The sequence below is a fragment of the Pocillopora verrucosa genome, chromosome 11 (assembly GCF_036669915.1).
Source record: "Pocillopora verrucosa isolate sample1 chromosome 11, ASM3666991v2, whole genome shotgun sequence".
Classification (NCBI taxonomy): domain Eukaryota; kingdom Metazoa; phylum Cnidaria; class Anthozoa; order Scleractinia; family Pocilloporidae; genus Pocillopora; species Pocillopora verrucosa.
The window spans coordinates 10,787,536-10,859,624 of record NC_089322.1 but is presented as its reverse complement, the minus strand read 5'-3'; the positions used below and the strand labels follow the sequence as shown (position 1 = coordinate 10,859,624).

Genomic DNA, 72,089 nt, shown 5'->3' with positions numbered 1-72,089 from the left:
GCTCCCACTCGACGTCGAACCGACGACTTTCTGATGAGTACTTTCGAACCTTTCAACCAACTACGCACTTCTAGATGTGATGGTTATGCGTATTAATTTGCGATAGTATGCCATCCACAGGTCTACTGCCAACTTCCGCCTGAAAATCACTCAAATTTTTCGCGACAGAAAATTGCAGCTGCTTTTGGCTCCAAAGCGATCACCAGTTGATCAGGATTCTCTGGTGATCCCACACCGGCCTTTGAAAAAAGAAAGACTTTTTAATTAAGTTGGCAAACCTAAAAACAAACCTGAACGATGTCGTAAAATCGATAAAAATAAGCATGCACTATTAAATGTTACGACCCTGTTTGCCATAAGGTCGGCATACCTAAACAGACTTCAGCTAAAGTTGTGAGCACGCTCAGATTTCAAGATTTGGAGGCATTCGTTTCGATCTGGATAAGACACAATATTTTAACATTACCTGATAGGCTGTTTCTCTCATAAACTGCTTTGCGCCTGGAGTCCATGTTGCGGGAATAGTTAGAACCCATTGGACATCGTTTGGACTGAAATTGATCATCTCCTGTCCGCTGACAAATTACTTTGATGGCTTCGTCTTTGAGAAACGTAATGGACCTTGTAAACAATGTCTGGGCCTTAACAGGTTGTCCATTGGCTGCTTCTATAAGAGTCGTGCTGTCAAGACTCTAGGAGAGAATCAACCCAGCGTTTAAAGGAAAACATGTCGTCATATCTTTTTGCAATCGCCTCAACAAAGAAGAGATTCTAAGAAACTTTAGATGAACCAAAATAGTTAAGGATGACGAAGCTTAACGCGTATGATACGATTAAAGATGAAGAAATTGAAATTTTTACACTAATGCTTTCGCCATGACAAAGTCCTTCAAGATGAGCAAGTGTACGGTCGAACCTGACGGCTATGGTGAACTAATAGTCTATCATGGCTAAGGTCGAGCCAGCGCTTCTTACACTGGCATTAATAAGCCTTTTGGAAACGTCTTTGTAGGAATCAATGAGATAACATGATATTTTCAATATTTAATTAAAAAAAAAAGAAAAAAAAAAAAGAAAAACATTATTCTTTCAAGCAACAACTTTCGGGCCGGACGGTTGGGGTAAGTCTGGATGTTAAGACAAAGCTCTTTTTGTCGGCTCGCTCTTCTGTTCTAGAACGTGAAAAGTATCACTGAGATTCTAAAGGCACCCTGGTTATTCAAAAACCGTTTATTGCACCGGCTAACCCACAGAAAATTAAAGTATATCATATTTATAAAAGCAGTGGAAATAGACTGGCATCCAGCTTGTGATTTTCAAACTTTTCTCATGTTTTCCCAACATCCTCCGGATGTAATTACGCCTGAAATCAATTGAAGGTGTGGTCTATGTCTTTAATAATTTATCTTTGAAACTGATCAGTGGAGCTCATTCTTACCTCCTCATTGTGAAGAGCCATTTTATAATGCTTGAAAAAAAGAAAATCTTTCTCTTCTCTTTAATCTTGCAGATTGCTGTACTTTTCCATCGCTTCATAACCAAATGAATCAAATGACAGATCTGTTTTGAGTAGCAGGCATGTTAGGGTTTTGCTTGTTTGAGCACCTTGTTCATTCGCTCAGTCTCTGTTCATGAAAATGGCGTCCTTACCTCCATCTTTGATGAATGAAAAAGCAAATCCACTGTAGGTTGTTCCGAAATCAATGGCAACAACTGCTAGATATGAACGCCTTGAAGTATAAGGGAGTGAGCCTTCCAGTGCTGTAAGAGATTAAAACGACAATTTTACCTCTTACTAACCGATTTCGAGGACCGTGCTGTACGTTACAGACCGAGTTTTATGGCCCGTGCGCGTAGCGGCAAAACGAGTGCGCATGTTTGAAACGCGTGCGAAAATTTACGCGCGAAAAGGAATGGGAATGACAATATTTCCATAGTAACACTATAGCGGCGATATGGCGGCATTTTTAAAATTCATATTGTTTGTTTTTATTTCGCGGGGATAAGCCCTAGCCTGAACTGGTAAGGTTCCCACTTTCAAGAAAGCTTCTTTCGAACCTGCTCTGCAACATATCTTTTCCAACAAAAAAATTATTCAGGGCACAGGTGTGAATTTTAGTGTCGAAGTGGAACAGTCGTAACATGGCAATGAACTTCGTAGCCCGTGTTATTGTTATAGCACTTGTTTTTATCGCCTTCTCAGTATATAAAACCAGCCGGCGAAAAGGTTTGTTGTTTGAGAGAAAAAAAACGCCATAGCTCTTCTTGTAGAGGAAGCATAGTTGCCTTTAACCCTGAAATAACTCAAGTGGCGGAGGTGGAACCAGGAAATGTTGTGTGAATATATTAATGGCATGTCATTATCAAGAATTTGAAAAAGGAGCAACATCTGAACGTGCCTACTACATTCACATTCTTCCACTCTGAGTGATACATCTATTCCCACAAGAGTGTACAAACTATTTGACAAGGCTGGAGAAAGTGAGGCTTGTTATCAACCAGGGACGCTGTGGTGCACAAGTTGTTGAAGAAATGCCGACAAAACATTTGCCTCGAGGACCACTTTACTTCAGATAGTTATATTCAAAGGCTTTCATTTCCTGCTGGATATTCTGGGTTTACATACTTCATCCATTTACATAATACACAATAAATTAAATGATCACCTTGTTTCCATGAGAAGATCAATAACTTAAACAAAAAACATTCATGCAAAATGGAGATGGAGTGCCATGCAAAATTCAGTAGGAGTGCCAAGCAGACTCAACAGATGGTCAATGTGGTTAACAAGCTATGGCTGTTAAATGTATGATGCAAAACATACTGCTCTACCACAATTCAAAAGCTTAACAAAAAGAGTCAGGAAATTGGTGCACAGGCTGGTAAATCCAATTTCCCAACATTAATCACCAGGCATAAGTAAGTACCTTACTTATGCGTTAACATAATCTAAGAAAGGTAACCAATCCACCATATTGCTAATAATCAGAGTTATGCTACGATTGTACCTGCAGGATTAAACATCTCCACGACAACATCAATCAGGTAATAATATAAAACCGATAAAGGTTCTGCACTGTGCTCATATTTTACAAGTAAACCCATGTTAATTGCTGAAAATATTTCTATATAACTCACAGAGTAGTCAAATACATTATTATTACATTTTCTATATAATCTTGCAAAGCTGGTGGAAAAATTTCAGTCAGCCTTCTACAGGCGCTATGAGAGTGGGGGTCTATCTCTATACAGATCCAATGATATCCAGGCACTCTGTGAGACTCATTTACATCCTCATCAGTACAATAGTGAGTGCAAATAGACATGCCACCAGTGAGAGGCATCCACATTTACAGCAGCAAAGAATAGTTGTATTACTTCACATGTTGACTTACTTTAGGTATTTCCTTAAAATTACAATGTACCTGCCTAAAGTTTTGCCATTAGAAGAATAAAAAATTTTTATATTTTATATAATTTACAAATTTCCATTGCATCTTTATTCTGAAAGTGTCAGCAGTCACTGGTACAAAACAACCTTTGTTCTTGAGTATGATAACAGGAATAATTTGCAATTTCCCTCAGATCCCAGAAAACTTCACATCTCTAAAAGTAGGCTGAAATGTTCCTTGATATTCATGGGTTAAACAGGTCTGCACAGACTGCAGAGAGAGTCTTGGGCTTTAGCAGTGGAATATGTATAAATGACATGTTTAAACAGCAGCAGGCAAAACAACCACAAGGAAGTTGTGGACAAAACTGTGCTGACAGCCTGCCGGATAAGGCAGAACAAATACAGCGAACAATAAACATAACCACTTTTGTAAAAACATAAGCAATCAAGGAAATGGATATTAGTTTTTTTTAAGACCAAAAAACTTGTTATCCATCTAAATGATGATTTTCATGTTATGAATATGCTAACTAAACCTACTGATAAAGCTAATGTGGCAATTCATATGGCATCAAGTCTCCCAGCCATAGCAGTTGCCCATCCAGTTGATGGAGCAATGATCCTTTTCTAACAAGAGTAAATGAGTTAGGTGATTCCTTCAATAAAGGTATTATGGAGCATGATACAAGTAGCAACATTGCAGACAGCCACAATAGTCATGAACAGCCCGAAAGCCAGCTAGCAATACATGCTTCTAGGTATTCAGACTTTTACAAGTCCCATGATGGGGGGAAATATGAGAAATCTGGAACAGCTTATTATACCATAACCAAGTATTCCACACAGGACAACTTAAGAAAGAGGACATAGCACAGAAAGGCCTGCTTCAGTTGCAAATTCACACCAAAACCACTTTCAACTGTGGGTAACATTGCCACCAAAGATCTCGAGGTTCTTACCTTACCTGCCCATACCTTTTACAATCATACAACCAATCTCAACAAAAAACACCACCAGTAGCTCAACAACAGTTTTCTAACTTAAGTGTACCACAAAAATCCACTTCAATACATGTTCCATCTTCAACTACACAATCAGTCACATTCTGGGAACTTCCAGCCTTCCTATATCAGTCAACAATTGGCAGTCATCAAGGCAACAATGCTTGTACAGTTATTTCTATGTTGTTAGCAAAGACATACTTAACAAACAAGTCCTTCCTTCAACTGAAAAACCACCAACCACTGACCCCAAGCTGGATTCTAGAATTCATCCCGTCTATGATGGGGGGAAATCAGGCATATGACAGTTTCATGCAGTCACCATCATATCTTGGTGTTATTGAAGCCATACCTTTTGTCAGAAGCAGCCTGGGTAGTTTGAGCTATGAAGGGGAGTTAACTGTTTGTTTTTTCAAGGAGCCTAATTCAAGTGAGGAATCTGCTCTGAGTTTTCACCTAAGTAGAAGAATTACCAACACAAATGCTGCTTTTACAATAATTAATGGTTTAATTATTTCATTTGTAAGTGATGCAAATGACAACATCATCTTAATGTATAGCCATCTCCACTTATCAAAAGGCGCCTTTCTTGCACAGTCTCAACGCAGTGACATTGAAGAACTATTAAACTGGCTGATTTTAAAGCTATCCGTGACTGCGAATGTGTACGGTTACTTTCATTCATATTACTTTCATCGATCAATACCAGTAGTAGTAGTAGATCTTTATTTAAACTCGGTTAAGAATCCTCAGTTATACTAATAGTATTTTAATTACAATCATTTGTAAAAATTAAAATAACTATAAAAACTGATTTACATAATTGCCGAGTGGGAATCGAATGTTTCAAGTGCGCGGTTGATTTCCTTCTTAAACTGCCCAAGTGATCTAATCGCCCTTATATTCTCAGGAAGAGAATTCCACAGTAAGGCACCGCTAGCGATCGACACCAGCGATCGACTAGCGATCGACACTAGCGATCGACCACCAGAGATCGACACTCGACCGACATATCGATTGTGATGATTTCTCCATAGCCTTGGCAAGGGAAAACTTTCTCTGTTCCATTATCTTCAGAACTCCTTCATAACGGGCGTGAATTCCTCCCAGATACAGGCCTGTCACTATAATGTGTAACAGAAACTATCAATGAAATTGTGAATCTAATTAAGTTCTTTCCAGTCCAATAACTTCCGTTTATGTTATATACTTCGAGTATCGCAATTCGAATGCAATACAGTGCAGCTTATTGTGACCATCACTTAATCCTATGAGTTACACAATTGGCTACTTTACGTCAAGTGGTTGGACGGTTATCACGCGATAACCCCCGTCTGCGTCGATATGGCTCGAAAATGTAGAGAAGGGGCCTGGCAGGCTCTAATCTTACACCCAATCCCAAGGCTTAGTGGACCAGGGGTCGTTATTCAAATTGAAGAGTCAAAATTTAACCACAAGTTAAAGTTGAGTAAAAAAGGTTTGAATACTTTGGTAAATAGCCAATACTGCCAGTGTAGAGTGCTTATTTGATAGGTTGAACGCACATCTATATATCCCAAACTGTTGCTAAACTTTGGTTCTAAAAAGTGAATAAAAAGGAATAAAAACGCGGTTCCATTACCATTAATAAAAGTGAAAGATGATTGTCCGATCGACAAATTTACCCCGGCTAAATCAAGAGAAGACAATAAGGAAAGATTAAAATTATTAATCAACTTTAAACATTCTCCTAACTTTCAAATCCTAAAATAAGAAAATCACGTTGCAAGGGTGGGGAACTCCGGCAAATTTTCAATCCCAATAACAAAACTTCGCTCTGTTCAGAAGGTCTTGTTTACTGTAGTAGTATTATTATTTCACTTAACTATAGCAACCAGATCATTTTCACGTTAGTTAACTACAACAGAACAGTTATGTATCGATGATTATGATAACTAATTTGTTTTTAAGGACCAAAATAAATTGTTTCACAAAAGGAGCGGGCAGCCAGGTAGATGGCCTATTAACCAGCAAAATCTACAGTTGTTGACTGTTAGGGAGAACACTGCATGTGGTTTTTTCTTTTGGAAACAGAGAACGGTTCACTCTATTCACTTGTCTGGTATCGTTAAGTGGTGCATCACCAAAAATTTTGTCGATCATATGGAATTGTACTTCTTTCGCAGTTTCATAGAAGGCGCCGCCCTAGAAGAGAGAAATGGGTACTTGGTTTGTTCGATACACAGTAAGTGCCAGCCCGCCCATACTTACAGGTCGTAAGCGACGTAATGCGGCCACTCTTTTGGGCATTATACAACGCCAAGTACAACCCAGTTCAATTTTGCAAACCGACCAGTGGGTATCATATCGCAAGATACAGAGACAACCGGGTTTGAATCACAGAACAGTCAATAATTCCTTGCATTTCGTCGATCCGGCCACTGGGGACAAAGCAATTGGTCGACAGCAAAAGAAAAGTTAAAAAAAATGAAGGGTAATACAAACCCTAACTTTCTGATAGAGTACCTTCATGAATTTATGTGGAGGAGATGGTATGGTGATACTCACCCAAATGGATATTTTCAGCGTCTTTTGCAAGATATTGCTGAGCAGAATCCGCTTTGAAATTAGTGTAGTCTGCAATGCGGTGCAAGATACACCAAGAAGCACAGAAAACAAAATGTTTAGAAATTTGAAAGGAGAGGGGAGGAAGATTCTGAAGCTTCAAATAGACCTTTCATGTTAAATGGGCCACTGATTTTTACGGTACTGAAAAGAAAATTTAATAAGAAGCTAATTGTCGCAGACACTTGAGTAGGTTTACAGTAAAAACCCACAAGTAAGAACCTACTTTTTAAGAACCTGTTAAGCTAAAGTTTGCTAATTGGACCCCCTCTGTACAAGAACCCCTTTAGCTTAACATTTGAAACATGTTCTTATTTTATATAAAGCTAAACTGTGCACACTTCGGCAAATAAGATAGGTCAACATTTTGGACCTCTTTGGAGACACAGGTGCAATCAACTTTTCTTGTTATGGTCAATTTCCCGTGAATAGTGGGAAGGGAAGGGGGGGACAGGGGGGCGGGAGCCCGGGAGAATAGGGGGCGGGAAGGGTACGGGAGGCGGGAGAGGAAAGGGTGGGAAGCGGGAATTCTAAAAGGGCGGGTGAGGAAAGAGAAATGCAAAACGCTAATTATTGTCATTTATTAATACGTTAAAATACTGTCGAAAACAAGAACCCAAAATGTTATTTGACGTGCATTTAGCGTCTTCTGAGCAATCGAGGAAACGAAAACTCGGGCTGAAAAACAGGCTTACTTCCGGTGAAAATGTAAACCCTTTTACGGTGGTTACGTCAAGCAGCATGAGTGCACATGTGTCACGTATTATAAGCAAGTCTGAGTGCGCGACTTGGTTAGGAAAGTATCTCAACTCTATGTCGTCAAAGACCATTTTATTAGGTCTTAGTACACGTTGGTGGTTTTCGGTGCGGCAGTAAAAGGTCTGTACATGGAGGACTGATAGCCGGTTGCAACTTATAGAGGAAACATTCTGCAAGATTCTTTCAGACTCCTGAGTTGAACGTGATACAGAATCTGGTGAAATAGTCCTTTTCATGGTTATTTTAACTTTTTATATTGACCATGTAAATCTCTCTACACTGCTGGAAAGAGCACCTTAAAATGAGTAGAAATGGCTAAGTTTTGGAGTTATGTCTTATAAAATCGCAAAGTTATAGCTTCGCAAAGTCGGAAAATTTTTTCGGGGTGAGGGGGAAGTTTGCACCCCCCAACACACACACGACACACGTCTGTAAAACTTTCTCTAAAAACTGGCCATCAATTATTTTTACCAACTTTTAGGCACTTTTTCTAGCAATGTCGATAGATTTTCGAAAAAAAAAAAAATCCTGGATAGGTCTTTTAGATAAAATCACGCAATTACTCGGAAGAGGAGACAGATTTGACAGGTCAACAAGAAGATCACTGCAGCCACCTCGGGAAATGGAAGACTTCGTTTAGATGTACTTAGATTTGCCAATCGATAAATAAGAATATCAGAAATATGCCTGGGACGTTTGGTCAAGTCCGTCATATCCTATTTCCGTATTTTAATGGCATGATCCCAACAAACACCGGACTGGTTGGTGGAAACGCGTATCTAGTCACTATCAAACTTTATCAGAACACGGGACGATTCAGAACTGCAAATTAGAACTTTTAAGACCGTCGTCACTGAAAACGGATGTCAGAAACAAATGTGACGTAAAAATGGACTGAAATGGTAAAACTCTCAATCAAAAAAGATAAACGAGTAAGTCAAAACTTCATTAAACTGAGGCCATATGACAGTGTTTATCTTGGGCAGATTGTTTAAAAACAATGGAAATGCTTAAGAACTGCGTTCTGAGTCTCAAAATTTACAGGGGAAGGGAGCAGGACTAAAAAAGGCGGGAGTCGGAAGATAAACGATAAAGGTACGGGAAGCAGGAGAGCAGGGTAAGGGAAGTGGAAGGTCTGACCCCCCTATCCCCCCTTCCCCCCACTAAATTACTAAAAAATCACTAAATACTTACTTGCTTTGCATATTTTATATTTAACAATTACATTATTAGCTCGAGATTTCTATCGCGTATAGCTGATGAGCGCGCGGCCCGAATCAGTTATCTCGCATAGAAACCAAGAGCGAATAATCTAACTGTTTTAGTATAAACTAGTCGTTCAAAACTAAACAAGTAAATTATCTAAATTCTTCCCGCAGACAATTTGAAAGCGCGAAGAAGCAGCCGCCATTTTGTCGACAAACGCTACTCGCTATCTATCACCGAATAGATAGCGAGTAGCATCCCCAATCAGAGACCGGCATTTGCGATAGAACACTAGTAGGTTATACTAAATAAGAGTAGTTAGTGTTAAATCGCGTAAACATACACAGTTATAGTGTATTACCGGCCGCGTCTGGAAATTCTATTACATTTTGTCCAAAATAAGGAACAATACGCACGCAGAACGTTTGTATTATATTAAAAAAATGCGCGCTCTTTTAGCTTCTTGTCACTAATTTGCACTTTTTTCCGTCATTGATATGATCGGTTCACCACACTCGACTACTAGATACCTCTTACTAACATAGTTCGAGGTTTGTACTGGATGGACTGAGTTTTTCAGTCCCCTCTTTGATTTATGGCTGAAATAAGAATCCGTAACTCACAAAATGGACCGGCAAGACGAGGTTTGCAAGAGTAAGAGATACAATAATTAACTATTAAGATAAAAAGTTATAAAGGTTGAAAACTGACAAAAGTCAGCCGAGCGTCGGTAGAGTATCTGCCGAGAGTCGACAGTCTATCGGCTGGCTAGCTGTCGCGATAAGGATGCTCCCGGCCGACACTTGAGTCGGTCGCCACGCGACCGACTATCGACCCTTGTCGAGCGAGTGTCGACCATGTGTCTATCGACATATGGACCGATTGTCTATCGACACTCGACCGACATGTCGATCGCGTGTCAACCACACTCGATCGATATGTCGGTCAAGTGTCGATCGCTGGTATCGATCGCCACTCGACCGCGGGTGCCTTTAGTACACATGATCCAGCAAAACGACCGACAGATTCAAGACTAATTTCGATTGTAAAACAGCTTTTACTACCACAAGAGTTTACATCGAAAAGCTTTTTAAGTTTAAAGCATGTACTGAAAAAATACCGATGATGAAATGCATTTTGTGAATAAAATTGGTGAATGGAACGGGAACACGCAAAAAGCTGTCTGGATAAATTTAAATCAGCTTTAGTTGAACATGTCTACAGTAATTCTACTCACCCATCAGACTTTTCCACAAGAATAAATTCCATTAAAAAATTTTCCGGTCGGATCATATCAATATCAGTCCCAAAAAGTGTAAAACGATGTTCTGTTCGTTGTTGGGCAGACGTCATCCACGCTGGAATCACAAATCGCTCCTCGAAAGCGCGAAATCCGCCGAGAATACGCACTCATTTTGCCGCTGTGTCCGGAAAACGAGGTTCCGTAACTTAGAGGACAAAACGAGAAAAACGAGAGAGAACATTTTATTGGCTTCCAATAAAAACTGACGTTGAGTCGTAAAAAGCACGAAATATTCGTTTAATACCCATAATTCTGGTGGGTGCAGGAAAAGTTCAAGTTGACATGAGCTCTCACGAATTCTTGGGAAAGCACTCAAGCTAAGAGAAAATAATATACTCCATTCTCCATTCTAATTCAATTCTTTTTTCATTCTAATTCTCCATTCATTCCATTCTCCATTCTAAACAGCCGAGTTCTCGATGCCTAAAATCAATTTCCTATGGTGGATGCAGAAAAGTTTAAGTTGACTTAAGTTCCCGCGAATTCTTGGAATAACGTCCGAGCTGAGAGAAAATCAGTTATATATTCCATTCTCCTGAATGAGTGTAATATTTCGTGCTGAGTATAGGATCATGAATGTTATTTAATTCATATCAGCCACAACAACTTGCATGTAAGTGTTGATAAGGAGGGACTTTCATCGATAATGGTAAGTCAATGACTTTTTCTTTCCGGTTTCGTTTTAGTTCCAGTTTTACTCCTTGTAAGCAGAAAGTTTTTACTTTTCAACTTGCGCCTCCTCTTAACCGTTATTGCTATTCTTTTCAAGCATAATTTTCCATTTTTAATGTGTCTTGTGGAATTTCAGAAGACATACTAGAATATCTGACCAGCAACATCAGTTATCTGCGCCATTCATATACCAGTTAAATAATCTACAGAGCCCGCCGGCCATTGCGTTACTTGGGATCGACGCTAATACTGTTCGTGTTTCGATCATGAGCGGTGCACCAGCGTAAAATCTGGCAGACTGGAAACTTTGGGCTAGCGGTTCGAAAATCATTATGGTGAGGGACTGATGTAAGGGCTCCAACGGCAAAGGTTAGCTGCAAAATGAACACGAAATACAAGTACACGTACAGAAGCAACTAATATTTTCGAGTAAAGAAGGAAGAAAGCGAGCCAGGAATGGAATCAATCTAAACTAAGTTTTAGTTCATGCGAGATTCTCTATTCCAGAGCCATAATCACTTTAGTGTCACAAGGATGTTAAACTAGCTGTATCTTATGAATATAACAGATAATGTGCGTTTTTACAAGTACAATAGGTCTTATTGTTTGGAGGGTTTGAGGCTTTCATTAAATGTTGACTTAACGTTCGTTATGTAGACAGCTTCATAGAAATTTACCTGTGTTGAATTACTCGAACTGAGTAGGAAGGATAACTCGCCCATCCTACTATCAGCAATGATCTTAATTTATCATTAATTTATACGAGATAGATATCTGTGGCCTCAATTTTGATATGCAAGTTAAGTAAGCTGCTTTTAAACATCAAGAAGAGTAGGGACAAAATTAAAGATCATTATTTACTAGAGAAATACTGACGTAAATACCTTAAAAACCTTCCGCCTAAAATCTAAAATGATTCAATACAAATGCAATCTTCCACAATCATTTTTCATGAAATAGTAATTTTGAGATAGTAGTGAGACTCGATATCCACTGAAATAATCATTTAAAAACTTTTTTTGCTGCTTACCATTGCAAGTAGTACTAATTTTCGTATCAACATATAAATGAATAACTATCGTATTTGTTACGTATCACAAAAATTCATTGGTTAATGGAAGAAAACATTTGTTTTAGTAAAATGACAAATTTACAGGTAGTTTGGAGGGACCAGTGTTACCACTGGTAAACCCATACTTGAATTTCTAAAGTCATTCTCTGACAGAAATTTCTGCAAATTTTTACCACTGTTGAACAATTGTTGTCGGTTGCTAGTACGATTAACACAGGTGACCTTTATCTCAGTTCCACCAAAGAGCAAATGTATTTCAATATCTATCGTTTTCCATGCCTCTGGTGTTTCAATCACTAATCCACGACCGGGGGCCTTGCGCACCTCAGGATCTGTAACAAACTCCACATCTGGACATTCTGATTGGTAGAAATCATTCATTCACTCATTCAGTTCGGAATTAATCACCTAAACAATATTAGAAGTATCTGTTTATTAACATTTCTGAAAAAAGTACAAAACTTGAAATTGACCTAAGCTTTGATATAATAGCTTAGCTTTACCCTGATCTCCTTCAAAGTTAATAAACAAATTGCCAACATTTATCAGAATAACACAGCTTCTTTCTTCCATACCAGAATCGACTAATGTTTATTAACATAAAATCCTTCAAAGATTTACCAATATTTCTCCTAAATAAGGAAGTTTCATATTTGAAAAAAAAAAAAAGAATGAATTTTCCTCTCACCTCATTGTTATGAAGAATTATTTTAAAGCAATCAAAGTAAAAATATTGTCGAGCTTCCTCTTCCTCTAAATCAGCAAATTTATCTTTGGCCTCATAGCCAAACGAATTGAAACTCTGGTCTGGATTGAGCAACAAACATGTAGGTGTTTTCATAGTGGAGTAGCCTTGGTCACTTCCCCATTCTTTATTCACGTGATACTTTTTTCTCCCTCTTTGTTATTGAACGCAAATGCAAACCCACTAAACGTTGTGCCAAAGTCAATTGCTACCACAGCGATGAATGTAACAGGAGCGGAAAGGAAAAGTTCTCCTCCCTCTTGATCGTCTGTTGAACAATAATTATAATTAACAACTACATAATTAAATAAACATGTTTCAGAAAGAAATGTCAAATATATGAGAGAGGCAGGTGATGACAGATATAAAACTTTGACTGAATGGAATGCAAAGTAATGAAACGCGGTTTCAGTACATGTATTGGCAATAAGTAGAAAAGCAGAATTTTATTTAGCAGTTGATTTGAAGTTATCCGAATTTTAGAAAGCTTCAAACGCTTGAAATATGTCATCATCGCCGAGCTGAAATTTGCAGAAGAAATCCGAGGAAAGCCGAAGAGTCGTTGACTTCTTGATATCATAGTTTTAGAGGATACCAAGTTTGAAGAAAATCACGAGTTGAACTTCATTATTGTGTTTAATCATTAATGAAACGAATCACTGAGGTCCTATTTTCGCCTTCAAAAAATACGATATGGTCCATTTAATACTAGGAATGTTTGTTTGTTTGGGCAACTTTCAATTCTGTTCTCGATTTCATGAGCTCATGTAGTGGTCGGTCGTAATAAGATTGGTTGGTCATCGTCAACTCACCTTCCGAGGTTCTCTGCATCTTGAAGACAGCTCTTGTTCATCGAACATGAAGATTTGTAGTCGAAACCACTCGGCGGTGAATTAATCGCCTTCTAGGAAACTAGGTCACGATGATGTCTTACAGGGGATTTTGTGTCTTTCTTGGAAAGGTTACGCCATAATTATAATGGCCTCAAAGATAACGATTTCTTTGGATTAGACATCAGACGCCGTTGAAATCAAAGGGGGACTGTAGTATATGAATTGTGGCTTTAGCGTATCTTCGATTAGTTTTTCGTCTGTTTTAAGCTTTCGACATGTTGTATGTTATGCTCTGCTCAAAACTCATTTCTCAAAATTGCAAAGTAAAAATAAATAGATAAATAAAAAGTAATGTGTACATGACACTTCCGGTTTTTCTCAGAAATGTTGTAACATCCAGCGGTTTGGGCCATTTTCAAGTTCTCACTGAGGCACGAGAACGAGGCAAAGTGCGAATTAAGAGTCATGGTATTTCAGCATCGGATCTCTCAACCGTGAGAATTCGCAAATGGCCTAGTGATTAAGGTTATCAAACCTCTGTGCAAGAACTCGATATTTTAAATCGTTGCTCTTTATTCACTGTATTGTGGCAATGACAGAAGCACAATCCGCCACTACCGAATTACACACAACGATCGACGACGCTCGAGCTTGTTCAAGGAGGTCGTTCATCGCTATGTTAAAAGTTAATCGCGATGTGTTCTCCAATTTGTTAGGAAGGATTGAGCAGTGGCTTGAGAAGGAAAGCAGGGCTACAAATCAGCCCGAAACGATCGAACACCGGTTCGTAAGACCACATTGACGAATGAACCGAACATTATAATATACCGCGCGCATATCTTGCCTCAAATGTTCACACATCTTAAGTTCAAAGGTCATATAGCTAAATACATAAGGTTTGTAAGCAAACTAAGTAGATGTGAAATATGTGACAAGATGATGATTAGGAACGTCACGTGATTGCCAACGTCAGCAATTAACGTGTGGTAGTTCGTAGAGTTGAATTCTGGTATATGTTTCAAAGTACAGGGCTTTTTTGTCCCGCGCTCTTCATTTTTACTTGGAAACGAGAATGTCACGAGACTGCTGTGGTCAACATTTTTCTTCTATTCTAGTAGAAATATCAAGTAGATAGCTAGCTTATTACTATTACCACAGTAAATTGATCCTATTTGCATCTGAAATTCCGATATTTTTTTAGCTTTTTTGAGCAGACTTGAACTGATAAAGCAAATGTTAAGAGAGGTGTATCTTTGGTAAAGTGTTAATCATCATCATCATCATCAGGTCGAACTTGCTCGGTATTCCATGACGCGCAAAATGTTAATAAGACACAAAAATAAAAAAATAGATTGAAAACGAAAGGAGTTACAATCTGCTTAAAAAACAAAAGACATTTTTTAATTTGCAAAGCATGTTGCGATACTACGGATGCCATCTTCATTTGCAAGAGGGTCTCATTGAGAGAGGGTAGTTTTGATAGTTGACGGTTATTTTTTCTTATTTTGATGAATGACAGCTAATTGGATTGTTACGTTAGTATCTCACGCACTTTTAGAACTCTCTTTCATTCGATTTTTACATAAGTATCTCATGAATTATTTAGGATTCTTTTTCATTGAATTGATACGTTAGTATCTTGCACGCTCTTAGGGTCCCCTTTCATTGGATCATCCACCAACTGCTTTGCTGATTGAAACCGACTTGATGGAGTCACAGGTGTTTTGGGAGATCCTGCAGAAGTCGGCAGCGGTTGAGAATCAGGACAGGAAAGTGGAGTCTGTGATGGGTAAGTATCTGTGTCTGGGGTTGGCGTTTGAGGAAGGTTAACATTAGGAGAAGCCGAAGTTGGAAGTAAAGTCGGCCGTAAAAAAGGAATTTTCTTAGTTCCTTGGTCTTCTTTTCCGCTCCAGGGTATCTGATGACTAGCATCACAAACGAGGCATAGCTGATATATTCCCTAATCAGCTTGTTCTTGTTGAGTACAAAAATATCATAGATTTATAAGATTATGGAAAACAATGAGGAAACTTATTTTTACATTACACAGGACTGAAAATTATGGAGATCAAAATAACTGGCCAAATAAATTTCAGCTTCATAATTCTCAAACAAATACATGTATGTATGCCGGAGATTATAGCTAAAATTTGGAAACAAATGAGTTTAACTTTAAAAACTGTTCAGCCCAACACTGTTTCAAAAATATCATTTTCCATATTTATAACTCAGTTTATTTAATGCATATTTACTTACCATTTTCAACAAAGCACTTAAACTTAAATAAATTTAAAGCCATGATTCTTGACCTGATTTTCAAGCCCCAGGTAGTTGATAACAGCTTGAATGTTGAATAAGATATTGTCACCAAGTTTGTAAACTTTTAAGGAGACTGGCCAGCCAAAGCCATTGCTGGTATCATATTGTTCCTCCTCCATTCTCCTAGATAAAAAGATAAAGGTCCATTAAGTACACCAAATCATAAACCATTAGTGTCTGGGATAAAAGTAACTTGGCATGCTAGAATTTTCTTTTAACTCAACATGTATGCACTGATTATCAAAAAGCAATCAATTTAATCAATTAAATTGTTATCAATAAAAATCAGTGGTGTTACGGGAAAATTTACTGATTTTCCCGTGTGTGTTATTCGAAACATATTTATTCGTAAACTTTCACATTTAACCATTTCAAGTCCTTTCATTTCAATAAATCAAAAAATGCATAAAAACCACAGTAGCTTTTGAATAGATTTTTGTTGTTACTCGCTTTCATCACATGCACCTGCTTGTCGGCACTTTTGTTATTTATTACATGGTTTTTTTTAGGTAAATATAAGTGTTAATGGTCTTTCTGGAAACATTGGTTTTCATGGTAGATAGCAGCTGACTTTATACTCGTAAATCTAATTTCTTTTCATGCAATGGTTTCCAAACCAATCTTGCGTAAATAAGCAGAAACTTTAATTGCTTTTCCGTTTTCTATTTCCTAAGCTGCGCTACTGCAATTAAGATAGGTATTGTTTTCTATATCAGAGCTGTAAATTCGCACCTAAGTTTCCTACTTTAATGGCATAGAGTTCATTGCATCCGTCTTTTTAATTTTGAGATTCTTTCCGTCGTAGAAACAGATGGGATATTTAAGTAGTTTTCGTTTAACTTCAAAGAGACTTTTTTTCCGCTCCTTTGTTTCCTTATTCAAATATTTCGATTTGTGTAACAATAGCTGTTCACACCAGTTACTTCTTAAGCAAGTACCTTGTACAGCTTTGATGATTACAAACTAGAGTATGCTAGAGGTCATGTCGCTTGTTGGCCTGACCTAGAATAAAAGTACTGTGGAACCCAAGATTGTCTTATCCTTGACGTCCGTATAAGCTCGCACGAAGCAGATCTCCGTGTACCAGGAAATCGTGACGAGTTTCCGTTCTCGCTGCCAAGTCGTCTCTACAGAGTTAGTTCCCCCAGTTGTTATTGTGCCGTCCGCGAAGAGCCAGTTCTCCAGTTTTGGGGCGAAAAATTATCGTCACAGTGGTCACAGCTCTTTCAATTTTTAACTTTCGTCGCAGATTGTGAAACATTTCCGTACCCAGGATTATTTTCGCCACAAGCACAGAAATTATAAGCTTAAATTAGAATACAGAACAGTATGAATAGTTTCAAAAAGTGTCCTATAACTTCCTTTTCCAAACTGGTGTAAAAGAAAAAGACCCTGTTGACAGCGTGTTTTTCGTGTTTCGTTTTTCGTGTTTTTACAGCCCGAGGGTAAGCCCCTCTCAGGGGTTTTAGGGAACAAGAGAACATGGCCATTTAACTTTTTGGTAACATAGGAACAAAGGGAAAATAAAACTGGGAACACGGGAACAAAAGCGTTATTTGGGGAACAGGGAAAACCAAAATCAACGAAATACTTTCAGGGAACACTGGAACACAAGGTAAATTTTGTTGAGAACAAGGAAACATGGAACCCCATGATTCTATAATAGTTCGTAATTGTAAATCTTCGGGGTGGGGAAATAGTGTGGTGGATCTCGATTTGCATATTTCGTTTACATCACGCTTTGCACCGCACAAAAGAAGAAAAAAAGTCTGATCTTACAAACTGCTTTTCTTGATTGCTTTTCTTGATTTTATTTCCATTCGTTTTCTCCGTTGAGGTCGCGAGAGATGACTTTTCCCACGAATTTCAATAGCTTCTTTCTCAAGGCACTCGAAAAGGGAGTTCAATGTTGTCTTTCCTTAGTTGACGTCATGACCGCTTCGACACGCGCTTAAATGAGATGCGAAAACTGGGAATTTCTTTGGAGGCCGAAAACTTGCTTTTACGCGAGTTACCTATACCTAAACGAATTAATAGGGTATGTATTTTTGTCGAATTTTGATGAAAATTAGCCAGGATATTTGCCAGATATTAATGCACAAAAATATTTGAGGCCGTAACGAATCAATATATTTTTTCCTGTGAATTCCCGGCGCGTGACTGCACAATTTTATATTGTTCAACTTTAAAATATATTTTCTCGGGAACCAATAGGAATATCGAAAAAGCCTCACACCGTTTTTAGCCTATTATCTGCAGAGTGATGCAATCCAGTTTGTTGGGATGTTCGTGGTAAGGCAAAGGCTTTTCCGGAGGGCACCCTTTTCTGTTGACGGTGACTTAATCTTTATTCAGATTTCTAACGAGTTGTGCTAATTGTTATGCTGCTACTTGATTTCATATGAGAACATCAGTCACAATCGTATCTAATGATTTTTTTTCTGATGATAATTTTTTCAAAGGCGTCATGGAGAAACTGAGTTGTGGTTCAGTTTTCTTGGATCAAAACGCATACAGGAAATAAATGAATAAAAACAAAACTCAGTAACTTAGAGTTAATCACTATACTGACTTCACAATAATTTGAATATTACTTAGAAACCTAGAATTGTTTTTCTTTTTCGAACATCTTCCTATTAAAAAACAGTACTTAGGTACGAGACGAGCTTACAGTCGCAATTTTATTTTCAAACCAAGCCAACACATCGTACTTTTCCAGCCCTTTCCACTCTCCATTATGTTTTGTGCGTCATTCTCCACGGAAAAAGGGAAAGAAGGATGACTTTCGATGTCAGGTCTGAAAAAAAAAAAATTGTTCGCAATTTCAGTATTGGTTACAACATGATATCGAGTGCAATTTTTTGTTGATAATTTGCATGAAAAAGCATCTTAGAAAGTTAAGCAGAGGAAATTTTGACAGCGCACGCTATTTGTAATTTTCACCCGTGTTACAACTTTGCACTCGTGTGAAATGAAAAATGCACTCGTTTTCAGCCAATCAAAAGCGCGTAATGTTTACATATACATCGCTTTTACTGTTGTCGACGTTGTCGACTTTGTCAATTTTTGATCATATGTATCGTTTCTTTCATGAGAGATTATTTTATAATTTGATTTTAAAGATTTATTACACCCATTTTGAAATCACTGGTGGTCCCTGTAACCTGATTGGCTCTAATTGGTGCGATTTATTCACGAATTGCACCAATTTTTGCTTTAAATCGCATCTCTTTTCCAGTTGAAGAGGAGGCTACAATTAAAACAAAACAACCAATCAGACTTCAAGGCTTGTTTAAAGTAACCGATCAAATTGCAGGAAGATGAAAGACATGAAGGATCATGTGGCAAATTTTGCAACTTTTGTTTCCGAAACTCTTATTTTTTCCTCCCAAAAAATGGGTGACTTTGGCTCAGTATTGTAGTAATAAAATATTTGAACTGACCAAGTCCTGTATTTGAGCGATTTCAAAATGGATGTAATAAAGTGGTAATTGAACCTCATGTTGTGCAATTTTGGTCTGAAATTATACTTGTGATTTCAAATTGAACTCGCGCTGCGATCGTTCAATTTTGAAATCACGCGTATGATTTCAGCCCAAATTGCACTCCACTCAGTTCAATTACCACTATAAATAGCGAACGTATATACTCCTAACTTTTTAAATAATCAGCACAGAAAATTTTAGGATATTATTCAAGTCGTTAAGGAGAAGTATAACAGGTGGCAAGAAAAGGAGAAATTGGTGAGAAACAGCCGACTTTCACACGCAGTGAGTCACCTTCATAAACCACTACTCCAGGAGTACATAAAAGCAAGTATCCGGCTGACTTGGAGAATGGTTACCCAGACACCACCACTGAAGTTACAGTATTAATCCTTGTACCTACAACAGTGCCATAAGAAGATAAATGATACGAGTCCTGAGGTACGTACGTTGGTGAAAGGAACCCCTGACCAACATCAGGAAGAGGAGACTGTATGTTATCTTTGGCCGGGACTGTTTGATGGGGATGGAAGATGTATTCACAAAGGAGAAGTCTTGTGTAAGATAAAAGGGAATACTGAGTAAGCTTCTCTTGAATTTTTACGTTCCTCGACTAAAGCAAACACCTATGTGCGTTTTGGAAACTGCTTTAATTTTCAAAATCCTGTTAAACATTTTTTAGTTTTACCACGCTCTAAATGTAAATGTGGAGCATGAATCAGGTCGATTTATTACCGATATGATTGGCTTTTCTGACATAAAACGACCTTTTCTATTTAGTGTTACCTGTGACGTTATTAGAGAAAGAAGGAAGTCTGAAAAATAATGATAACAGATGGAAGTAGTATTGATTTGAAACCTGATGGCAGTACTAGGGATAAATTTGCTACTATTAATACAAGTTTAGTTAATCAGCAATTCGCTTTAAGATAGAATGCAGGCGATTAACAATGGTTGTACTATTTGTTTATGTATTTGCACGCACTATTTTATTTCGTCTACAAGTCAAAACATTGAAATGTCTTTACATGGACGTTTTTCCCTGTTGATGTTAAATGAGGGCATTTGCTCAGAAACTGAATAACTTATATCTTAAGTAATCGAAGCTTGTTTTAGAGTGTGGATGGTCAAACTAAAGAAATAGTAAAGATTGTCTTTGCTTAACCATCCTTAATTCAACATCCATCTGAAAGGCAAAAGCTTTCCTTGCAGTTGTTCTTGAGTAAGTGATTGAATATTGAGTTATTGAGTTCAAATTTAAACTACGGTATATCTTCTACTTTTGTAAGTAATTTTAATTCTGGTATCGTGAGTAACGCTAAGTTTTGCTGACTGTAAGTAATTTTTTATAACAAAAAAAATTTCCTTCAAAATTTTAATGAAAAAATAACATTCTTTCACAATCAAAAATATTGGTCTAGTAGCTTCAGATTACCGTGTAACTGGTTTGGTTGGCAAATCATGCACGCTTAGCAAGTAATCAATTAAAATATGTGTAAAAAACTTTTATAAAACGTTGCACCTTTGCTGACTGGGCACTTGCCTTCTTTCCCTCTTGCTTCTTCCCGCTTTTTTCATCAAAAGTTTTTAAATGTTGTTTAATTCTGTCCGCAACAGGGTTAAACAATTTCTTTCTCATTCCTGAACTTAGGCAAAAATACTCTATATTTTTCAGTTTCACGTCCTAGTTCCATAGCTTTCCATCACCGAATTTTGAGTTTCATTTAACATGGATACAAAGCTCCTTGGTAAGCGGATGTTTGTCATCAAACTGTCGTCTAAAATGCGCTTCCCACATTTTTTCCCTTCAAACTCGTTCATTAACGAGTCAATCAGATGGATGTTGCTTTTTGAACTTTTGAATTCTTTGTATACCAAACAACTCTTCCAAAAGAGTTTCAAACTGCTGGTTGACATACATTCCACCATAAGGTCCGCCTGTGACCCTGTGGATCTCTTTAATGTTACCATCATCTCGTATTTCGTACACTGTCACATCTAGTGTCCCCTCCGAGATAAAAAAAAGAAAGTCAGTTAATATATACTAACTTTATATCCTACCCAGGCTAATCTTTTTCAATTTAGACTAATTAATCTACATCGCAAATGTATAATTGACTTCACGAGACAGCTAATAACTTTCTTGGTGATTCTTAGTAAGTTTACAGTAAGGATGTATACCCTTGAAACGAGAGTTGTATTAAAAGAGGAGGTTAGTTCCAACCACGATGATGATGATGATAACAATAATTATAATGACAGTGATGATTATAGCAATAACGATACCAAAAATATAGTAATAATGACACTGTAATAAAATATGTGCCTATTGTTCATCGTGGTGTGAGATAGGAGATGAACTTTGTTCGTTTGTCTCACGATAGTCTGTGTCACTATTTGTAGCACGTTGTTACGCTGGTATTGGTGCATTTCGATCCTCATTATTATTCCGGTCGTTAAATGGTATTCCCTCATAAGTCCTCATAAATCGGCTGTTGTGTTGTTTGGGGAGTCTGTTCCAAGTTAGTAAACCAGCCTTCTAGGGTCAGTCGTTGAAAGTAGTTGGTGCTGTAACTGACGTGGTGTGGTAATAGGTTTGTGAGCGACGCGGATATTGAAGATGGTATAGTTGCTGTGGTCGTAGGAGTTCCGTTGTCGTTAACTCAGTTCGGTAGTAGTAGTAGGTCGGTGAGTGTGACGTTGAATGAAGTCTTCGTTGTAGTTGTTCTTTGAAAGCCTTATAGCCTCATAGCTGTACCGTGTAACTGTTTGTCGTGTTTACCGTTGTACTGAAAGTAAGTTGATGCCAAGCAAAGTTTTAGTAAATCCATAACGTCCTCTGTCGGTAGCGGTAAAGGGTCGGTAGATTATAGGATAGCAGTCTCGGTAAATTGTAGTGCCAGTTGAAGTGGAATACTTGTAAAAAGCGATTTCACATCAAATGACTCTAGTTTGTAGTCAACAGGTATCTGTACAGTCTTAGTGGCTTTAATGAAGTCCTTGGTGGATTGTGGTTTTCGTCTGGATTTGTCGGTGAGCGGTTGTAGTATTGTCGTCAGGTACTTGGACAGTTGGTATGTCGGAGGACCACAGTATTGCAGTCGAAACGTCGCGATCTACATCATAAGTGACTCTGTTGTGAGACAAACGAACAAAGTTCATCTCCTATAATGACACTAATGCGATCGCTAACAACAATAATGATAATGGTTAACATAGCTAAAATCAATGATAAAAAAAAACATAACCTAAAAGAACAAAGCCCAAAAAAACATAGTATAATTACTTCGGTGATTAAAGAGATGCGCGCGCTCTGATTGGTCGAGTATTGCGTCATATCTCGCAAGAATCACTCGCGCGAGGTTAATATAGTAGAGGTACAAAAAATTTAAATGACTGCCTCGCGTTTTACCAGTGTTACGCAGAAAATGATAAACGCGGTGAAAGAAAATACAATTCTGAAGAGCACAAAAGATGCTAATAAGTTTGGCTTAACACTTTTCAAAACTAATGTAGGAAATTTTTGCTGATTGAATCAAATAAACCTGTTAAATTCTAGCGGAAACTAGCTTCTTATCTTGATACGAGTAACCAAAACAATTCTAACAGAATGATTTTAGCATCAAAACGAATTTACCATAAAATTCGAAAACACCTGAGCAATTATACTAAAGCCATTAAGCTCAGTGAATATTGTAGAATATTCCTCTCGAAGTCGTTTGGGGGATTATTTAACATAATATTCACACAAGCCTTTGAAAAAGAAAGACTTTTAAATCTAGTCAGCATACCTAAAAAAACAAACCTGAAAGATGTTGTAAAATCGATAAAAATAGGCATGCACTATTAAATGTTATGATCACGTTTTCCATAAGATTGGCACACCTAAATAGACTTCATGTTATGCTGTGGGCTATAAATAATATAAAACGGAGGAATTATTTCTCGATGAGAAGAACTTGTGACTGAAAACAGGAAAATTATGTAGCACGCCCAGATTTCAAGAGTTTAAGGCTTTAATTTCGAACTGGATAAGATATGGTCTTCTAACATTACCTGATAAGCTGCTTCTCTCATAAACTGCTTTGCGATTAGAGTCCATTATGTCGGAACAATTAGAACCCACGGGAAATCGTCTGGACTGAAATGATCTCCTCTTCGCTGACAAATTACTTTGATCGTTTTGTCTTTAAGAAACGTAATGCACCTTGCAACCAGTGTCTTGGCCTTGACAGGTTGTCCGTTGGCTGCTTTTATTAGAGTCGTACTGTCAAGACTCTAGGAGAGAATGAACCCAGCGTTCGAAGGAAAATATGTTGCCATATTTGTTTGCAATCACCTTAACAAAGAAGAGATTCTAAGAAACTTTAGATGAACCAAAATATTTAAGGATGACGAAGATTAACGCATATGATACGGTTAAAGATGACGGATGCTTCTTACGCTGGCATTCAATAAGCATTTTAAAAGTCTTTATGGGAATCAATGAGGTAGCACGATATGCTCGATATTTAATTTAAAAAACATGAAAAGATTAACAATACTCTTTCAGGCACGGGGTAATTCTGGATCGATGTTAATTAAGACAAGGCTCTTTCTGTGTGCTCCCTTTCTGTTCTAGAAGGTGAAAAGTATCACTGAGACACTACAGGCGCCCTGGTTTGTGAAAAACCGTTTATTGCAACGGCAAACCCATAGAAAGTTGAAGTCTATCATTTTCATAAAAGTAATAGAAATATACTGGCATTATGGTGAGGGAATGATGTTATTGCTCCAACGGCAAAGGTTAGCTGCAAAATGAACAGGAAATACAAGTACACGTACAGAAGCAACTGAAATTTTCGAGTAAAGAAGGAAGAAGGCGAGCCGGGAATGGAAATAAATGTAAATTAATTTTTAGTTCATGCGACATTCTCTATTCCAGAACCATAATCACTTTAGTGTCACAAGGATGTTAAACTAGCAGTATTTTTACCATGGGTTGTAAGCGAAGTACAAAATGAATATAATGGATAATGAGCGTTTCTACAGAATGAAGAAAATAGTAAAATAGGTCTTATTGTTAGAGGCTTTGAGGCTTTATTAAATGTCGACCTAAAGTTTGTTATGTGGAAAGCTTCAGCACCTTGAACAATTGCAAGGGATGCGCAGTGCGGTATTAAAATGCGATAGGCTTGGCCAAAATGCCCCTTGATTCTTTCCTGTAAAACAGCTGAGTCAGAAAAACCGCCTACGAGAAATGCAAACTTGACCCCAGACAACTCTGGTTTGGCGAGAAGGTTGGATAGGTGGGAAATGATGTCATCCAAGACTGGGTTGAAGAACTGCCTCATGACTTTTGGTTCAAGGCAGAGGTACTCGTTACGAAGGACTTTTATTTCATCCAGGCTGTAATGCTGCTGAATGGCTGTGTTAATATCGCAACCTCTCTGGCTGAGAAATTTACTTAAGAAACTACCAGGCAACCGGATTCGTGTCGTCCCCCCTTCACAGGTATATTTTCCGCGTTTCTTTACCTCAAATCGTTTATGAGACAGAGCCAATCCACCGGATCGTGATGGGCATAATTATCGAGGAAGGATTTGGTGAAAATTTGTTCAAGAAGGATCCTGAACTGTCTGTTGACATTATGTCCTCCAAATGGACCCCTTGTGGCTTTATAAAGCTCTCGGATTACACCGTTTTCCACAAGTTCACGAACAGTCACATCAAGAGTTCCGCCCACATGAAGAAAAGACTTTTTAAGATTTTAAAATAGCAATTTTCACATTTATTACAACAGGAAACATTTGATGAAAATGATGGAAAATTGATCACTTAAAAAATGAGGTGTCTAGCTTTACATGTGATGACTATTTCTGTCTTTAGATTTATACTTTCTGTTTACTCTGCTGATCATCATGGCAAATAGACAAACTTAAAAAACTAACGCAAATAAAATAAAGCTTTTAACCGGACAAGGTCGATGTCTTTGTTCAAGTCAAAAGTTTTGAGTAGAAACGTTTGCTAGTAGGAAAATTGAATTTACCTCCAATGTCAATTACCATGTACTGTGTTTTTGATCGGGCGATGGTGTCCTCGACTGAGGCATCGTTGCTACCACTCTCAGCAACAACTTCTCTCAACTTTTATCAGAATAACACAGCTTCTTTCTTCCATATCAGAATTGACTAATGTTTTTTAATATAAAATCCTAACCAATATTTATCCTAAATAAGGAAGTTTGAAAAAACAAAATGAATTTTTCCCTCACCTCATTGTTATGAAGAATCATTTTAAAGCTTTAAAAATAAAAATATTGTCGAGCTTCCTCTTCCTCAAAATCAGCAAATTTATCTTTTGCTACATAGCCAAACGAATTGAAACTCTGGTCTGGATTGAGCAACAAACACGTAGGTGTCTTCATAGTGTAGCCTTGGTCACTTCCCCATTCTTTCTTCATGTGGATACTTTTTTCTCCCTCTTTGTTATTGAACGCAAATGCAAACCCACTAAACGTTGTGCCAAGGTCAATTGCTACCACAGCGATGAATGTAACAGGAGAGGAGAGGAAAAGTTCACCTCCCTCTTGATCATCTGTTGAACGATAACTATAGTCAACAACTAAATAATTAAATAGACACATGCTCCAAAAAGAAATGTCAAATAGATGAGAGAGGCAGAAGATGACATATATAAAACTTTGACTGAAAGGAATGCAAAGTAATAAAACGTGGTTTCAGCACATGTATTTTCAATAAGTAGATAAGCAGAATTCTATTCAGCAGTTGATTTGATGTTATCCGAATCGTAGAAAGCTTCAACGCTTGAAATATGTCATCATCGCAAAGCTAAAATTTGCAGAAGAAATCCGCGAAGGTTCTTTGCATCTTGAAGAGAGCTCTTGTTCATCGTACATGAAGATTTTTAGTAGAAACCACACAGCGGTGAAATAATCGCCTTCTAGGAAACTAGGTCATTACTATGTTTTATAAGGGATTTTGTCCCTTTCTTGGATAGATTACGTCATAATTAGAATGGCCTCAAAGATAACGATTTCTTTCAATAAGAGAGATCAGACGCTGTTGAAATCAATGTGAAGGACCGTGTGGTATATGAATTATGGCGTATATTCGATTGGACTTTCGTCTGTTTTAACCTTTTGACAAGTTGTATGTTATGCTCAGCTTAAAAATCGTTTGTCAAAATTTTAAAATGAAAATAAATGAACAAATAAATAGTAATAAGTACATGGCACTTCCGGTTTTTCTCAGAAATCTTGTAAATTCTCCCAGCGGTTTGGGCCATTTTCAAGTTCTCACTGAGGCACGAGAACGAGGCAAAGTACGAATTAAGAGTCATGGTATTTCAGCATGAGATCTCTCAACCGTGGAAAATGGCCTGTTGATTTAGGTTATCAACCCTCTGCATGTGCAAGAACTCGATATTTTTAATCTTTGCTCTTTATTCGCTGTATTGTGACAATGACAGATACATAATCCCCCACTACCGAATCAGAAACGACGATCGACGACGCTGGAGCTCGTTCAAGGAGGTCGTTTATCGCTGTGTTAATAGCTAATCGCGATGTCTTCTCCAATTTGCCGGAAAGGATTGAGCAGTGGCTTGAGAAGGAAACAAGGGCTACAAATCAACCCGAAGCGACCGAACACGGGTACGTAAGACAACATTGATGAATGAATCGAACATTAGAATGTACCGTGCAGATATCTTGCCCTAAATTTTCGCACCTCTCTAAGTTTAATGTCACATAGTTAAATATAACACATAACTAAGTGTCTGGTGTTAACGAGACAACTTCATTAGCAGATTTTTCCTCGTTAAGCAGAAGAGATGAGTCAGACAGATTAGCACGATCAGACACGAAAAAGCAACTGGAATGTTTTCAAGCAGAAATAAACGCGAATACTCAAAGGTAAGTCGGGTTTTGATACACATGTCACTTGTACACTGTTACGTGTGAGCTTCCATATGACGGGGGTAAGGTCAGGCATATGTGTTTAGGGAGAAACTAAAGATAATCAAGAACCACTGACCATGAGTAAATATCTAGAATTTTCCTAAAGGACCCTTTTAATGAACCTTTTTCAAAATTATATCGAAAAGTTCAATTGCGCTTTGCATGCTGAAGAATCGAAAATAATGTACCTCACAACGCAATACATTCCCTAAAGATCATTTCAATAATTTACTAGATCTGACGTACCGACATAACGTAATCCGGACAAGAGGCGTTTGCGGTTAATTAAGCGATAATTCAATGAATCACACAAAACTTGACACGCATTCGTATTCATAGCAAACCTCACATGTACCTGTCGGTGGAATGTTGATATTTGTAGTCAGTGCTTTGTCAGTGCTCTTCAAACGTGATTCGGTCTGGCATCAACGATTTAATCGCTCTGCTGTCTTCTGAAAAAAAATACATTTTGGTGTTAACCATCTGTTAAGGACGATTTCACGGGCGAATTCGATACGATAAACGGTAGGCAAACGTTAACCTTTTATCTGATGTATTTACGACATCGTAACGATAATTCGAGATTAGAGATTCAGCCGTGTTGGTAATTAATTCGAAAAAGTCAATTTCGATCCTGTAAGGCAAAAATAACTTCACGAACATATCATGTGAAATTGTCACGATAAAGTTTCGAGCTGAACATTATTATGGACATAAGAAAGGTTTGTAATTGGTGACTTCCGTAAAGGCTAATTTGATTAATTCTTGGGAGAGTGTGGTTTTAGTCCTGAGGATCCTTTTAAATTGGAATTCACAAAGGGAAGCCGCGATGGACATAGCAGAAACAATTAAGGCCTAGAAAAGACAAAGTTTTGAAACTGTTAGTTACATGGTTTTTCCCGTCCACATTTTTTCCTCAATAAGATAAACTAACTGTTTTTTCACAGGTTGTGAACCGAGATCGCGTTACAATAAATGAATGGCATTATGAACATCATCCCTGACGTAATAAAAACCAAAATTACGTTATGTTGCGATCGTTTACTTGTAGTAAGTATTCTTCGGTCACCCTGCGATGAACTAAGGAGTAGCTACTGATAGATTCAGTCGACGGAAACAGCGATAAGTTCCGGTAGTGTGGGCCTCTTGGCTCGAGTTTTAACCTTACATATCGTCATTAATGTAGATGATAGTAATAATAATGGGCGAAGACTGTATTATTATTATCATCATTATCATTGCCATGATAATAACGTTCAATATGTTAATTTATCTTATTTTTTTAATCATCAAATATCAATTTTGAATAAGTGTTAGCGTTCTTTACAGTTTAGCGACCCTGGAACAAACTGTCAGAGAGATGACTGCAGCACTTGAGGCTATGAAAAGCGTGCACAGCTCAATGGTGTTTAGCAGAGACAGCTTTATCCGATTTCGCATTTCGTATATTTTTATGGTGATTCTTAAAAAACTGTTAGAACCGCAAATCACATTGCAGGTTTTCTAGCACGTATATACTTCCGTATACAAATATATATATATATATATATATACATAGTTTTACTTAATAGTCAGAAGCAGATACCGAAAGAAAGTAGTTACGTTCAACCACCGCCGCAGAAAAGTCTGACACTTGATTCTGGTAGAGAAAGATCTCCTGATCAACGTGTGGTAGTTCGTAGACTTGAATTGAACAGGAAACGAGGCTGAGATCTAAATTGACCGTTTTGCTCCCAATGGACGAGCAAATGCGACTAAAAAATGATGGAAATTTCACAGCAAAGTAAGTAGATGTGAAATATGTGACAAGATGACGATGAGAAACGTCACGTGATTGTCAACGTCGGCATTTGTGTCTTATTCTAGTAGAACTATCAAGAAGGTAGCTAACTTATTACCATTACCTCAGTAAATTGATCTTATTTGCATCTGGAATTTCAATGTCTTTTTAAGCTTGTTGGATCAGAATTGAAAACGAGGCGATACAATATAAAGAGAGATGTATCTTTGGCAAAATGTTAATAAGACACAAACATAAAAATAGATTGAAAACGAAAGGAATTGCAATCTACATTAAAAACGACATCGTTAAATATGAAAAGTATGTTTCGATACTATTGATACCATCCTCAATGGCAAAAGGGTCTCAATGAGACAGGATAGTTTTGTAAACGGTTAATCAGATTGTTACGTTAGTATCTCGTGTATTTTTAGGATTCTCTTTCATTCGATTGTTACGTTAGTACATGGCGCACTTTTAGGATTCTTTTTCATTAGATTGTTACGTTAGTATATCGCACACTTTTAGGATTCTTTTTCATTAAATTGTTACGTTAGTATCTCGTACACTTTTAGGATTCTCTCTCATTCGATTGTTACGTTAGTATCTCGCGCACATTTATGATTCTCTCTCATTAAATTGTTACTTTAGATTATCATATAAACTGCGGTGTTATACAAGGATTTCCAGCCCAGCGAAAAAGAATTACCATATTTTTTAAGTGTGATTGATGTCGCAAATCAGCTGCCGACACGTTACTCGTCTTAGGCGCCACCCGGTCAGGTTGATGAAAGAAGGGCAAAGCCTTCACCATTCCACTCAATCCTTGATTGTTTGTAATGCGAAAACCCTGGTGCTAAATGTTTCTATTATACCACTAGAAGCAAGTGTCAGACCTTTTCTTCAGCGATGGTTAAACGACTGAAACGTTTTTATTTCCGTACCTGCTCCCTCACGCTATGTTATTAGGTACGTGGAGAGAGAATTGAAGGAAAAGGAAGATACAATAGAGGCAAACAAAGAACAGTTAAAACTGGTGGAAGAGGAGTGAGAACACCTAAATTTATATCCTACTAAGTAAAATAGCCACTTTTAGGATCTATAAAATTGGCCTCTAAACTGCCATGGTTAGTGTTCCTCAAAACCAGCACTCCTAAGACTCATTTAACTGCCACTTACTTGTGGATCTCCATAAATAGGAGACTATGATCACCCATTTGGCCGACAAAATTTTTTCATGACGGCAACCGTAGTTCCCACTTCCGTACATCTAGTTTGTAAGTAGCCTTGGTTATCTGCTTATTACGCATGGAAGCCAAAGAAGTAAATAAAAAAGTTTGTTGTACTCTTCGTCTCCACTGAGATAAGAAGTTCTGTGCTTCAAAAGAAGAGCAAAGATATGCCAAAGGCTACTTGATCACAATTAAAGGTACATCAAAGTGGTTTAAAGAACGGGTAAAATCTTGAAAGAGTGAAATTTTAAAGATTTTCGATATGAGTGTTGATATGCCTATGATATGACTATGCTGTAGCTGAATAATTCGCGTTATTCAAATATCTTTCGACATTTTCAATGCATCGGTATATTGCCCAAGCGAATGTGCCACCCTTGCAACCTGAAAGAAATTCAGAATTCTTGACTTGAAATGAAAATCTCCAATCTGATTTAGAGACATTTTTCTTTAAAATATGATTTAACGTGAAATTTTATCAAAACAAATCCATAACAGGAAAATGGCAAAGGGCAACACAGCTGTTACAAACAAATTTCCTGGCTTTAAATTGAAATTTCAGTTATTAATACAGTTATTTTTTCCATAGATTATAAATGTATTTAAGCTACCCCCTAAATTGCATTTCACAAATAAATTTGACGCGGCAAAAATTGTTAAGTTGAGGTGCTTTTAGCTGATACTAGTGTCAGAATGCCGAATAATTTCTTTCCAGAAATAAATGTAGGCAAAAACAATTTTGATGCTTTAGGATTTACTTTACAAGACACAATGTAAGGAGTACTATTTGGTTGGTTTTAATCATAATTGTACGGTTTGTGAAGAAGCTCTTTCTTTTCTTAGAAATCTGAAACTCATAGAAGAATTGAAGAAAAAGGAAAAAGAGGCAAAAGACAAAATTAAAAAGCAAGAGGAAAGGTAAATCCTCAAATTATAAACTTTAAAATTTGTTTACATTTCACTGTATTTTCATAACATCTCACCAGTATAAGTTGAATTTGAGACGGCACGGGAGAAGCGAGTCTAATCTTAACGGCCAAAAGAGTATGATCGTGACTGTGTCGGTTTCCCACTGAAGACTAGAAGAGAAGCAGGAAGAAACGTCGCAAAACAACAATGGATCGAGTATTTGACAGAACCTTTCTTGTATTATACTCTCACATGCAGTTTTGCAGCGCATTAGATAGCAGCACCCAACTAATACCCTGGAGTTAGGGGTTCGAATCATGTCGTAACTTAAATTTCTTCAGGCCTCTTTTCTTCAATTTCAATAATTGTAGCTCATCTACGCGGAATTTTTGTTTTCTTGAGTATACGTCCAACATGATTGGGTGTTAAAAACCAACCAGTCAGTAGAGAGGCATTTCAGAAATTTTTTGTTTGATGCGAGTAACTGCTGGTATGTGCCTGTGTCGGTTTCCCGCTGAAGACTAGAAGAGAAGCAGGAAGATACGTCGGAAAACAACAACCTTTCTTGTCATGTTTCCTTCTGTAACTTAGATGGAAGCGTTAAAGTCTTAAAATTGTTGTGTGGTGTGCGGAATGAAGTGATTTCCGAGTCAGCTAACGACTTCGAGTCTTGTTTTATGATTGTTTGTACGATCCATGAAGATGATGTTTTTTTATGAAGGATGCAGGAGGCTTGTTGAAGAGCATGGACATATTGGATAATAAGTTGATCGTGTTATTGCTCTTTTAAGTTACCTTTTGATCGTTTGAAGTTCTCACTTTCCTGTAAGCGTTTTGTAGAGCTTCAACTGCTGGTGTAATGTACTTTCAATTTAAGCGAAAGACGAGAGACGAATGATGAAAGTTTTCAGAAAAGTTTTTTTTTTGACATGAATCACAACCGGCGGGGCCGATTACCTAAAATAAAGGTCAATATCGAGTAAAGAATAGTAAGATAACGTTCCTCTTCAAAAATTTTTAGACAAAGGTGACGATCGTCTTGTTGAAATACCGCGGAAGCGCGCTGAAAACGCCAGAATGGCGCCAAACGGGCAAGACTTGAATTAATCTCGCACATGCGCTGACGAAATGCCTCCCTGCTCAACCAGTCACAGTGGAGCGTTATCCTCCCTTAGGTGACACCAAACCAGTCAATCACTCGACCGAAACGACACGATTCACGTGGAAAAAGATAGTACTCCAATGATGTTGTTTTAATGAATGAAAATTACTCTTATTACAGTATTAGCAAAAAATAATACTCCAGTAATGTTGTTTTAATAAGTCACTAATGTTTATTATGATATTAGCGCAAGATTTTGGTTCGCAAATTGCAGATTGAGTTTAAGCTGATGATAGCTTTTTCATGAAATCCTTCTCGTTTAGTGCTTTTCTTTGACTTGACTTTTCAAGTTTGCTTATCTTCAGAATCGCGCGGTTAACCTCGAAGGTGAACAGGAGAAGAAGGAAAGACAGATTATAGAAATTGCTAGAGAAGAAAAGGGAAAGTGAGTGCTAATAGGAAGCTAAACCTTGTTTTTCAATCTTAACCTCGTGGAGATTCTATCGAGACCGATGTACGTACATTCTTGCATACAGTTTGTTAATGATAGTTCCGCTCAATGTTTTACCTAAAAAGGGCAAAATTTCGTGTTGATCTGTGCTTAAGATACCGTTTAATTTGTTTCGTAGTAACGACAAGTACAAAGTAGAGATAAGAGCCAAGGAGGATGAACTTAAAGAGTCTCAGGAGAGGTAAAAAGGATAATCAGGAACAGACAAAAACAAATATACATAATTATGTAGATCGATTACACACCACTGAAACCATTTTAACATGGCATTTTCCTTTTCATTAAAAGAAAATATAACGAGTTAGTGAAACTACTATGAAACACGTTCGTTTCTCACGCAACTCACATCCCCATTTGGGCCAGCTTTTGAGGTCATGGGCGACACAAACACCCCGGGACGCAAAAAATGAAACTTTAAAGAGTCTCTCTGGTACCGTTCTCTCGCAACTGCCTGTCTTCTTTATTCACATCAGGTTTAATCATTGCCATAGCACCAGGCTACGTCAACGTTCTGCCTATTCATCAACCAGAATAAGGGCCTTCCGTTTGATTCCATTTCTACTGAGAAAAATCCTTTTACTGTCCCGTGAAGATGGGTAAAAATGTAGTTTTTTCTACACACTGACTTTTTTTGGTTCACCATGTGCATGTATTGTTTTTTTTCCCACCGATTAATTTATGGAAAAATGTCCTTGTTCTAATTCTACAAAAAACTCATTTGAATCGGCAGTCTTGAGTGCTCTGTTGCTTTTAGATTTAACAGTTTAATGAAGGATAACTATACAACCATCAATGCCTCAATCATTAAGCTCATTCCATGTTCTACTATTATTACATTTATCACCAGGATATCTTGGCTTGAAAGCAAACTAAACTCAAATGAATGAGTGTCGACTATGACAAGGTAATAGGCATCAGTCTTTACCTGAACCGACTAAAGAAACGAAAATTACTCTGAGCCCAGACTTTCAGTCAATTATTTTGTGTAGCACATAGTTAAAGAACGGGTTACTTTGGACCAATTTTTAAACAAGTCAGAAGTAGGTCGGATAAATTCAACTATATTGTGCAAATAAAGGGTCAAGAATTGCTCAAATTGTTGTCAACAAATATTTTGATGTTGTTTTTCAAGATTTGGTACTTTTCATCAGTCCAAGTTTTTTCATTTTGTAACGCGACGTTCCGAGATTCACCTGAAATTTTGAGCTTCAAAGGGGGGACATTTTGGCGGAATTCAGTTATTATTGATTTTCTCGAAAATAAATCGATATTCAGCCAAACGAAGTATGCAGTGGTTTGTTTCTCTCCAAGGCTTACCCAACTTTGAAATACGGGCAAAATTGATTTTTCAGCTGTTGCCACCAAATGTACGACCGTTGGTAACATTCGCTCTTAAATAAAGTTTTTGTATAATTTTTATTTATAATATTATTATATTACAGCCCAATTGAATTTTTAACATTTTACTGGTACTTAATCCCTTCAGTTACATCTCACAATAATAGCGAGCAAGAAAGAATCTTGGAAATAAGTTTGCATCACGATGTTACTCGTAAATTGTAAAGTTTGAGCAGAGAAACCAGCCCAGAACTCCCCGATTCAATGTATACAATGTTTTCGTTTAGAAAACAAAATAATAATGTCTACTGTTAAGTAGCTTTTTACGCAGAAGTAGACACTAACCAACAAAGACAAATGCGTTGTATCTTTAACTTCTTTGTGTTTGATGTCGGTTCCACTGGTATTATAAATTGGCTGCTTATTACTCTCCACTTCACTCTATTCACTTTAAAGTTTTAAAGTAGCCAAGGAAGAACTGACCAGGGATTGAAAGTTGTTCATCAACCGAACGCCTTACCTGATTTAGGCTTGCGTAATGCCTTGCGCAGTAGGCCAAGGTTATAATGAACATACTGACTAAGTAGTGTTAAAATCTTTTTCAACCCAAGTTGTCACTATCGTTCTTAAGATGTATGGTCAAAATAAACCAACCTGAACAATTTAAAAATTATTTACTACAATCTTTTATTCAAGTTAAAAAGAAAATATTTAAGTTTAACATTAATACGTTTTACAGAAATTCAGGTTAAAGGTCACCACGCAGTAGTAATCTTCAACAAGTATAAACGGTCTATTTCTGGACCGACGGTAACACCCACTTTGTCGGATGCCAGCTAGTATCCCAGTTACACTAATAAAATAACACCTTAAAAGTTGTGAAACAATTACCAAAATTGAGTATTCTAGAACACAAGTTGAAAAAAGAGAAACATAAGAAATAAGTTACATAAGAAAGTAAACATAGAAGAGTGAAGGAGTAATTAAGAAATGAAGAATAAATAAAAAATCAGAAAAAAATCAAATAGAGGACAACAACGTGGCAGGGATATCTCGGATTAAGCCCCACTACGAGAACAATCTGAAAGCGAATAGAGAGGAGCTGAACAGTATTTATTGGTATCAGTACGTTACAGGCTGCAATTGAGCAACATCTCTCATTCTGAACCAAAATAGCATGGAACTGCAGTACTCAAGATGATAACGAATGGAATAATTGTATCTTGTATCGCCTAATTGTAATTTATTTTACTTGTATCGCCGCTTACTCAGTTTTGTTTCTTATATTTGTTTTCAGGGAGAAAGAGCTGAAAGAACAATGTAAAGCTCTTTTGGGAAGCAAAGATGAAGAATTGAGGGAGATGAAAATGAGGTATTTACGATTTGCCGATAGAAGCGATCTTCCAGGTCAAATGCATACCGCAATTTAACATTGCTTTTATTTTTTAAAATGGGAACGAAGAAGTAGCAAATTAATTAAATATCTGACATTCTAAATAAATAATCCGTAATTGTATCGCCATATTGGATTCATAGTTATCCACTTCCTCCTAGCGAATATCCGTATACAACAACTGTAGCTGTCTGTTGAAATTCCGCTTACAACACAGAATTCTCACACAGCCCTCTGAGTTTTCTAATAATAAATGTTACTAGCTCAAATGTAAGTTCTTCTACGTGGGGTTACTAAGTAAATACTCTACGCTAAATCTTAGCAAACATCTTAGCTAAAGGGAGCAGCAGAAATTAAGCCCGGGCGTTTCAGTTTTAAACCAAAACTTCCTTCTTTTCTTAATCCTTCGCTATTATCACGTTGTCTACCATCGCGCTTCCCAAAGATTGGGTTACGACAAAATTTCCGAGATTTCTGATGGATGCAAAAATATTTTGTCAAACTAGTGCGACTGAGTACTGGCTGTTTAACAATGCAGAGGCAATGGGAATTGATTTACTTTTCCTACCTTGCTTTTCTTTTTTTCCAATACTGGCTCATCTCAGTGAAAAACTGGTGAGAAAGGATCAGAGAAAGGTGGAAGACACGGCGGCAGCAAATAGGCCCTCGGAAGTGGAAAAAGACTTCGCTGCTTTTTTTGACAACGAGAGAATGGACGCCATAGAAAAAATGCAAACCGTTTATGGATCTGAGGAAGACAATGACATTGGTATCTCTTACCGGCCCTCGACTAGCCTGCATGATATTTGAGGTGAGAAAAATGAAAAAAAAATTCACTTTGTTCTCTTTTTTTTGACAGCTGGAAAGCTGCGATATTTTTAATATTACTGATTATGGCTGGTTACTGTCGTAACCCTTCCAATCAAACATCTAGTAACACTTGTGAAATATTTTTCCTGAAAGGCGGCTTACGGGAAGACGACCGAAGCAAAGGATTCAGCACTTCATATTTTCAGAGAAACAATCAATGAAATGATTAAGAAAGCTCCGGAACTGGGAGAAGATTACTTGCTTTCGGAAAAGGTATACAGTAAATTCTTACACTAAAGCTGGCAAAAAATAGCTTTATCTCGCTAATCTGAGATTATGGCTATAACTTGTGTTCCTTGTCAGGTTAAATCAGAACCTAATTTTTGGTAAATTAAAGGGAACCAAATCTAAAATGAATGGTTTTCGGTGCCTTTTCCGAGAATTATTGTCATGGTAAGACTGAAAGAGTGATCCAGTAGTTTGGAAAACTCGGTGTTGTTGTTAAAATTGTATTTTGGTCCCGAAATTTGAACCTCTCATTTCACTGCTCAAGAACTTACACGGAAGTTTTGGGAGACTATTTTGCCACGATCTGAAAATAAATAATTAAATCGTATGAACTGCACACGCGTTTCGTGATTTCTGGTAACTATTGATGTTTTGATCAGTGGTTTTCAAACTTTTTAATGTTTCTGCTGGTGTTACAATATTATTGCCAAAACACGAAGAAAAAACCTTGAGACAATAGACTTCTAAATGCACTCGTGTTCGTGCGATTTCCCTGCCGAAGGAAAAATCAATGTTAGTTTCATTTCTCAGACGATAAATGAGAATTTGATGACTTAGGACCTTAACTGAGTATTGCTTTCAAAATATTTATTAAAAAACTTATTGAAAGCATCCGCGGCTGAGATATTGTCCAAAAAATGAATATTTGGCCAATAAGTGAAGCTCCGAGGGCAGATGTGAAATTTTGAGGACAATCTGTCAGCTAAGGGAATTATCAGCTGACAAATCAGGAAGTCAGAATGGTGTTTATTTATTTCATAACCCTGACATTAGTTTTCGTATCGCGCGTTGACAGCAAAATTTTGTTGACTTTTTTGGTACTTTCCAGAGCAGCATTTGAGATCATCTTTTTCACATCACTGGACTCTACAAAACGAAGTCGGGTTTTCTTCTAAGTAAGTAAAGTAAGAAAGACGGAAAAGTGAAACTCTTGAGCTGGCTTTTTTCCAGTTACGATGTCTCTTTAAGAAAGAGATAATCGTGGGACAACTTATAACTCTCATAAATAACTCTCATCACGTGACGTAAAGTAACCAAAAGAATCGCACGGAAATTAAAGGGTGGGTTATAAAGAACCATAACCAACGTAAATAACTAAGTGTAACAAACTTTTTTGATTGTACTTCACAATGTTTAGTTTAATTCTCATCTTTTTTGCTCTGTCCTGAGATGATCAAGTCCAAGCTATCGTCACACAGAGTCATTTTGAAGATACCAACATGCAGCCAGGAATTGAAGTACCCGACTGAGGTTCCAGATGCTGTCATGCTTTCCTTGAAAGAAACTGCGCACCTTTGCAGCCTTGAGTCCATGAAAGAGGTATGTTACTAATAGCTATATAGGTAACTGCTTTGAGTTCCCATTCAATTTTTACAAAGCCTCCTATCATCTCTTACAAAAAGGGAAAATCCTTTAAGGCAAGCTTGTGAGAGCAAGAATTTACTTAGAAGGCGATTGTGCGTCGCGACTACAAACACCACATGGGAAGTCCGTGCCGGTCTGTCTTTACCTTTATTCTCATGGCAATATCAAGTGAATATCTAGCATGTCAGCTAGAGATCAAATTCGCCGCGATCGGCGAATAAAATCGAAAGTGCAAAGTCATCGTTTTAACTAACTTCGTATTCGTTGTCCGCACTGTAAATTAAGAATTCTCGTTTTTTCTGCTCTCATTAGATTTGAGTGGGAAATAACATGTTCCTAACTAACTGAACTGACCTCGAACCTGGTTAGTAAGAGGTGGTTTCTCTTTACATTTGTTTGGTCCATTTCGCTTGCAATAAGGGCTTAGACCTTCTAAAAGTCTCGAAAATGGACCCGAAAGTGGCTTTTTCAATTGGAAAGAGCTGGCCCCTCCAAATGAGAAATCAAATCACCGCTCGTTCGGCCGGTGATGAGATTGCATGCTATTTGTGGCCTGTACTCTTAGACGGAGGAGGACGAGTCATTCGACCTGGAGAAGTCCTTTGTAAAGTGGAAGCTGAGGCGATATAAAAGCTGAATTGAAATTGGTGTATCAAGGGTAAATATTTGACACTGATTGGCGGAAAAACGGGGCTTCTATTTCTTACCCTCCAAATATTTATTGGATGGAAAAAAGGCAGCGCTGTACTTTATTCAAAATTATTTTAAAATGTCAATGAGAGTGTTTTTTGCGTAAAGTTTTAAAGCTCCTCTGACACGACGAACGAATTAAATTTTTAGTGGAGAATGTAACCGTAATACGTGATCTTACCTTGCAGGAAGAATTTGCTTTAAAACGTTGGGTTTGATTATATTATTCTAGATCTTGCTCAGGAAGTGTAGGAGCTGTTTTCTTACAGGTTATTAGTAGAGTGAAGAGTTATAATAATTGAAGCAGGAAATCCGATATTTCTTTTGTTTTTGAAATAGCCTAGTCCTCCATGTGAACATGAATGGACTTTTATTTTAGCAGAAAAGTGCTCAGTTATTTACATCCAATTTATCAGCCTCACTTAAATGCTAATAGATTACCAGTTTACTCTTGCCCAATAGTTGTGACTGAGGCTTGGCGGGGAACTTACATGCAGAAAGAGGGCTGAGTTTACGGACAAAGTTAACTAAGTGCAATCTCGGGAGGAATTTTGGGAAGAAATTTGTAAAATTTTGTTCCAATTGCTGCTTTCTCTAATTTCCATTAAGAAAAGTATCATATCTTTGGCTTTTTCAAAGCAAACTGAATGAAGTTAATTTAAATTAAAACCTCTTTAATACTTGATAATAAAAACAAAATAATTATGATTCAAATGCATCTTCAGATCACAACAAGAATATCAGCTCACTTCTACATTCCCTGACACCACCATAGCCGTGCGTGACAACAGCAGAAAAAACATAACATATACGCTATCACGTGCTCACTGGAGGCCCCACGGCATGTTAATTGAATGAAACTAATATAGCAACTATAAATCGCGCATATAACAAAAGTGGTCTACGAAAAACAGAACTTAGGCCTGGGAGGACCAACGAGTAACCACAGGACAAAAACAACCCACCGCAATTGTCTTTGTCATAGCAATCCTCAGCGTTTTCGCTGGCCCAACGACCGTGTCACTTAGAAAGCCGAACTCCAGCATTAGCTGCAAAGCTGTCTCTTTTAGCTCTAAGGCTATGGATAATAATTTTAGAAGCGTTTGTGAGTTCTCTGAAAGCATTATTTATAATTCTTCTGGCTCTTGAGTAACTAATCCCCCTCTCCGTACTTCCTGTTAGGAGCGAGTAGTAGCAAGGGCTCTAAACAATGGTAAATCTTCATAGAGGTCAGTTTTGAAACTGATATGTAGTCCTCCAAAGCCTTGACAAGACAAGCCTTGCGATAATGATGCACGTCCCAACTCGGAATTAGTCCGTCCCGGAAGATTCTAAGAAAATAGAAACGTACGAGAGGAAAAATTCATATCGCAGGCCTTAATATGACTTAAGTCACTAAAACAGAGAAACCTACGTAACCAATTAGGCTGAGAGCGACTGATCTGAGATCAGAAAGGGCCGGAAACTTATCTATTATCTTTGATTCCTCGAGCGCTTGTAAGGCTCTCAGGGGTCACGGGATCTTTTTTGACCTTTGGCTTACACAAAATTATCTGGGATGCATTAACCATTAAAGAAACATGAGGGTGTGTAGACATTTTTGATAGAACACCCATCTGTAGCGCGCAATCAGTGCCGCAGATGTTTAGAATTAGAGTCGAATTTTAGGTTCATTGAAACTGCGACCTAAAAGGGATTGACAGGAAAATGGCAAACATAATTTGACCAAGCTCATCGTTTCCATCGTTTGAACCCAGCAAGGTAGGTGCGCACGGCCAAAAGTGCTCTTTACCACAGAGGCTGTGGGTTGCAGATGCTCGGAGACCGAGGAGAAGAATTGTATCCCCATTTCAGACAGGAATATATCTCAAAATAAATCATACCAACAGACAAAGGACAAACAAGAGAAACAAATATATAAAAAAAACTAAATATATATATACATACATACATACATACATACATACATACATACATACATACATACATACAAAAAAAAAAAACTAGTAATTGGTAAATAAATACAAAAATAAAGGAAGGCCTCCATGGTCTCTCTGTATCATGTTCCTAAGGGCCAAAAGCACGAAATTAGGATTCTAGTTCTGTATCGAGGAACTGAAGGTGAATGGAAATTATTCCTATGTCATAAAATTGTGCGAGTATCAAAGTATATCAAGACTGCAGATCTTTGATCCAAATATACATGTCGCATGTAGTGACAGTGATAATTTATTTAATGCTCGCGAGAAATAGGAGCACAAAGGGTGCCAAGAGGAAGTAAAAATTGCTTTCCTATTGGATTTTTTTGGAAAAAACGGCTTTCAAAAAGGATTTTCCGTTCTGACTGTTGAGGTATCTTGTAGTTGACAAGTAAAGTACTCGGCAAAAGAAATGCAACATACAATTATTTAATATTACACTTCGTTAAAAGAAAGCGTCAAAACTGGACTTTCCATGAATTCAAGAATTTGTTATTAGTGGATATCTTGACACTTTCCTGGTCCTAGGGCCGGTCCTAGGTCTTAGGTCGTAGGTCCGGTCCGGTCTGAGTCTAGTATTTCAGTTATATAACGAAGTTCAAAGATGTTTCATAACGTCAGGTTTAGCTTCGATATGCTGGAGTTGTTCATGATGGACTCCATACACACGGAGACTAAAATAGAGGTTTACAAAAACTTTAGGGATAAATCAGTTCTACGCGATACAATGATAACATACGAAAATATTGTCCCTAAAACGCAGACAGGTTTATCGCATACATTCACTCGTGGACTTCATATCTTCTCAGGTGATTTTCGGTGATTTTTAATCCTTATTGCACAGGAAGTCAAGATACACCGTGGCAGTGTTCCCACTGCTCTTGTCTATTGCAGTGGCTTTAATCTCAGTTCCGCCAAACTCTATCGCCAGGTCAATCATTCGGCTGGTTCCTTTTGTAACGTCAGGTGATTTGACGACAACCTCCCCTATGGACTTGCTAACTGAAGCGTCTGTTGAGTATTTGGCGTCAGGATTGGTGGAGGTGAAAAAACTGAACCTAACTGCTGTTTGACTTCCTTCCAATGGGCTGTAATCAGCGAAGACTTTCTTTTCACCTGTCCTCACAATGTCATTCTCTTTAACAAGAACCACAAAGCAATCTTTGCAGTAGGCTACACCGTCAACAAAGCGCTGCTTGTCAATTGGGTGAAGACTGGGGTTAAACCGGCGGTACGTATCGAAGCCGTAAGTCGTAGACATTATTCTAGAGTCGACAATGTCAGGTGTTTGGCCAAACATAACTGCACCTTGAACAACTGCAATGCTAGCATTGCTTGGAACTAAAATTCTGCATCTGTGATTAGAGAAAAAATATCAAAGATGACAGTCATTTTACATGTGATGTTTACATGGGAGGTCAATTGTTCTTTAGGCATGCTTCTTATCCCTTTTGATTGCAAAACTGCCCTTTTGATTTGATGAATCTTAGAATAACTTGCCACTGCATACTTTGACTACGACCCTTCGTGCCGAAAATCTTCGGACGTCGAAACACATCTCAGTGCGTTTGGTTCAGATAATGCGACCTAACTTAGGATTCTTCTGACCCAAACTTCAACCCATTCACACGTTTACGTTAAATTTACCTTACCTCCGCTGAAAGTTTTTCTTTATTGCATCCTGAAGTATCGCTGACTCGGCGAAACCTCCAACAAGAAAGAAAAATTGCAGCCCACGGAGCTCACGATGCTTAAGAAGATTGTTCAGGTGCTTCACTATTCCTTTCAGAACCGGTTCAAACAATTTTTTCATGGTCGCTGGTCCTATACAGAAGTATTCATTTCTGACGAATTGGACATCATCAGTTGTACAAGAACTTGCAAATCGTCTCGCCAGATCAGGCCCACCTTGCTCTGAAACCAGTGCAGTAAAGGTACGAGGAAGGCGAATTCTGGTTGTTTCACCCTCGTAAGCTCGGCGCCCTCGCTTCTTCATCTCAAATTCATTCATCATCTCCAGCCATTCTGCTGGGTGGTTTTCACGGAAGCTTTTCACCTGATAAGTTCCAAAAAACCTCTCAAGTAGGGACATGAACTCCTCGTCAACTTTGGTTCCACCATAAGGTCCTCCTGTCACCTGATAGATTTCTTTAATGTTTCCATTCATTAAGATTTCATGAGCTGTGACGTCAAGAGTCCCGCCTTTATCAAGGAGTAACAGATGTAACACCAATTAATTTACAGCTTCAGCCCCTGCATTCATATTGCACGAGTCAAACATAAAACGCATTACGAGTTCGATCGATCACATTTAGTATATTTGTGCTGATAAAGCTTGAAGCTAATGAAGCCCATTAAAGCTAAAACAACTGTCCATGGCTGCTTGCTTGTTTCTATTTTTGATAGTTAAAACCTTGTATAATTAACATTGTCGCTTACCTGCGAATTCAACAGCCTTCTAGATTATTGACTATAAAATGATCCGTTCCTAGCCGACGAATTTTTCAAATTTTTTGAAATTTCAGCGTCGTTTTTATTTGACTCCGTTTGAGAAAGGTTATCATCACAAGCTATTAGCCTATTTGCTTTGGTCAGTATCAAACGAGTTACGACGATGTCCCACCACTCCACTTAGTTCAATTACCATTACAAATTTGCCTCATATTAAAAAAAAACCTTGCGTCTTCACAAACACATGGAAGCTTTTAAATGATTTAGAGGAGACATTACTATTTCCAAATTAAAAAATAAGAAAAGGTTTTGATACTTTGTAGCGTGACATGGTCAAAACGGTCCATTTTTCTAAAAGTTCAGTCTTACCTCCGATATCAATAACAAGGTATTTTGACCCAGGTCGAGCAAAGACGTCAGACACAGTGGCATCTCCTTTCTCATTGGCGAATTCTCTCATCTTCATTTCTCTGCAGTGTATAGAGGCTGCTTCTGGTTCCAAGGCAATAAGCAGCTGTTCAGGGTTCTTATTTGATACCATCTCCGCCTTCCAAAGTAGAAGCAAAAAAAGTCAGTTATTGAAGACAAAAACGTTTCGTTTAAACAACATTGATTAATCTCAAACTTAAATTTCTCGCTTTTTGCGAGGAAAAAACAAAACTTTCACATTTGTGATAACACATTCATGTTTAGTAACTGACAACATCAGAGTGACCTGTATTCTAGCTCCTCCTGTATTTCCTTTCCTTATTTCATTTTCACCTCTTAACTCATCGTAAGGGCGTGGGGGGGGGGACAAACAAATTTAACTTCTCTACAATTACCTTACATGCAGCTTCTCTCATGAATTGCTTGGCAGCGGGTCTCCAAATGGCAGGCACTGTTATGACCCACCGAATGTCCTTTTCATTATACTTTTCGTCTCCAGTTCTCTCGCGAATGATTTCGATAGCTCGATCTTTGAGATACCTCAATGAGTGGGCAAAAACAACCAAAGCATCAATTTTTTTTCCATTTCGAGCTGTCAGCTTTGTATTTCTGTCTAATGTCTGTAATAGGAGAAGACAAATTTACAAAGATTATGTCTAATACTTTTGATGCGAATTAACTTCAGCGGAGAACTTATACAAAACCCAAAACGATGCGTACTATCTAGTTTAGTTTTGAGGACCCTGAGAGACCCTTTTAGTTTTTCATGCAATTATCATTTAATATGAATTAAAAAATCTCGTGATCTGTTTTTTCTTATCAAACTTAGATGTAGATGTTATGTAAAGATTACAGATCTGATGAAATCAAGAGCACTGTTAACTTGGTTTGTTATGACCATTTTGCAATGAAGTGCTATTGTTTTCAGTTATTGCTTTCAATTTTTTCTCTCGGCTCCTCTTCAGCAACCGCATACTCCCATGCTTGTTCTTTTTACGGTGTTTGTCGAGACAATCAGCAGTAATTTAACCTTTTACTTCCTCCTATGACTATTCGTTATGAATTAGTTTTATAGGTGTTTCGAGTTGATTTCAAGATTAGAGTTAGTGATAGACAGTCCGTCTATGGAAGTTTCGCTTCAGGCGTGGCAAAAAAAAAAAAAGGAAGAAAAAAAAAGACGAATGAATGAACTGTACCTCTGACTTGTGTAGTGCCATTTTGAAATGTTTGAAGTAAAGATAATCTCGATCTTCACCATTAAAGAAGTTGGCGTACTTTTCTTCCGCTTCGTATCCGAATGAATCAAAGCTACCATCAGGGTGAAGAAGCAGAGAGGTAGGTGTTTTAAGGGTAGCAGTTCCCTGGTCATGTCCCCAGGCTCTGTTCATATGAATGCCTCCTTCTCCCTTCTTGTGGTTGAAAGCAAAAGCAAAACCACTGTATGTGGTCCCAAAATCAATAGCAACCACGGCTATGTATGATGAACTTGTAGCGAACAACAAACCTTCAGACGCTGAAGAGCAAGGATGAGCTTAAGAAAAGCGAATATAATATACACTGGAAAACACGAACGGCATGCATGACCCTAATTGATAAGTGGCTTTATTTAGGTTGAAAGGTAGGCTGAGAGTAAAACAGCTGGATCTCGCCTCTATGCAGAGAAAATGACGGGTGTGGGTGCTTAGATAATTCGAAAAAATGATACAAGAACATCTACGAGAGAAATTAATGTCAATAATTATATCATGCCGAAGAATAGAGACATGCGTTTTCTTTCTTGAGGCCAAAAAACTGCGTATTATAGTATTCATTTTGAGAAAATCTGTTGATTAACAGAGAAGATTTCCAGGCTTCCCCCCTAATCTGGTAATAATGCTCTCCAAACTGAGCAAACTCCTTCCTCTTGTAATTCTTTGTTTAGTTCATTTACTCATACGTTTGGCGTCGGAGAGGAGGATCATGGTTTCGCGCTTGTTTGATGATAACAAAATCCCTCTTGACGAATTTTACTTGCTTCTTAGTCCGTGTATCAGTTCTTTTACATAGTATCCAATGGCATATTTTCTTCAAGTTCGAAGGTGAACAGGCCAGTTTGTATGATCTTTCATCAACAGTCGATGCGTTCGATTGCAGAAACCGAAAGTAATTAACTTCCGGGCTAATATGTTTATCCTATCCTCATTTCAAACTCCTGTATCTTTTACGTCTTTTTCGATGATTCTTGTAAGCAATAATTAATACATATTTGTAACGAAGTAGGAACAACTTACAATAATCGAATGCTTTGAAGAGTTGGACCCAGTTGTAATTCTAAGAAGTGTTCACTTGTTAACCTGTAGTAACGCTTTCTGTTGCATGATTTATAAAATTTGTTTCGCTCGAATAGTAAATGTCTGTACTTTTATAACTTAAATAAGGATTTTGATACGTACCACTCATGCCACTTTCAAGCTAATAGTTCCTTAAATGATGAAGAATCTTTATGTTGGATAGTACGCGTCGTTCACCCTAAAGAAAATGCTTATGTGCTTTACCATAAATTTTTCATTTCCCCTTTTTCCTAGAATTCCTTTTGTCGGAAATTTTAAACTGTTTCCGGTTCCGGTCGCACTGTTCCGGAAGTAATCATGTACAGAATTTTTCTGTCTGCTTGTTCATTATCTACTTGCACAAAAAGACAGTGCAAGAAAAGTCTCTTTAATCAATAAGTAGTGAGAGCCATTATGTTGTAATTCAAGATTTCGCAAAGAAGTGGCTCGTTACTGACACACAATCGTACGTTTTTGATTCTGAAGGCTTAGAATTTTTGTGTTCATGAAAAACATGAATTTTTTAAGTAAAGATAGCTCGGTTGCTTGATCATTGCGTGCCTTATCGTCAAACCAAATGGGAAAAATTTAAACCATTTACAAATGCAAGTCTTTAGTAATACATCTGCTCCAGATATAGGCCCTAATACAATAGGTGTGGTGTATTCGACCGCAAGGGTCAAGAAAGAAAGGAGTCTTCTGTAGTCGGATTTTATATGTATGTTGATTAAATATCGTTGCGATGATATCAGAAGTTTCAGTATTTATTTGAGCATAAACACCAAATCTGGTGACGAGGATCAAGCATAAAACCCAGAGAGCGTGTTCTAAAAGGATCTGAAGGGATTTTAGAAGCGATTTCCAAAGAGATTTCCGAAGTAATTTTTCCTGCGCAATCAAAACATTATGGCGATCTCTCTACAAAACTTCACACAGTTTGAAGTTCACCTCGATGGGATGCAGACCCGAGATGAGAGAAATGGCCAGGACGATTCGAGAGACTAACCATTGGAATAAAGATTGATGAAGGCAAGAAGAAAAGAGCCCTTTTGTTCTTGGGAAATAATCTGATATCAGGGCAACACTATACTTAAAGCTGTTTTCGCAAACTAATATATAAATTCATCGAAATAAACGAATAAACTGGAGAATATAGAATAATAAAGCACAACTAAAACCTAGCTCCCAAAACCCTTTATTTTTTGCGACAATCACCTCTTCCTTCTACCAAACTTACCTGGTATTACTCAGAAGCGCTTCGGCATAAAATTATGATATCACATGATGTCACATGACTTATTTCCGGTCTTTCCTAGAAATGCGAATTGAAACAAAATAAGCAGTGCAAATCGACAGCAGTTTTTCATTGTTTTTTTCTTGAGGCGAAATAAGCTGGTAAGATTAGTAGTGAAAACAGAAATGGCACACTATCAGCCTGCTTAGTTTGGAGATCAAGCAACAAAGGAGGACTCTCAGGCAAATTTGTAAGGCAGGTAATCGCTGTGCTTAGAGACAATCGAGAGGCCCAATGCCTGATCGAAATGCAGCATACTCTTGAGGCAAAGTACGTCAAAACAGAAACACCGGAGACAGCCAGGTAGAAAACGTGAATGTTCTTAACTTAAATTTTCATTTCATCAAAAGTTTGCTGATCAATGTCGAGGGTCTGACTGATGCATCGATAAAGTTCATGCTGCTAGATGTTAGTCAGATACAAACAGATGCTCCCATTGCTACCTTTGAATTTGACATGTTCCGTTTAATCTACGAATACTTTTACCCCTAAAACGCTCTTAATTTGTTTCACATGAAGTTATTAATCTTACAACCGTTTTGTGTAACGTTTTACAGACTCGTTAATTCTACTATTTTACATTTGCAAGTCAACGACTCGTGGTGGATGCAAATTATGGGGGAGGGGTGGGAAGGATTTAAGCTTCCTTCTACTACGAATTAAATGCTGGCGTCGCTTTAAGTTGTCAGGAGAACATATTCTTGAAACAAAGGCGGGAAAGTAGCCTTTTCCCCTACAGAATTAGTGCTATCAGAGGTAACAATGATCAGTTGCAAGTGTTTTTGATGGTACTTACAGCTTACATGTTACGTCAAATAAAGGCAGTTATTGCGGCCACTTACTGTATGTTTTCCCACTCTCTCATTTTATTTTACAGCTTACATGATAGAGTTTTATTTTTAATATACCCGAAAGTTGCTTTTGAGCGTTTGGGTTATGCCCTTATGACAAAATTAGCGGGTGCGTTTCGCAAATAAATCACACATCGCCGGTGTTATTCAGATCCATAATTCCTTACTGGAAACTGTAAAATATTTTTACCTCAGTTCATGTTAGATTTTTAGAGGTTTTATTCATTCATTTACAAATTTTTTGTACAGCTTTACAGGACTATTACATTTATAAAGATTGTATTCGGTTATCATTTGTATTATGTCGGTTTGCGGTAATACGCAAGACAGTTATTTCTTGTAACAAACATTTAACCTTCAAAATATTGTTTTAGAAACGAACGGAAGAACAAAAAATGGTAGGCCAGGTTGTTGGGGACCCTTTGGTTGGAATTTATCAAATTAAAAGGCCATTACTAAAGCAGACAAAGCATCAAAAGAATTCGCAGTAAAATGTAGAAATTTGGCACAAGGCAACTGGGATGAGACCGAGTTTTACCGAGGTAAATTACTTCAGGGTAATTTTGTTTAATGGGGCGTTGGGTGCGCCAGGAGAACCAAAGGTTTTCCCAGCTACCCTTAAGCAACAGAGTGGGAAACTTGAAATCTTATGCAAAAGAACCAATCAGCGCTTGTTGGTGGGTACGTAAATGACAGATGTTGGTTTACATGTCATGTTGTAAACCTCTTTTTAACTCATGTGATTTTAGGTAACGTGATCTTTTTCACGTCGCCGTATTATGGCGCGATTTAAAACTCTCATTTGATTAGAATTAGTTATTGCATCCTTAATCTTTGGGATACTCTACGATTTTCTTTCATTATCTGAAGTTTTTGTGATGTTTTCCCAATCCAAATACACAGTTTTGTCCTAGAAATAGGCTACATTCCGAACAAGGCACTACGATACCGCTACAAACTTGATATGCACCTTCACTGGCATAATTAGAATACAGACTTCAATCCCTTAAAATCTCTAAGTCTCGAACGACGACATAGCTCATTATGAAAAGCGATTCACTGCAAACAACTCGGAAAATGACTAAATCAAATTCCAAGAGGAGCGAAAAATCTTAAAAGTTTTTCTAAGCTTGATCTGCCCAAAAATTTCCAACAAATTCGAATAACTCTCCTTGTAATTAACTTTACATCGATCTCCGAAAACACATCACAAAATAGTGTTTATCCGGGTTACGAGACTTCAAGTTAATGTTTATGTAATGATAACAAATTGTCAACCATTTTCCTCTTATAGTTTTTATTACACACAATAGATACCTGGACTCATGGAGGTTTGTACTCCACGATAAACATCAATCTTGATGTGTCTGATGACATCATATTTTACCTTTGTTCTCTACCTTTGCAATAAACTTGGTACAATTTAGTCCGTTCGCCTAGTGACTCCAAGTCGACTTCGTGCAACCTAGAGTGACACGATGTGTCGTGTTGTGACAAAGTGCTGACTACTCGCGCAAGTGTCTCGTGACAATATATTTTTCTCGGTTCGCAAAATTTTTAGGATTTTGGAGAGATTCTTGGATTGTTAACTATTTCTGATTTTCATTATTTGTAGATCTGTGAATTGAATCAAGATTTAAAGTTGTTTTCTCGATTTCAAAAACTTTTTCAAAGCGTTTTGTCTAAAAGATATCGATTCTAAATATTTTTTCAGATTTGCAAAATAATTTTGGATTTTCCCTTTTCGGCTTCCGTATAATTCTCCACAATGTCGCACTCTTTTTTCTGATTAGTGTTTTACCATCTTAGATCACGCTTTCACAACTTTTCAACTTAAAATCAAAGAAGCTATCCACATTCAATGGGAGAAACCTACACTTAATCACCAACTTTACCATAGTAATTTAAAACTTTCCTTGTAAATGCATACATTATTCTACTATTATAGCAACACTTTAAATTCAACTTTGTACTTTGTATTACTCAGAACTGAGGATGACAGAAGAACTTTCGAGACATGTTTTTGAACATTACACTAATTACATTTAAAAATCCATGCGTGGTTCATTTTTCTTTTCCCTTTTTCATTCTGTCCAACTTTCTTGTGTTCCGTTTAACATGAATGGAGAAAATAGAAGTCCAAAATGAATTTTGTTTTTTTACCCATAGTTTTTCATGGAGGAAAGCATTTATTGTTCTCATCCCTTTTTACAGAATCAAAACATCGGAGATAACCATCGAAGATCAACAGGGGCAGATCAGGGCCTCGGGGAACACTGGAAGTTCCAAAACATCGAGCCTCATCGGGTAACCTCTCGTATTACAATACATACGTAGTGTCAAAACACTGAATACCTTTTTTTTAGTTTGTTTCCTTTAGCGATAGACCGCGGTTGATGTCTTCTAGATTAATTCTAACTCAAAGAAACTTTGGTCGTTAAGTAAGGACTGTTAGTGTGCAGATACAGCAAGGCAACAAAAAATATTTATGTTAACTCCTCTCTTTGTTCCCCTTAAACTCAGCTGGACAGTATTGTTTTTGAGGCGGAGATGTCTAAGGTTTTATTTATCACAGAGTACTCTGTTCATTTAAATGTTGCATCATGAAATAAATGATTTAAATGTGACATAACTACATCTAGTGATGTATACCATCTTCGAATTTTTACAATAACTCTAGCGCCAAACATTTTGTAACAGGCTAAAAGGCGTTATGCAATCTTCTTTAATCTGGTTTATTTATGCTCATTTTACCACATCGGCAATTTTTTCAATTCTCCAGACATAGGATGTTCAAAACCCTGTTCGTGGCTTTTCTTTATATTTTTTCACTGAATGTAATTTACTCTAATGATCATCAAAATAGAATAAAAATGTTCTTTTAATGATCAAAAAGGGTCGAATACAATGAAAAATAATAACTTTAAAGTTGCTCTAAAAGCGAAATTTCGTTTAAACTGATTCTTCTTAGAACACGTAACCTTAGAAGATATATTGTACAGCAGGTTAAGTGGCGGATATTAAACCGAAAAGCAATGCTCAGTGGGAAATGAATGCTGAAACTTAACCTGTTGAGGTCAATCCTCAGCAAGTCAGCATAAATCTATTAGTCCGTTCCAATTTTTTATTTTTCCTCTTTTGCTGTGTATAAACTCCCAGCAAGCACTTCGCGAAAAAACAAAAAGAAAAGAAAACAAAAAAAAAACATGAACCTTTCCTGCCTATTTCCTGTGCTACAATTTCTCATCAAATGGTGAGTTTTTCGTTCTTTTTTAAAGGTTGTGTACTCACAATCTACTCGTGCTCCTGTTTTAATATAAAAATGTTGGCAGCGTGGGATGTTTACTTCTCATTTTTCTCTGACACGACTTTATAAAAAAAAAATTCCCTTCTTATGTAACAATAGCTAAAAGCTCTTTGAATTAAGTTTCAAACGAACGCTCTCATCATAGCAGACGTACGTTCCCTTTTTTCAAGACACTCAACACGATTTCTATCTGTGAACTTCCTTACATCTATCTGCTACATGAAATTTACTATTTTATAACTCCAGGGCCTGATATGACTAAATGTGTTCTACAGCTTGATTATTATAGATTACTTCCTCGTCTATCGATATGACCGTGAGATTGATGAGTGCAAAAGAAGGGAAAGGTTTCTTGCCTCTTGATTGATTCTTCGGCCCGACAGAAAAAAGAGGGAAAATTTTCATCTCAGGTTCCTTTTCTTATTAAATTGCAATTTATTGTTGTATAGGTGGTTATATGATAGGTTTATCGCCTGGTGGCTTCCCATCCCCAGTGGAAACGAAGATCTCCTCGTAAAGATCGCGGAAAAGGAAATGAAACTTGAACAGCAAGCAAAGAGGTATTATTTGAAAACCAGTTCTTGTATCTTCTCTCTTAAAAGGATAACAAAGAAATTATGCAAATAGATTAATATTAGACCATTTTTCCCCGGTATGCTCAACAAACCTTTCGCATTGAGGGATAATTATAGGTTATTACACGGTTGGTGAGCACGTACGATTTTTATTCACAGCGAGTGAGTTAAAATCGTACAAGCGAACCAATCGTGAAATAACTTATTTATTATATACATACCAAGATTCATAAGCGAACAGAACTCAAAGATAAACATATCTTTATTTTATTTCAAAGGAAAACAACGCGCGGTCAAGCCGCCGCATAGTTCGAGAGTTGAACTGAAATGGCTTCCTTGTAAAATACTTTACATTTAAATTATCAAGCAAAAATGCCGTCAAAAGGCAGAAATAGTTAGAATAAAATAAGACATCCTAAAAATATGACGAAATAACCCTACGGAAGCTCAAAACTTGAAATACAGAAGTGAAAACCCGAGACCTCATTTTTTGTTGCTTATCAGAACCCGCATGCCTGAATCGCCTCACCATTGAAAACAAGAAATTCATGGAACAGAGCAACATCGTGTTTGGTCTTTTTCTTGGCGTTTTCATTTTCCTGTCCGTCTATGAACTCTTCTACTGATGAATCTAAGCTCTGAAAATGGTTAGTTTGATTTGAAGCCATCTTTCTGAAGAAAAATGCGCTTAAGCTTAGAAGAGTGCTTTTTGTCAGTCAAGAGGAGTTGCGAACGAGCGACACGGTTTTGTTCACTAGTGAAAATAATGATATAGCCAATCAGAGCGTCGAAAGGTTTGTATGACCAATCAGCTGGCTTCTCTAGCGCGAAGAGACTATTTTCATCTAAATGCTTTTTGGCGCGTAAATCTCGGTATGTATATAATAACGTCGATTTATCGGTAAGAACCAAATTTGCAATAAGAACAGCTTAGACTTATATAAAAAAAGATAATTGGAACCTTTAAAGTCATCTTTGCGAAAATAAAATTTTTTGGCGTCAAAAGTAATGTGTGCCTAATTATAAAACAAATATCCAGGTGAATTTTCCGAAACATACCCCTAGGCACGAGGTCTTCAGCAGACTTCCCTACAGCTACAGGGACATCGGTCAAAAGAGCACGTGACAAAAATAAGCTATGAGAAAATTGAAAACAAACCCTCATTAACGTAGGTGTTCAAACCCTAACCACTCCTAATATTTGGAAGCACCACCCAAAATTAGGCCAGTCCCCGGGCTGCACCTGGATGCTCGCCCAGGCTGGCTTCAAGGCGAGGGGTACCTTCCTTCAAGTGTCTGTGAAACTACCCGTGAGTTTTGTTGGATATACAGCTAAAAGGCCAGTCCCTTAACTGCACCCGAGGGCGCAGTTTACCAGAGGAAACAGAGCTATAGCAGTTCAACAATGAAGTAAATGGAATATATATTTTTTTCAAATTGGGTTGTTTCCGTTGTTTGTTCAGTTCCTAAAGGTTGTAAATCTGACTCGTTAATAAGATGGTAATTATTTCGTTTGCTGATCCACCAGAATAGTTGAACTTGAGATGAACTTACAAGTAATAGAGATAGAAAATGGGGAGAGGGGAGAAAAGTGAGCTCACCGAATACTTTTCATCTTGTTTGTACTTAGAGTGACTATTAAACTGCTCTATAACGCTGTTTTGAACACTACTGCAGAATAACAATGATATATTAGTTTAGTTTTTTTTTTTGCCCCAAAATGATATCGTATAGGGTGTCGGTGATACTTTGTTTACATCGATCAAAGAAAAGCCTTTTAAATCTTCATGTTCATGTATCGTTAAACAGTATGCTTTATCAATGTTTTCTTTTTTAAAATGTGTAGGCTTAATCAGCTCGAAGAATTTTACAATAGTAAGGACAGAGAGATTGAGCGACTGAAAATGAGGTGCGTCTTATTTCATGACTTAAATGAGTTGTCCATCCATACGGCTCACAACAGACAAGCTTACGAATTTTCTTCCTTATTGATCGTCCTTCACCTCGTAAACTAGCCTTTGGGTGAAGGAAACAGGTTCCAGCACAGAAGTATGTAAAGGCTCTTATATACCCCATGAGAATATACGATTACCGGCAACAAGCTTACCTCCATTAATGCAAAAGATACTAAGGATTGGATCCCTCTGGTTTACTCAACAATGCTTTCGGAATATGGGTCATCTATTTCCCCCCCCCCCTTTAAATAGATTTAATCATACTAGTAAAATTCCAATAGTGATGAGTGTTCTTGATTACGCAACATAGTGTACTCTGTGAACGATACATGAGATAAACTGAAAAGAAAAACATTTGTCAAACCACAAGCTGCGGATTGACGAAGGTCCGAGAGCAAAGTTCAACGTTTTCCTCTACCTGCACAGAAAAGAAAAAGTCTAAAGATCGCTGCCTTGCGTTAAAAAATCCTCGTCCTTGAAGTAGTAATGTACAAAGACACACACACATACGATTGTACATGATCAGAAAGTGTGAAATGACTATAAACTGCTTGCTGCTGTTTCCAGAGTTTAACTCGTGACGTTTCGATTTTCGGCCTTCATTGGGTTGCACATACAAGTTAAATGCGAAAATCCCAAGATATCTCAAGTCGAGGATATTTACATTAAATGAGGTGTACTTTATATAATTAAATCAGGTTAGATGTATAGAACCTTTGTATGATGTACATATGCGTTTTGTTATTTTATCGAAACGGTGTTGCATGAAGCATCTACAATTCGCCTAGGATTAAATATACAAACGTGACTTCAACCTCTGAAAGTGACTAACTGCATTTAAAAAAAAATCCTCAGAAGCTATTTTCAAAAAATTTCCCTAATCATTTTTTCTGTCAACTTTTGTTTGACGATGACGATGTGTCTATCATCTTAGCACTGAATGGTCTCTAATTACCTTGCAGAGTTGCCGCTCTCAGTGAGAGAAGAGTAAAGCAAAATCAGTCAAAAGTGGAGGATACGCTTAGTAAGAACAGACAGTCAAAGGCGGAAGAGGATTTCGCTACTTTCTTCGACGAAACGAGAATGGATACACTCGAAAAAATGGAGAAATCGTACTCGTTTGAAAAGCAGATAGAGATCGACATCTATTGCCCCAGACTTCTTTGTCTTATTTTTGAGGTATATCTTGATATTAAGAATAAGCAAACACCCATGATACCTCGTTCACGGTATCAATAATTAGTTCCAAAGTCGTTTCAAAATTGGGAGATAACCTTTTGAATGAGACGGTGGGCATCGGCTTCCTATAAAAAAACATACTTTAGTTGTGCTTTTTTCGAGTCGACAATCTGAGTGGATGGCCACCATCAGAGTCAAGTGAAGAGTTGCTGTCAGTCGACTGTTATAGTTCCAGTCCTTGCATAATGTTCAGTCAGTTTAGCCTCGATAAGTCGGTCGTAATTGTTAGGACTGCAAAGTCATTCTTTTCGGTTCCGTGGCGGAGCAAATGTCTTGAATAAGTCAATTTATTGGTGCTGGTAGTTGTTGACTTCTGTCGAGGGTAGTCTGCTCCAAATTAGTGAACTAGCTTTACACAGTCAGTCGTTGAGAATAGTTAGAGCTGTAGGTTAAGCATTTGGCAGAGTCACAGTCAATAGCGGGGTTCGTTACTCGATGAATTTAAGCGTTGTGATTTTTATCTTTACCATTTCTCGTCGCTTGTTCGTGCTCAGTCTGTCTTGTATTGAAGTTTGTTATAAACCAACCCTGTCTTTTGTAACTTACGTAGTGTAATAACGGTCGTTTTGTGGGCGAGCTGGATATTGAACGGTTACAGCATGCGCGAGATGGTTTCAGACATGCCCTCCATGTACGGTCTAGTCATTGTGGTCGTAGGAGTTGTCGTTGCTAAGTGTTTCGCCGGATCCAATTGTTGCTCTTTTTCGGAAAAACACAGTCAAAGTTTTTGTTTTCTTTGGATAGGCTGTCTGTCGAGTTGCAAACCAGGCGCACTTTTTAGAGCCCTGGGTGCATGATAGTAACGACTTTGTGTGATGTCGGGTTGTAAGATGACTTGTCTGGTGTACGGTGATACGTGTTGGTTTTCTTCGACTTGTCTGTTTACTGTTTGTCTGTGCTCTGCTCGTTTAGGTGGTGGTGGAATGTGTAGATTTTGTCGTGGTTTACGGCGAGAAATGTATTACTAGGATTTCATCACGCTATAGTACAGTAATTGCCATTTTCACAAGTGTTTAATTTTTGTATTGTTTTGTTCTGTTTCTCTTTTTTTAAGGCTGCCTACGAAAAAATGGAAGAGGCGAGAAGAGCAATGTTTGAGTTGGGGAAAGAAGTAACGAGAGGTTTTATTCAATTAACCCCAGACGAGATCAAATTGATTACAGACTGTAAAAGGGTAAGACAAAAAATCAACCCCTATAGCAGTTTATCTCAGGCGAGGATAGATGAAAAGCGGTGATTAAGATTAATATAAACAAAACTGTTGTAAAGATTTGACACTTGTCTTTTTTCCTTACGATATTGGGTAAAGGACGCAGACATTGTATATAAACTATATCATCCACCCCCTCCCCCCCCCCTTACGTGCAGATCAATTGTAGATGTTTAGATAAAGCGTCGTGATGAACACGAAACTCTCTTGACGAAAGAAGGGGCGTCAAGCTTTATAGTAAGGAAATATGATTTGGATCGTTAAGTGAAAATAAATCGGTTCGTTCCTACTGTAATTTAAATGGAAGACTTGCCTTTCAAATGGAAACTCAGATTCCAGCTGCATCAACAAGGTATAGGCTTTTATTAAGGCTGGCAAGTTTTCTATAACGTGGTGAGTAATTTAGGAAATTAAATTTAAATTCATTCGGATCGCTAGATTAAAATTTCGGATTTTGTTACTTCTTCTTCAGCCGTATCTATCTAATAGAAACGGCTTTTTAGCACCTCCATAGATATATATGCTGAGGGTTTTAAAACCTGTTCCCATAATATCGTAAGCCTTTATCGGTCCATTAACGAACTAGCTTTCATGAATGAACAGACTTTTGAACTTCTGACCCTAAATTAGGCTGTACAATCTAATTTACACTTTCAGGGTTACAATATGATTAGCCTTGATAGAAATCGAGGTGGTGGTGGTGTTTGCACTTACATTCGAAGCTGCATGAATTATACAAGACGTTTGGATCTAGAAATCCAGTTTTTAGAAATGCTAGCGTTAAAAATACCAAAGACATTGCCGATGGGTTCGATAATTGTTTTACCTAAATTGGTCCAGGTGTTTCTACAGACCTTTCCAGGTCATCCATAAATTTATAAGAGGAATGGAACACGAGCCGTCCTCGTTTTAATGAACTGAAATTAAACCGTTTAGGGTCTTTATTTCTTTACTGTACTGTCAAACTGTCACCGAGATGTCAACAAAGCAACCGGCCTTGACCAAATTTACGGTAAAGTTCCTTATCTGGCTGCGCCATTAAGCTATTGACAACGAACTTACATATTGAACTTTCTGCTGTTTTTAAAGCACGTGACTAAAAAAATTGTAACTATCTATTAGAGATCTTCATATAAAAATATAAACTCGCAAATGCTCTGGAAGTTTGATCGAATTTTTGTTGTTCACGGTTTGTGGAAGAACAAACGTGGAAAATATTATAGTTTTTGATCACGGTTATCGTGGTTAAATTAGCTTTTCTATCTAATCTATTCATCTATCCATTATGGCTAATACATTCAAATATTCTTTTTGTAATACGTGTAGTATTCAAGTCTTTTGTCTTAACCAACAGACGGGCGTCTCTGAAACATCGATAACCTATCCAGTCTGCTTAGGGCGTCAAGAATCACAGTATCCAGTAGAAGCTGTTGATGCCCTAATGATGATCTTGAAAGAAACGGCGCCCAATTGCAACCTTGATTGTTTAGTGGAGGTATGTTGTCCTGCATACTCAGCCTCTCAGTACGTATCTTGATTGTAAACATCATTTGTTCATATAATTTTTGAAGGTTTCATGGTTACATTGTAAACCTTCGGGGTGGGATGAACTGTGTCGTGGATCTCGATTTGCATATTTCGTTTACATCACGCAATGAAACGTACAAAAGAAGTGAACTTGTCACATTTCCCAAAAAATTGAAGAATAAGAGTCTTCATGAAATGGTCAAAAAGAGATGTCACTTTGTAGCAAATCTAACAGAAGGCCCGAGCCATAGAAATCGACGGCAGGACAGTTTGATGAAGCAAAAAGGGTCTGACCTTACGAATTGCTTTCCTTGATGAATTTTTTGAACTTCGTTTAACCCATACGTTTTCCCGCGAATTTAAATAGCCTCTTTCTCACGGCACTCGACAAGGGAGTTCCATATTGCCTTTTATTGGTTGGCGGCATGACCGCATTGACACGCGCTTAAATGAGGTGCTAAAACTGGGAATTTCTTTGGGGGCCGAAAATCCGAGGTTTGTTTTTACGCTAGTTACCTAAACCTGAACGATTTAATAGGGTATGTATTTTTGTCGGTTTTTGATGAAACGTAGCCAGGATATTTGTCAGATATTAATGCACACAATTATGTGAGGCTTTAATGGAATTTGAGATATCTTTTTCCTGTGAATTCCCGGCGCGTGACAACGCAATTTTGTTTTGTCCAACTTTAAAATAGATTTTCTCGGGAACCAATCGGAATATCGAAAAGCTTATAATCTGCTGAGTGATACAATCCAGTTTGTTGGGATGTTCGTGGTAACGCAAAGGCTTTTTCCGGAGGGCACTCTTTTCTATTGACGGTGACCTTAATCTTTATTCAGATTTCTAACGAGTTGTGCTAATTGTTATGCTGCTGGTTGGTTTCGTATGAGAACATCAGTAACAATCGTATCTGATTTTTTTTTTTCTGATAACAACTTTTCAAAGGCGTCATGAAGAAATCGAGTTGTAGTTCATTTTTTTTTATCAAACGCACACGGGAAATAAATAAATTAAAGAAAAGGCTAAGTAACTCAGAGTTAATTACTAGATCGACTTCACAATGATTTGAAGATTACTTGATTTTTTTTTCGAACATGTTAGAGGCACTTTTCTTTTTTTTTATCATTATCTTCCGATTAAAAACAGTACTTAGGTACGAGACGAGCTCGCAGTCGCAATCTTATTTTCAATCCAAGCCAATATATCGTACTTTTCCTGCCTTTTCTCCTCTCCATTTTGTCTTGTGCATCATTCTCCATGGGAAAAGGAGAGGAAGGATGAATGTCGATGTCAGGTCTGAAGGAAAATTGTTCACGATATTAGTATCGGTAATAACATGATTTCGAGTGTAGTTTTGTGTAAATAATTTGCATGGAAAAAGCATCTTAGAAAGTCAAAACAGAGGATTTTTTGACAGCGCGCGCGCTATTTGTAATTTGAACTCGTGTTACAACTTTGCACTCGTGTGACATGAAAATTGCACTCGCTTAAAGCTAGTCAGAAGCGCGTAATTTTTATATATACATCATTATATATACATCATTAGAGCTTTTACTGATGTCAGCGTTGTCGGCTTTCTTAATTTTTGACCACACGTATCATTTCTTTCATGAGCGATTATTTTGCAGTTTGCGAACGCGTACGCCTAACTTTTCAAATAATCTTCAAAAATCTTTTAGGATGTCATTCGAGTTGTTGAGAAGAAGTGGAACAGGTGGCAGGAAGAGGAAAAATTGTTGAGAAACAGCCGACTTTCACACGCAGTGAGTCACCTTCATAAACCACTATTCCAGGAGTACATAAAAGCAAGTATCCGGCTGACTTGGAGAATGGTTACCCAGACACCACTACTTAGGTTAGAGTATCAATCCTTGTACCTACAACAATGCCATAAGAAGATGGGTTGTTATATGAGTCCTGAGGTACGTACGTTGGCGAAAGGAATCCCTGACCAACATCAGGAAGAGGAGATAGCATGTTATCTTTGGCCGGGACTGTTTGATGGGGAAGGAAGATGTATTCGAAAAGGAGAAGTCTTGTGTAAGATAAAAGCGAATACCGAGTAAGCATCTTTTGAATTTCTACGCCCAACAACTAAAGCAAAAGGTTATGTGTAGTTTGGAAATTGCTTTAATGTTCAAAATCCTGTGAAATACCTTTTATTTGTGCCACGCTCCAAATGTAAATGAGAGGCATGAATCAGGTCGATGCATGATCGAAATAAGTGGGTTTTCTGACATGAAACGACCTCTTATATTTAGTGTTACCTGTGACGTTGTTAGAGAAAGAAGGACCTCTGAAAAATATACGATAACAGATGGAATAGAATGCAGGCGATTAACAATGAGTATTCTGTATGTTTATGCAAGCACTATTTTATTTCGTCTATAAGTCAAAACATTAAAACGTCTTTACATCGACATTTTTCCTTATTGATGTTTAATGAGAGCATTTGCTTAGAAACTAAATTGCTTCTGTATTGAGTAGTTAAAGCTTGTTTTAGAGTTTGGGTGGTCAAACTAAAGAAATAGAGAAAACTGTTGTAAAGATTGTCCCTAGTTTAGCATCCATACTTAACATCCATCTTAAAGGCAAAAGCTTTCCTTGCAATTGTTCTTGAGCAAGTGTTTAAATATTGAGTAATTGCACGTCTATGGAATTTGTTTTTGGAAATAAATGCTTAGGTTATGATCATGGTCTGATTATTGTTTTAGATCCGTTTAGAAAAAAATTCATTAATGATCGAAAGAAAAAGTCCAAAGGTGGTTTGGGCGCTATTTGTACTTGAAATATCAGAGGCAGTGGCAGTTATTCAGTTCCTCCGAAATATATACTGACTTCAAGTTTTCTATCTTTACCTCTTCATGTATCTGGGGACTGACTTTTGACACTTCCAATCTTTGTTACCTCGGGGTCAGTAACAAACTGTTATTTGGGATTGCTTGTGACGTAGAATCCAAATTTCAGGCTTATTGCGCTAGTTCGCTCAGGGTGAGAGGTTTTTGTTATTCGCTCTCCGAGCTTTACTACGCTGTTTTCCCTTACAAAACATTTAAATACTTGACCGCACTTTTCAATCCCATTTGTAATAAATTTCTTTTCTTCAGGATGAACTCCTTCAATAAAATCTATCGAACGATCGGAGCCAAAAGTTGTGGAGACGACTCTTTCGGATATTTTCGTAGGTTTTTTTCCAAAGATTACACTGCTCCTTGAACAACTGCAATGGTTTTATAATGAGGAACAAGTATCCTTAGCCTTCTTGCGAACTCCGTTTTTAATTCTTGTTGTAAGAAAGCAGAATCAGCAAAGCCGCCAACAAGGAGCATGCTTTGCACCTTTGATAGTTGCGGTTTTTTCATCAAAGTTGTTTGTTCCACAGCTGTCCATCACCGAACTTTGAGTTTCATTTAACACGGATACCAAGCTCCTTAGTAAACTGACATTTGTCCTCAAACTGTCGTCTAAAATGCGCTTCCCGCGTTCCTTTCCTTCAAACTCGTTCATTAACGACAGCCAATCAGATGGATGTTGCTTTGTGAACTTTTTGAACCAAATAACTCTTCCAAAAGATTTTCAAACTGCTGGTTGATGTACATTCCACCATAAGGTCGCCCTGTGGACCTCTTTAATGTTACCATCATCTTGTATTTTGTGCACTGTGACATCTAATGTCCCCATTGAGATAAAAAAAAATGAAAGTCAGCTGATATATACTTACTTTATATCCTATCATGGTTAATCTTTTTGCGATTACTCTACATTGTAGATGTATCATTGACTTCACGGGACAACCAATAACTTTCTTGGTGATTCCTAGTATGTTTACTGTAAGGATTTTTACCCCTTGAAACGAGAGTTGAACTTAAAAAAGGGGTTGGTTCCAACCAGGATGATAATAATAATGATGGTAAAAATAGTAATAGTAATGATAATAGCAGCAATAATACGATCACTAATAAAAATGATGATAGTGGTTAGCATGCTAACATCAATTATTAAAAAAAAATAGCCTAAGAGATTACTTATTTACTACCAAGCTTTCAATAATCACCTCTGAAATTAATTTTTAAAGAATGGTCCTTACTTTGAGTTGATAAAAGTCTCTCCTCTCATTGATCTGAGACCTTCTCTAATCAAATACGTCAGTCATGCTTTTTATATATGTGAGTTTAGTATAATTGCTCCGGTGATTATAGAGATGCACGAGCTCAGACTGGTCGAGTATTGCGTCATTTCTTGCTAGAATCACTCGCGTAAGGTGATTAAAGTAGGGTGCAAAATTTTTAAAGGCTCCCTCGCGTTTTATTAGTGTGTCGCAGAAAATGATACACGTGATGAAAGAAAATACAACTCTAAAGACCACAAAAGATACTACTAAGTTTGGCGTAACACTTTTCAAAAGAAATATAAGAACTTTTTTTAATTAAATGAACCTGTTAAATTCTAGTGTAAACTGGCTGCTTATCTTGATACGAGTAACCAAAACAATTGTAACAGAATGGTTTCAACATCAAAACGAATTTACCGCAGAATTCGAAAGTTCCTGAGCAGTTATACCAAAGCAATTATTCGCCTCAGGCTGAATGAATATTGTTGAATAATACTCTCGACGTTGTCTCGGAAATTATTTATCATGATATTTACCGAGCCTGAGGCGAGTAATTGTTAAATATTCTATGGACAAAATTTGCGGCGATCGATTTGGACTTTTCGAAGGTGTTCTGGCAGGTTGGCTGGCGAGGGTCAATAAACCGAAAAACAGTAGTAGGGTTTGGATAGGACTCTCAAGTCCTTGTAGAGTATTAAAAGAATCTACAAGCCTTTTTGCCCATGCGATGATCACAGTTTGTGCAGCAGAATATGTAATTCGAATTTTCAACCTACTACACATTTCGAGGATAGGAATGTCGATATGTAATGCGCAATGATGATGTAAATAAATATGTTTACCTGAATGATGTCTAGGACCACGTATTTAGCTTATTCAGGGTTGAATTAAGCTCATGCGGTCTTTGTGAAAATTGTCTTATGGGCAGTGGGCAGAGCAGTGTAGATAGTATTTTAGTCCTAACTAAAACTCTTTCCCTAACTAGCATAGAGGATGACGATATAATGTAGCAGTCAATTAATGGAATCTTTGCATTTTATCTACTCGTGTCCTTAATCTGTAAGTTAAAAAAAATTCTAGTTAACTATGATGTTATGCGTTAACTGCTACGTTCTTAGCGTGTTAACTTGAGTTACATACTGCACTTGGAGTCCATATTGCCGGAACAGTTAGAACCCATTGGACATCGTCTGGACTGAAATGATCATCTCCTGTCTGCTGACTGCTGTCAAGACTCTAGAAGAGAATGAACCCAGTGTTTAAAGGAAAATATGTCGCCATATTTTTTTGCAATCACCTTGGCAAAGAAGCGATTCTAAGAAACTTCAGATTAACCAAATATTTTAGGATGACGAAGATAAATGCGTATGATACGATTAAAGATGACGGAATTGAAATTTTATACCCATGCTTTCGCCATGACAAAGTCCTTCAAGATCAGCAAGTGTACGGTTGAACCTGACAGCTATGGTGGACGTATAGTCTATCAGGGCTAAGGTCGAGCCAGCGCTTCTTACGCTGGCATTAAGTAAGCATCTTGTAAACGTCTTTGTGGAAATCACCGAGATCAAACGACATGTTCAATACTTTGTTCAATACTAAATTAAAAAAAGAAAAAAAGAAAAAGAAAATTCTTTCAAGCAACTCCTTTCGGGCTTTTGTGTGCTCTCTTTTCCGTTCTAGAACGTGAAAAGTATCACTGAGATACTACGTACAGGCACCCTGGTTTGTCAAAAACCGTTTATTGCACCGGCTAACCCATAGAATATTAAAGTCTATCAAAATGTTTCAATGGAAATAGACTGGCATCCAACTCGCGATTCACAAACTTTCCTCGTGTTTTCCCAACATCTTGCGCGGGTAATCACGCCTTAAACCAATAGGAAGTGCGGTTTATGTCTTTAATAATTTATCTTTGAAGGTAATCAGTGGGGCTCATTATTACCTCCTCATTTTGAAGAGTCATTTTAAAATGTTTGAAAAAGAGATGATCTTTCTCTTCTCTTTCATCTTGAAGATTGCTGTACTTTTCCATCGCTTCATAACCAAATAAGTCAAATGACACTCCTGATTTGAGTAGCATGCATGTTGGGGTTTTGCTTGTTTGAGCGCCTTGTTCAATCACCCAGTCTCTGTTCATGAAGATGACGTCCTCTCCTTCATCATTGATGAATGGAAAAGCAAATCCACCGTCGGTTGTTCTGAAATCAATGGCAATGAATGTCAGATACGAACGCTTTGAAGTTTAAAGGAGTGAGCCTTCCAGTGCTGTAAGAGATTAAAACGACAATTTTTTTTTTGACGGACCGAGTTTTATGACCCGTGTGCTTGGCGCATGGGCCATAAATCGGACGGAAAACGAGGTTCCGTAACTTACAGTTCAAACCGAGAAAAACGAGACAGAACATTTTATTGCCTTCCAATAAAAACTGATGTTGAGTCGTTAAAAGCTCAAAATATTCGTTTGATACTCATAATTCTCAATAATGCAAAATTACATAAAAAGAACAGGTCAAGTATACAAAGGTTTTTAGGAAGGAACTGTGGTACAAAGTTCTGTCTGTAACTCCAGATCGTTTGTCGAGAGTTTTTCAAATGCCTGAAATTTGTAGAAATGGCGTAGAAAGTGCAAACTAACGGCTAACTTTGTTCAATATCAACGTCAAATGAATGAATGAATTTCATGAATGCGATGGAAAACTGTAAAAGGGTCTTTTCAACGATTAGCATCAAATTTTTGGTGTTCTCTGGCGTTTTCATGGAAGCTGCTGGGTGCACTCGATGCAGACCGAAAGGGCTAACTCGTCAGAGGCTTTCTTGAAATAATCTTTTTTTAAGCGAAATAATGATGAAAAATAAACTAGTGAAAGCCATTCAGCAAGTAAAATAATTCTTGGAAGTGAAAATGAACAGACAAATGAAAAGTTTAAAAATAGGTTATTATGAAAGAGATCGAGGATACTTGTTGAAATCGGCCAGGACCTCGCGAGTCCAACAGATACCGGCCTCCATTCTCATTTGAGATCATTATCCACGATGGCACTCTATCTACTTGATTTAAGATTGGACTTTCTGGCTTTCCGTGAAACCTCGGCGAAACAGTGAAGAATTTGATTTCAGGTATATTGCCATTGAGTCTGAGTACCAGCGTTCTTACCTTTGTAGGCCATTTTTGTGGCTAACCACCTGGGTAAAAGGATACCCTCTCAAGTTATCTGTTAAATGATTCTCCTCAGTATCGAAGCTAAATGTCATCAAAATTTTCTTGAGAAGAAACAATGCACAACTTCGTGCTTTTTCTCGGAAAACGGCCGAGTTATCGATGCCAAGGACCAATTGCCTATTGGTGGGTGCAGGAAAAAGGTCAAGTCGACGTAACTCCCACGAATTCTTGGGAAAGCACTTAAGCTTAGAGGAAGTAATATACTCCATTCTCCCTGTGATAGTGTGTATTTTCTCGGAAAACAGCTGAGTTTTCGATGCCTAAAATCAATTTCCTATTGGTGGATGTAGGAAAGGTTAAGTTGTCTTAAGTTTCCGCGAATTCTTGGAATGACATCCGAGCTAAGAGATGTCCGGTGGGATTTCATAAAACATACTTGAATATCTGACTAGCAACATCAGTTATCTGCGTCATTCAGATATCAGTTAAATAATATACATAGCCCGCCCGGCCATTGTGTTACTTGTGATCGATGCTAATACTGTCACTGTTCGTCTTTCGATTATGAGCGGTGTACCGGCATAAAATCTGGCAGACTGGAAACTTTGGGCCAACGGTTCGAAAATCATCTCGGTGAGGGGCTGATGTAAGTGCGTAAGTGTTCCAACTGCAAAGGTTAGCTGGAAAATGAACACGAAATACAAGAACACGTACAGAAGCAACTAAAATTTTCGAGTAAAGAAGGAAGAAGACAAGCCGGGAATGGAAATCAATCTAAACTAAGTTTTAGTTCATGCGAGATTCTCTATTCCAGAGCCATAATCACTATAGGATGTAAAACTAGCACTATCTTTACCATGGATGATACAAAATGAATATAACAGATGATGTGCGTTTTTACAGAATGAAGAAACTAGTAGAATAAGTCTTAAGTCTTATAGGCTGTGAGGCTTTCATGAAATGTTGACTTAAATTTCATTATGTAGACAGCTTCATAAAAATTTAGCTGTGACGAATTACGCGAACTGAGTATGAAGGATAACTCACCCATCCTACAATCTGCAATATGCAAGTTTAGTAAGCTGCTTTTAAATATCAAGAAGAGTAGGGAAAAAATTAAAGATCATTATTTACTAGAGAAATACCGACGTATATACCTCAAAAACCTTCCGCCTAAAATCTAAAATGATTCAATACTAATGTAGTCTTCCACAATCATTTTTATGGAATAGTAATTTTGAGATAGTAGCAAGACTCGATATCCACTGAAATAATCAATTAAAAACCTTTGTGATGCTTATAATTGCAAGTAGTACTAATTTTCGTATCAACATATAAATGGATAACAATGGTATTTGTTACGTATCACAAAAATTCATCGGTTAATGGAAAAAATATTTGTTTTGGTAAAATGACAAATTTACAGGTAGTTTGGAGGGACCGGTGTTGCCACCGGTAAACCCATACATCAATTTCTAAAGTCATTCTCTGACACAAATTTCTGCAATTGTTTACTACTGCTGAACAATTGAAAAATGCCTAAATCTACTAACTGCTGGCCAGAAAGTCTAGATGAACCGTGGATTGTCGGTTGCTAGTACGATTAACAGCCGTGACCTTTATCTCAGTTCCACCAAAGAGCAAATTGATCTCAATATCTTTCGTTTTCCATGCCTCTGGTGTTTCAATCACTAATCCACGACCAGGGCCCTTGCGCACCTCAGGATCTGTAACAAACTCCACATCTGGACATTCTGATTGATAGAAATCGAGCTTCACTTGTTTCTCTTCGCCTGTCAAGGGTGCAAAACCAGTGAATTGACGTTTTTCTCCAACTTTAACGACTTCATCGACTTTAACAAACTTAAAAAACACATCTTTACAGCGTGGGATTCCAGCTATTATTTCCTTTTCGATTCAGGATGTAACCCGTCGAGGAAGAGCTTATGTACACGAATGCCATAGGTGGTAGCCATTATTCTGGACTCGAAAGTGTTAGGTTTCTGTCCAAACATCACAGCACCTTGGACAACTGCAAGGGATGCGCAGTGCGGTATTAAAATGCGATAGGCATGGCCAAAATGCCCCTTTATTCTTTCCTGTAAAACAGCTGAGTCAGAAAAACCGCTTACGAGGAATGCAAACTTGACCTCAGACAATTCTGGTTTGGCGAGAAGGTTGGATAGGTGGGAAATGATGTCATCCAAGACTGGGTTGAACAGCTGCCTCATGACGTTTGGTTCAAGGCAGAGGTACTCGTTACGAAGGACTTTTATTTCATCCAGGTTGTAATGCTGCCGAATGGCTGTGTTAATATCGCAACCTCTCTGGTTGAGAAATTTACTTAAGAAACTACCAGGCAACCGGATTCGTGTTGTCCCCCCTTCACAGATACGTTTTCCGCGTTTCTTTACTTCGAAATCATTCATGAGACAGAGCCAATCCACCGGATTGTGACGTTCATAATTATCGAGGAAGGATTTGGTGAAAATTTGTTCAAGACGGATCCTGAACTGTCTGTTGACATTCTGTCCTCCAAATGTACCTCCTGTGGCTTTATAAAGCTCTCGGATTGCACCGTTTTCCATAAGTTCATGAACAGTCACATCAAGAGTTCCGCCTACATGAATACAAGAGTCAAAATATTTTAGAATAACGTTCTGGCCCCGGTTGTTCGAAAGTTGGATAACGCTATTCACTGGATAAAACTCTATACGGTGAATAACGTCATACGTTTTGCTAATATATAGATTTAGCCAAGCCTAAAAACGGAGCTCGCACTTTTTTTTTCCCGCACGTCTCAAGGGCACAACGCCTTGCCCCGGCCAGGACTAGAACCTGGGTGGTCCGACTCGGAGCCCAGTGCACTGAACACTGGACTACTGAACAAAGCCGTGACGTTGGCGTGCCCGCGGTACAGTTGACCACGCAGGTTGACAGTAGCACCTTGTGCGGTCAGACGGTCGTACCGTCGTACATCGAAATTTTTTCGGCTTCATGGGTTACTACTATTTTGTATAATTATGGGGCTACGCTCTGCGAGCTCCACTATCATTTATCCACCGGATAGCAATTTATCCGTTGGATAGCGTTATCCGACCTTCATAGAACTGGGCCCTGCACATTTGTTATAACAGAAAACATTTCATGAAAATGATAGAAAATTGATCACTTTAAAAATGAGGTGTCCAGCTTTACATGTGTTGACTATTTCTGTCTCGAGATTTATACTTTCTGTTTACTCTGCTGATCATCACGGTAAATCGAAAAAATTAAAAAACTAACAGAAATAAAATAAAGCATTAAACCGCACAAGGTCGATGTCTTTGTTTAAGTCATGAGTTTCGAGTGGAAAATTTGCTACTAGAAAAATTGAATTTACCTCCAATGTCAATTACCATGTACTGTGATTCTGGTCGGGCGATGGTGTCCTCAACCGAGTCATCGTTGCTACCACTCTCAGCAACAAACTCTCTTACCTTTTGCTCTCTACAGTAGACGGAGGCCGCCTCTGGCTCCAAAGCGATCAGTATCTGCTCTGGGTTTGAGGGATGCGCCAGCCCTGCCTGAGATAAAAGTACAAATACTGGATGTCAGTATAGTCAATGAAGATGATGTTACAAAGACATATTGCAGAAAATGGCCGTAGGAAAGAAGTATTTTCGCCCAATTTTTCTTTCTTGTGCTTTTGCGATTTCGCAGAGCGAGCCCTAACCAAGCATACTGGTTCAGTAATGTTTCACCATTTTCTTCTCGTATGGTGCAAGAATTTGCATTCTTCACAGCAACAGCTTTACCCTTTTTTGCGTTGACGATTTGAAAATTAGTCAATAATACTGATCATTACACGGATTTGTTGATGTTTGAAATGTGTACATCATGGCAGCTCACTTGATAAGCAGCCTCTCTCATGAACTGTTTTGCCGCTGGTTTCCATATTGCTGGGACGGTCAATACCCATTGCACATCATTTCCTCCGAAGTCTTCGTCCCCATTCTCTCCTTAATCACCTCTAGTGCCCGTGTGTAAAGATATTTTATGGAATATTTAAAAACATCCAAGGCCCTCATGTGCTTGCCATTCCCTGCCTCTACAGTGGTGTTTATGTTCAAGTTCTATAAGGACAAAAACCACGTTTGTTTCAAAAGTTTATTAGTTTTATGTTTGCAGTAAGGTTCTGCGCTGTCATTCAGTTCGGAATTAATCACCTAAACAACATTAGAAGTATCTGTCTATTAATATTTCTAAAAAAAGTACAAAACTTGAAAAACACCAAATTTTAAGGAAAACCAAGTAACCTTTAAATTGACCAAAGCTTTGATATCATAGCTTAGCTTTACCCTGATCTCCTTCAAAGTTAATAAACAAATTGCCAACACTTATCAGAATAACACAGCTTCTTTCTTCCATACCAGAATCGACTAATGTTTATTGACATAAAATCCTTCAAAGTTTTGCCAATATTTCTCCTAAATAAGGAAGTTTGAAAAAAAAAAAAAAAAAAAAAAAAAAAAAAAGGGAATTTTTCTCTCACCTCGTTGTTATGAAGAATCATTTTAAAGCAATCAAAGTAAAAATATTGTCGAGCTTCCTCTTCCTCCAAATCAGCAAATTTATCTTTGGCCTCATAGCCAAACGAATTGAAACTCTGGTCTGGATTAAGCAACAAACATGTAGGTGTCTTCATAGTGGAGTAGCCTTGGTCACTTCCCCATTCTTTATTCATGTGGATACTTTTTTCTCCATCTTTGTTATTGAACGCAAATGCAAACCCAATAAACGTTGTGCCAAAGTCAATTGCTACCACAGCGATGAATGAAACAGGAGAGGAGAGGAAAAGTTCACCTCTCTCTTGATCGTCTGTTGAACAATAATTATAGTCAACAACTACATAATTAAATAAACACATGCTTCAGAAAGAAATGTCAAATAGATGAGAGAGGCAGGTGATGACATAAAACTTCAGTTTGACTGAAAGGAATGCAAAGTAATGAAACGTGGTTTCAGTAAATGTATTGGCAGTTAGTTGAAAAGCAATGTTTTATTCAGCAGTTGATTTGAAGTTATCCGAATCGTAGAAAGCTTCAAACGCTTGAGATATGTCATCATCGCCAAGCTGAAATTTGCAGAAGAAATCCGAGAAAGCCGAAGAGTCGTCGACTTCTTGATATCATAGTTTTAGAGGATGCCAAGTTTGAAGAAAATCACGAGTTAAAGTTCACTGTTGTGTTTAATCATAAACGAGACGAATCACTGAGGTCTTATTTTCGCCTTCAAAAAATATGTTATGGTCCATTTAATACTAGGAATGTTTGTTTGAGCGACTTTCGATTCTGTTTTCGATTTCATGAGCTCATGTAGTGGTCGGTCGTAATAAGATTGGTTAGTCATCGCCAACTCACCTTCCGAGGTTCTCTGCATCTTGAAGACAGCTCTTGTTCATCGAACATGAAGATTTGTAGTCGAAACCACTCGGCGGTGAATTAATCGCCTTCTAGGAAACTAGGTCATTATGATGTCTTACAGGGGATTTTGTCTCTTTCTTGGAAAGATTACGTCATAATTATAATGGCCTCAAAGATGTCGATTTCTTTGATTAGAGACATCAGACGCCGTTGAAATCAAAACTGTGAGGGGGACTGTAGTATATGAATTATGGCTTTAGCGTATCTTCGATTAGTTTTTCGTCTGTTTTAAGCTTTCGACTTGTTGTATGTTATGCTCTGCTTAAAACTCATTTCTCAAAATTGCAAAGTCAATATAAATAAATAAATAAATAAATAACATGACACTTCCGGTTTTTCTCAGAAATCTTGTAACATCCCGGCGGTTTGTGTCATTTTCAAGTTCTCACTGAGACACGAGAACGAGGCAAAGTGCAAATTAAGAGTCATGGCATTTCAGCATCGGATCTCTCAACTGTGAGAATTCGGAAATGACCTACTGATTTGGGTTATCAAACCTCTGTACAAGAACTCGATATTTCAAATCGTTGCTCTTTATTCACTGTATTGTGGCGATGAGAGATATACATTCCGCCACTACCGAATCACAAGCAACGATCGACGACGCTCGAGCTCGTTCAAGGAGGTCGTTCATCGCTATTTTGAAAGTTAATCGCGATGTGTTCTCCAATTTGCCGGAAAGGATTGAACAGTGGCTTGAGAAGGAAACAAGTGCTACAAATCAGCCCGAAACGACCGAACACAGATTCGTAAGACCACATTGACGAATGAATCGAACATTAGAATATACCGTGCGCATATCTTGCCTCAATTGTTCACACATCTTAAAGTTCAAATGTCACATAGTTAAATACATAAGGTTTGGTGTTGACGAGACAACTTCATCATCAGATTTTTTCTTGTTAAGCAGGAGAGGTGAATCAGACATAGCACGATCAGACATGGAAAAGCGATTGGAATGTTTTCAAGCAGAAATAAACGCGAATACTCAAAGGTAAGTCGGGCTTTGATACATATGTCACTGGTACACTGACGGGGGTAGGGTCAGGCATATGTGTTTAGGGAGAAACTGAAGATACTCAAAAGCCACTGACCATGAGTAAATATCTAGAATTTTCTTGAAGGATCCTTTTAATGATCCTTTTTAAAAATTATATCGAAAAGTTCTACTGTGCTTTGCTTTCTGCGAAAAATTGAAAAGAGTGTATACGACAACGCAATACATTCCCTAAAGATCATTTCAGTAATTACTAGATTTGACGAAACGATATAACGTAATCCGGACAAGAGTCGTTTGCGGTTAGTTAAGTCTCATGTACCTGTCGGTGGAATCTCGATATTTATAGTTAGTGTATTGTCAGTGCTCTTAAAACATGATTCAGTCTGGCATTGATGATTTAATCGCTCTGCTGTCTCCGGAAAGAACTGAATACATTTTGCTGTACATCA

The 72,089-nt window shown here is 37.7% G+C and overlaps 2 protein-coding genes and 4 pseudogenes across 3 annotated transcripts; 1 reads left to right on the top strand and 5 right to left on the bottom strand.

Moving 5' to 3' along the window:
* The window catches only part of LOC136284153 (heat shock 70 kDa protein 12A-like), a 10,294-nt pseudogene extending 7,189 nt beyond the window's left edge, over positions 1–3,105 (bottom strand).
* A 21,231-nt stretch (positions 3,106–24,336) lies between these two features.
* On the bottom strand, positions 24,337–26,018 carry LOC131773236 (heat shock 70 kDa protein 12B-like; annotated as a pseudogene).
* Positions 26,019–40,370: 14,352 nt separating this feature from the next.
* On the bottom strand, positions 40,371–46,158 carry LOC131773240 (heat shock 70 kDa protein 12A-like). Its single transcript, XM_059089223.2, has 6 exons — positions 46,063–46,158; positions 44,827–45,143; positions 44,026–44,250; positions 43,571–43,748; positions 42,403–42,952; positions 40,371–42,105 (listed from the first exon to the last, which is right to left on the bottom strand). The coding sequence occupies exons 1-6, from the start codon at positions 46,067–46,069 to the stop codon at positions 41,577–41,579; spliced, it is 1,806 nt and encodes a 601-aa protein (XP_058945206.1). The 5' UTR covers positions 46,070–46,158; the 3' UTR covers positions 40,371–41,576.
* A 1,091-nt stretch (positions 46,159–47,249) lies between these two features.
* LOC131773242 (uncharacterized) lies at positions 47,250–60,592 on the top strand. 2 transcript variants are annotated; one of them, XM_066174294.1, is made up of 9 exons: positions 47,250–47,536; positions 48,459–48,626; positions 50,299–50,391; positions 51,841–51,951; positions 53,813–53,875; positions 54,884–55,100; positions 56,215–56,334; positions 57,725–57,865; positions 59,581–60,592. In XM_066174294.1, exons 4-9 carry the CDS (start codon positions 51,926–51,928, stop codon positions 59,965–59,967), a joined length of 954 nt encoding a protein of 317 aa, XP_066030391.1. In that variant the 5' UTR covers positions 47,250–47,536; positions 48,459–48,626; positions 50,299–50,391; positions 51,841–51,925; the 3' UTR covers positions 59,968–60,592. The 2 variants fall into 2 exon arrangements, with proteins under 2 accessions (XP_066030391.1, XP_066030390.1); XM_066174293.1 differs by lacking the exon at positions 48,459–48,626.
* A 19-nt stretch (positions 60,593–60,611) lies between these two features.
* Positions 60,612–61,582, bottom strand: LOC131773238 (heat shock 70 kDa protein 12A-like; annotated as a pseudogene).
* Positions 61,583–65,687: 4,105 nt separating this feature from the next.
* Positions 65,688–70,776, bottom strand: LOC131768628 (heat shock 70 kDa protein 12A-like; annotated as a pseudogene).
* Positions 70,777–72,089: the final 1,313 nt, after the last annotated feature.

Bases quoted from the DNA above. Each gene is read 5' to 3' on its own strand.
- LOC131773242 (XM_066174293.1), top strand. From the start codon at position 47,481: ATGCAGCATACTCTTGAGGCAAAGTACGTCAAAACAGAAACACCGGAG. The intron at 53,876-54,883 runs GTGCGTCTTATT...ATTACCTTGCAG, and splicing joins ATTGAGCGACTGAAAATGAG to AGTTGCCGCTCTCAGTGAGA. The intron at 55,101-56,214 runs GTATATCTTGAT...TCTTTTTTTAAG, and splicing joins TTCTTTGTCTTATTTTTGAG to GCTGCCTACGAAAAAATGGA.
- LOC131773240 (XM_059089223.2), bottom strand. The intron at 42,953-43,570 runs GTAAGACTGAAC...TCCTTGATAAAG, and splicing joins CCTTGTTATTGATATCGGAG to GCGGGACTCTTGACGTCACA. The intron at 42,106-42,402 runs GTAAGGTAAATT...CTCTAATCACAG, and splicing joins AAGAAAAACTTTCAGCGGAG to ATGCAGAATTTTAGTTCCAA.